The following is a 72089-nucleotide window of genomic DNA, read 5'->3' on the forward strand; positions in this document are numbered from 1 at the left end:
CTGTCATCTGTCTCTATCATCATATACTCCAGTGACTGTCAATCCGCTGTCTCTATCATCATGTTCTCCAGTTATTGTCTGTCCTCTGTCTCTATCATCATGTCCTCCAGTGATTGTCTGTCCTCTGTTTCTATCATCATGTCCTCCAGTGATTGTCAATCCGCTGTCTCTATCATAATGTTCTCCAGTGATTGTCTGTCTGCTGTCTCTATCATCATGTCCTCAATTGATTGTCTGTCCACAGTCTCTGTCATCATGTCCTCTAGTGACTGTCTGCTGTCTCTATTATCATGTCCTCCAGTGATTGTCTGTCCGCTGTCTCTATCATCATGTCCTCCAGTGAGTGTCTGTCCTCTGTCTCTATCATCATGTCCTCCAGTGATTGTCTGTCCTCTGTCTCTTTCATCATCTCCTGCAGTGATTGCCTGTCCTCTGTCTCTATCATCATGTCCTGCAGTAATTGTCTGTCCACTGTCTTTATTATCATGTCCTCCAATAATTGTCTGTCTGCTGTCTCTATCATCATGTACTCCAGTGATTGTCTGTCATCTGTCTCTTTTATCATGTCCTCCAGTGATTGTCTGTCCGCTGTCTCTATCATCATGTCCTCCAGTGATTGTATGTCCTCTGTTTCTATCATCATGTTCTCCAGTGATTGTTTGTCCTTTGTCTCTATCATCATGTCCTCCAGTGATTGTCTGTCCACGGTCTCTATCATCATGTCCTCCATTGATTGTCTGTCCACTTTCTCTATCATCATGTCCTCCAGTGATTGTCTGTCCACTGTCTCTATCATCATGTCCTCCACTGATTGTCTGTCCACTTTCTCTATCATCAATTCCTCCAGTGATTGTCTGTCCACTGTCTCTATCATCATGTCCTCCAATGATTGTCTGTCCGCTGTCTCTATCATCATATCCTCAAGTGATTGTCTGTCCACTGTCTCTATCACCTTGTCCTCTAGTGATTGTCTGCTGTCTCTATTATCATGTCCTCCAGTGATTGTCTGTCATCTGTCTCTATCATCATGTCCTCCAGTGATTGTCTGTCCACTTTCTCTATCATCATGTCCTCCAGTGATGGTCTGTTAGCTGGATCTATCATCATGCCCTCCAGTGATTGTCTGTCCTCTGTCTCTATCATCATGTCCTCCAGTAATTGTCTGTCATCTGTCTCTATAATCATCTCCTCCAGTGATTGTTTGTCCACTGTCCCTGTCATCATGTCCTCCAGTGATTGTCTTGAGTTGTCTCTATCATCATGTCCTCCACTGATTGTCTGTCCACTTTCTCTATCATCAATTCCTCCAGTGATTGTCTGTCCGCTGTCTCTATCATCATGTCCTCCAATTATTGTCTGTCTGCTGTCTCTATCATCTTATCCTCCAGTGATTGTCTGTCCACTGTCTCTATCATCATGTCCTCTAGTGATTGTCTGCTGTCTCTATTATCATGTCCTCCTCCAGTGATTGCCTATCCTCTGTCTCTATCATCATGTACTCCAGTGATTGTCAATCCGCTGTCTCCATCATCATTTCCTCCAATAATTGTCTGTCAGTTGGCTCTATCATCATGTTCTCCATTGATTTTCTGTACTCTATCTCTATGATCATGTCCTCTAGTTATCGTCTGTCTGCTGCCTCTATCATCATGTCCTCCAGTGATTCTCTGTCCGCTGTCTCTATCTTCATATCTTCCAGTGATTATCTTTTCTCTGCCTCTATCATCATGACCTCCAGTGATTGTCTGTCAATTTTCACTATCATTTTGTCTTTCAATAATTGTCTGTCTGCTGTCTATATCATCATGTTTTCCAGTAATTGTCTGTCCTCTGTCTCTATCATCATATTCTCCAGTGATTTTCTGTCAGTTATTTCTATCATCATGTCCTCCAGTGATTGTCAATCCGCTGTTTCTATCATCATGTTCTCCAGTGATTGTCTGTCCTCTGTCTCTATCATCATGTTATCCAGTGATTGTCTCTCCTGTCTCTATCATCATGACCTCTAGTGATTGTCTGTCTGCTGTCTCTGTCACCATGCCCTCCAGTAATTGTTTGTCCTCTGTCTCTATCATCATGTCCTCCAGTGATTGTCTGTCCTCTGCCTCTATCATCATGTCCTCCAGTGATTGTCTATCCTCTCTTTCTATCATCATGCCTTCCAGTAATTGTTTGTCCTCTGTCTCTATCATCATCTCCTCCAGTGATTGTTTGTCCACTGTCCCTGTCATTATGTCCTCCAGTGATTGTCTGTCCTTTGTCTCTATCATCATTTCCTCCAGTGATTGTCTGTCCGCAGTCTCTATTATGATGTCCTCCAATTATTGTCTGTCCGCTGTCTCTATCATCTTATCCTCCAGTGATTGTCTGTACACTTTCTCTATCATCATGTCCTCCAGTGATGGTCTGTTAGCTGGATCTATCATCATGCCCTCCAGTGATTGTCTGTCCTCTGTCTCTATCATCATGTCCTCCAGTGATTGTCTGTCCTCTGTCTCTATAATCATCTCCTCCAGTGATTGTTTGTCCACTGTCCCTGTCATCATGTCCTCCAGTGATTGTCTTGAGTTGGCTCTATCATCATGTCCTCCAGTGATTGTCTGTCCGCTGTCCCTATAATCATGTCCTCCAGTGATTGTCTGTCCTTTGTCTCTATCATCATTTCCTCCAGTGATTGTCGTTCCACTGTCTCTATCATGATGTCCTCCAATTATTGTCTGTCCGCTGTCTCTATCATCTTATCCTCCAGTGATTGTCTGTACACTGTCTCTATCAGCATGTCCTCTAGTGATTGTCTGCTGTCTCTATTATCATGTCCCCCTCCAGTGATTGCCTATCCTCTGTCTCTATCATCATGTACTCCAGTGATTGTCAATCCGCTGTCTCCATCATCATGTCCTCCAATAATTGTCTGTCAGTTGGCTCTATCATCATGTTCTCCATTGATTATCTGTACTCTATCTCTATGATCAAGTCCTCTAGTTATCGTCTGTCTGCTGCCTCTATCATCATGTCCTCCAGTGATTGTCAATCCGCTGTTTCTATCATCATGTTCTCCAGTGGTTGTCTGTCCTATGTCTCTATCATCATGTTATCCAGTGATTGTCTCTCCTGTCTCTATCATCATGACCTCTAGTGATTGTCTGTCTGCTGTCTCTGTCACCATGTTCTCCAGTAATTGTTTGTCCTCTTTCTCTATCATCATGTCCTCCAGTGATTGTCTGTCCTCTGCCTCTATCATCATGTCCTCCAGTGATTGTCTATCCTCTCTTTCTATCATCATGCCTTCCAGTAATTGTTTGTCCTCTGTCTCTATCATCATCTCCTCCAGTGATTGTTTGTCCACTGTCCCTGTCATTATGTCCTCCAGTGATTGTCTGTCCTTTGTCTCTATCATCATTTCCTCCAGTGATTGTCTGTCCGCAGTCTCTATTATGATGTCCTCCAATTATTGTCTGTCCGCTGTCTCTATCATCTTATCCTCCAGTGATTGTCTGTACACTTTCTCTATCATCATGTCCTCCAGTGATGGTCTGTTAGCTGGATCTATCATCATGCCCTCCAGTGATTGTCTGTCCTCTGTCTCTATCATCATGTCCTCCAGTGATTGTCTGTCCTCTGTCTCTATAATCATCTCCTCCAGTGATTGTTTGTCCACTGTCCCTGTCATCATGTCCTCCAGTGATTGTCTTGAGTTGGCTCTATCATCATGTCCTCCAGTGATTGTCTGTCCGCTGTCCCTATAATCATGTCCTCCAGTGATTGTCTGTCCTTTGTCTCTATCATCATTTCCTCCAGTGATTGTCGTTCCACTGTCTCTATCATGATGTCCTCCAATTATTGTCTGTCCGCTGTCTCTATCATCTTATCCTCCAGTGATTGTCTGTACACTGTCTCTATCAGCATGTCCTCTAGTGATTGTCTGCTGTCTCTATTATCATGTCCCCCTCCAGTGATTGCCTATCCTCTGTCTCTATCATCATGTACTCCAGTGATTGTCAATCCGCTGTCTCCATCATCATGTCCTCCAATAATTGTCTGTCAGTTGGCTCTATCATCATGTTCTCCATTGATTATCTGTACTCTATCTCTATGATCAAGTCCTCTAGTTATCGTCTGTCTGCTGCCTCTATCATCATGTCCTCCAGTGATTGTCAATCCGCTGTTTCTATCATCATGTTCTCCAGTGGTTGTCTGTCCTATGTCTCTATCATCATGTTATCCAGTGATTGTCTCTCCTGTCTCTATCATCATGACCTCTAGTGATTGTCTGTCTGCTGTCTCTGTCACCATGTTCTCCAGTAATTGTTTGTCCTCTTTCTCTATCATCATGTCCTCCAGTGATTGTCTGTCCTCTGCCTCTATCATCATGTCCTCCAGTGATTCTCCGTCTGCTGTCGCTATCTTCATATCTTCCAGTGATTATCTTTTCTCTGTCTCTATCATCATGTCCTCCAGTGATTGTCTATCCTCTGTCTCTATCATCATGTCCTCCAGTGATTGTCTGTCAGCTGGATCTGTCATCATGCCCTCCAGTGATTGTCTGTCCTCTTTCTCTATCATCATGTCCTCCAGTGATTGTCTGTCCTCTCTCTCTATCATCATCTCCTCCAGTGATTGTTTGTCCACTGTCCCTGTAATCATGTCCTCTAGTGATTGTCTTAAGTTGGCTCTATCATCCTGTCCTCCAGTGATTGCCTAATCTCTGCCTCTATCATCATGTTCTCCAGTATTGGTCCTTCAGTTGTCTCTATCATCATGCCCTCCAGTGCTTGTCTGTCCGCTGTCTCTATCATCATGTCCTCCAGTGATTGTCTGTCCTTTGTCTCTATCATCATTTCCTCCAGTGATTGTCTGTCCGCTGTCTCTATCATGATGTCCTCCAATTATTGTCTGTCCGCTGTCTCTATCATCTTATCCTCCAGTGATTGTCTGTCCACTGTCTCTATCATCATGTCCTCTAGTGATTGTCTGCTGTCTCTATTATCATGTCATCCAGTGATTGCCTGTCCTCTGTCTCTATCATCATGTCCTCCAGTGATTGTCAATCCGCTGTCTCTATCATCATGTCCTTCAGTGATTGTCTGTCCTCTGTCTCTATCATCATGTACTCCAGTGATTGTCTGTCCACTGTCCCTGTCATCAGGTCCTCCAGTGATTGTCTTGAGTTGGCTCTATCATCATGTCCTCCAGTGATTGCCTATTCTTTGCCTCTATCATCATGTTCTCCAGTGATAGTCTTTCAGTTGTCTCTATCGTCATGTCCTCCAGTAATTGTCTATCTACTGTCTCTATCTTCATGTCCTCCAGTGATTGTCTGTCCACTGTCTCTGTCATCATATCCTCCAGTTATTGTCTGTCCGCTGTCTCTATCATCATGTCCTCCAGTAATTGTTTGTCCGCTGCCTCTATCATCATGTTTTCCAGTGATTGTCGGTCCTCTTTCTGTATCATCATGGCCTCTAGTTATTGTCTGTCAGCTGCCTCTTTCATCATGTCCTCCAGTGATTCTCCTTCCGCTGTCTCTCTCTTCATATCTTCCAGTGATTATCTTTTCTCTGCCTCTGTCATCATGACCTCCAGTGATTGTCTGTCAATTTTCACTATCATTATGTATTTTAGTAATTGTCTGTCTGCTGTCAATATCATCATGTCATCTAGTGATTGTCTGTCCGCTGTCTCTATCATCATGTCCTATAGCGATTTCTTGTCAGTTGTTTCTATCATCATGTCCTCCAGTGACTGTTTCTCCTGTCTCTATCACCATGTCCTCCAGTGAATGTCTGTCCTCTCTTTCTATCGTCATGTCCTCCGTTGATTGTCTGTCCTCTGTCTCTATCATTATGTCCTTCAGTGATTGTCTGTCAGCTGTATCTATCATCATGTCCTCCAGTGATTGTCTGTCCTCTGTCTCTATCATCATCTCCTCCAGTGATTGTCTGTCCGCTGTTTCTATCATCATGTCCTCCAGTGATTGTCTGTCCACTGTCTCTATCATCATGTCCTCTAGTGATCGTCTGCTGTCTCTATTATCATGTCCTCCAGTAAATGTCTGTCAGCTACCTCTAACAGCATTTCTTCTGTCAGTTGTTTCTATCATCATGTTCTCAAATAATTGTCTCTCCTGTCCCTATCATCATGTCCTCCAGTGATTGTCTGTCCTCTGTCTCTATCATCATGTCCTCCAGTGATTGTCAATTCGCTGTCTCTATCATCATGTTCTCCAGTGATTGTCTATCCTTTGTCTCTATCATCATGTTCTACAGTGATTGTCTGTCCTCTGTCTCTATCATCATATACTCCAGTGATTGTCTGTCCGCTGTCTCTATCATCATGTACTCCAGTGATTGTCAATCCGCTGTCTCTATCATCATGACCTCCAGTGATTGTCTGTCCTCTGTCTCTATCATCATGTCCTCCAGTGATTGTCAATTCGCTGTCTCTATCATCATGTTCTCCAGTGATTGTCTATCCTTTGTCTCTATCATTATGTTCTACAGTGATTGTCTGTCCTCTGTCTCTATCATCATATACTCCAGTGATTGTCTGTCCGCTGTCTCTATCATCATGTACTCCAGTGATTGTCAATCCGCTGTCTCTATCATCATGTCCTCCAGTGATTGTCTGTCCGCTGTTTCTATCATCAAGTACTCCAGTGATTGTCTGTCCTGTCTCTTTTATCATGTCCTCCAGTGATTATCTGTCCACTGTCTCTATCATCATGTCCTCCAGTGATTGTCTGTCAATTTTCACTATCATTATGTCATTCAATAATTGTCTGTCTGCTGTCTCTATCATCATGTCCTCCAGTGATTATTTGTCCTCTGTCTCTATCATCATGTTCTCCAGTGACTGTCCTCTGTCTCTATCATCATGTCCTCCAGTGATTGTCTTTCCTGTCTCTTTTATCATGTCCACCAGTGATTGTCTATCTACTGTCTCTATTATCATGTTCTCCAGTGATTGTCTGTCCTCTGTCTGTCTCTATCGTCATGTCCTCCAGTGATTGTCTGTCAGCTGTATCTATCATCATGCCCTCCAGTGATTGTCTGTCCTCTGTCTCTATCATCATCTCCTCCATTGATTGTCTGTCTTCTGTCCCTGTCATCATGTCTTCCAGTGATTGTCTTGAGTTGGCTCTTTCATCATGTCCTCCAGTAATTGCCTATTCTCTGCCTCTATCATCATGTTCTCCAGTGATCTTCTTTCAGTTGTCTCTATCATCATGTCCTCCAGCGATTGTCTGTCCGTTGTACCTATCATCATGTCCTCCAGTGATTGTCTGTCCGCTGCCTCTATCATCATGTTTTCCAGTGATTGTCTGTCCGCTGTCTCTATCTTCATATCTTCCTGTGATTATCTTTTCTCTGCCTCTATCACCATGACCTCCAGTGATTGTCTGTCAATTCTCACTATCATTATGTCTTTCAATAATTTTCTGTCTGCTGTCTCTATCATCATGTCCTCCAGTGATTGTCTCTCCTGTCTCTATCATCATGTCCTCCAGTGATTGTCAATCCGCTGTCTCTATCATCATGTTCTCCAGTGATTGTCTGTCCTCTGTCTCTATCATCAAGTCCTCCAGTGATTGTTTGTTCCCTGTCTCTATCGTCATGTCCTCCAGTGATTGTCAGTCTGCTGTTTCTATCTTCATGTCCTCCAGTGATTGTCTATCTACTGTCTCTATTATCATGTTCTCCAGTGATTGTCTGTCCACTGTCTCTATCATCATGTCCTCTAGTGATTGTCTGCTGTCTCTATTATCATGTCCTCCAGTGATTGTCTGTCCACTGTCTCTATCATCATGTCCTCTAGTGATTGTCTGCTGTCTCTATTATCATGTCCTCCAGTGATTGTCTGTCCGCTGTCTCTATTATCATGTCCTCCAGTGATTGTCTGTCCTCTGTCTCTATCATCATGTCCTCCAGTAATTGTCTGTCCTCTGTCTCTATCATCATGTCCTCCAGTGATTGCCTGTCTGCTGTCTCTATCATCATGTCCTCCAATGATTGTCTGTCCTCTGTCTCTATCATCATGTCCTCCAGTGATTGTCTGTCCTCTGTCTCTATCATCATCTCCTCCAGTGATTGTCTGTCCTCTGTCTCTATCATCATGTCCTCTAGTGATTGTCTGTCCGCTGTCTCTATCATCATGTCCTCCAGTAATTGTCTGTCCTCTGTCTCTATCATCATGTCCTCCAGTGATTGCCTGTCTGCTGTCTCTATCATCATGTCCTCCAATGATTGTCTGTCCTCTGTCTCTATCATCATGTCCTCCAGTGATTGTCTGTCCTCTGTCTCTATCATCATGTCCGCCAGTGATTGTCTGTCCGCTGTCTCTTTCATCATGTCCTGCGATTGTCTGTCCGTTGTCTCTATCATCATGTCTTCCAGTGATTGTCTGTCCTCTGTCTCTATCATCATGTCCTCCAGTGATTGTCTGTCCTCTGTCTCTATCATCATGTCCTCCAGTGATTGTCTGTCCTCTGTCACTATCATCTTGTCCTCCAGTGATTATTTGTCCTCTGTCTCTATCATCATGTCCTCCAGTGATTGTCTGTCTGCTGTCTCTTTCATCATGTCCTCCTGCGATTGTCTGTCCGTTGTCTCTATTATCATGTCTTCCAGTGATTGTCTGTCCTCTGTCTCTATCATCATGTCCTCCAGTGATTGTCTGTCCTCTGTCTCTATCATCATTTTCTCCAGTGATTGTCTATCCACTGTCTCCATCATCATATCCTCCAGTGATTGTCTTTTCTCTGTCTCTATCATCATATCCTCCAGTGATTGTCTGTCCTCTGTCTCTTTCATCATGTCCTGCAGTGATTGTCTGTCCTCTGTCTTTATCATCATCTTCTCCAGTGATTGTTTGTCCTCTGTCTCTATCATCATGTCCTCCAGTGATTGTCTTTCCGCTTGATCTTTCATCATGTCCTCCAGTGATTGTCTGTCCGCTGTCTCTATCATTATGTCCTCCAGTGAGTGTCTGTCCACTGTCTCTATCATTATGCACTTTATTGATTGTCTGTCCTCTGTCTCTATCATCATGTATTTCAGTGATTGTCTGTCCGCTGTCTCTATCATGTCCTCCAGTGATTGTCTGTCCGCTCTCTATCATCATATCCTCCAGTGATTGTCTGTCAGTTGTCTCTATTATCATGTCCTCCATTAATTGTCTGACCACAGTCTCTATCATCATGACCTCCAATGATTGTCTGTCCGTTGTCTCTTTTATCATGTCATCCAATGATTGTCTGTCCTCTGTCTCTATCATCATGTCCGCTAGTGATTGTCTGTCCGCTGTCTCTATCATCATGTCCTCCAGTAATTGTCTGTCCTCTGTCTCTATCATCATGTCCTCTAGTGATTGTCTGTCCGCTGTCTCTATCATCATGTCCTCCAGTAATTGTCTGTCCTCTGTCTCTATCATCATGTCCTCCAGTGATTGTCTGTCTGCTGTCTCTATCATCTTGTCCTCCAGTGATTGTCTGTCCTCTGTCACTATCATCAAGTCCTCCAGTGATTGTCTGTCCGCTGTCTCTATCATCATGTCCTCCAGTGATTGCCTGTCCTCTGTCTCTTTCATCATGTCCTGCAGTGATTGTCTGTCCGCTGTCTCTATCATCATGCCCTCCAGTGATTGTCTGTCCTCTGTCTCTATCATCATCTCCTCCAGTGATTGTCTGTCTTCTGTCCCTGTCATCATGTCTTCCAGTGATTGTCTTGAGTTGGCTCTTTCATCATGTCCTCCAGTAATTGCCTATTCTCTGCCTCTATCATCATGTTCTCCAGTGATCTTCTTTCAGTTGTCTCTTTCATCATGTCCTCCAGCGATTGTCTGTCCGTTGTCCCTATCATCATGTCCTCCAGTGATTGTCTGTCCACTGTTTCTGTCATCATATCCTCCAGTGATTGTCTGTCCACTGCCTCTATCATCATGTTTTCCAGTGATTGTCTGTCCTCTATCTGTATCATCATGTCCTCCAGTAAATGTCTGTCAGCTGGCTCTATCATCATGTTCTCCAGTGATTGTCTGTCCGCTGTCTCTATCTTCATATCTTCCTGTGATTATCTTTTCTCTGCCTCTATCACCATGACCTCCAGTGATTGTCTGTCAATTCTCACTATCATTATGTCTTTCAATAATTTTCTGTCTGCTGTCTCTATCATCATGTCCTCCAGTGATTGTCTCTCCTGTCTCTATCATCATGTCCACCAGTGATTGTCAATCCGCTGTCTCTATCATCATGTTCTCCAGTGATTGTCTGTCCTCTGTCTCTATTATAATATTCTCCAGTGATTGTCTGTCCTCTGTCTCTATCATCAAGTCCTCCAGTGATTGTTTGTTCCCTGTCTCTATCGTCATGTCCTCCAGTGATTGTCAGTCTGCTGTTTCTATCTTCATGTCCTCCAGTGATTGTCTATCTACTCTCTCTATTATCATGTTCTCCAGTGATTGTCTGTCCACTGTCTCTATCATCATGTCCTCTAGTGATTGTCTGCTGTCTCTATTATCATGTCCTCCAGTGATTGTCTGTCCACTGTCTCTATCATCATGTCCTCTAGTGATTGTCTGCTGTCTCTATTATCATGTCCTCCAGTGATTGTCTGTCCGCTGTCTCTATTATCATGTCCTCCAGTGATTGTCTGTCCACTGTCTCTATTATCATGTCCTCTAGTAAATATCTGTCCGCTGTCTCCATCATAATGTCCTCCAGTGATTGTCTGTCCTCTGTCTCTATCATCATGTCCTCCAGTAATTGTCTGTCCTCTGTCTCTATCATCATGTCCTCCAGTGATTGCCTGTCTGCTGTCTCTATCATCATGTCCTCCAATGATTGTCTGTCCTCTGTCTCTATCATCATGTCCTCCAGTGATTGTCTGTCCTCTGTCTCTATCATCATGTCCTCCAGTGATTGTCTGTCCTCTGTCTCTATCATCATGTCCTCTAGTGATTGTCTGTCCGCTGTCTCTATCATCATGTCCTCCAGTAATTGTCTGTCCTCTGTCTCTATCATCATGTCCTCCAGTGATTGCCTGTCTGCTGTCTCTATCATCATGTCCTCCAATGATTGTCTGTCCTCTGTCTCTATCATCATGTCCTCCAGTGATTGTCTGTCCTCTGTCTCTATCATCATGTCCGCCAGTGATTGTCTGTCCGCTGTCTCTTTCATCATGTCCTGCGATTGTCTGTCCGTTGTCGCTATCATCATGTCTTCCACTGATTGTCTGTCCTCTGTCTCTATCATCATGTCCTCCAGTGATTGTCTGTCCTCTGTCTCTATCATCATGTCCTCCAGTGATTGTCTGTCCTCTGTCTCTATCATCATGTCCTCCAGTGATTGTCTGTCCTCTGTCTCTATCATCATGTCCTCCAGTGATTATCTGTCCGCTGTCTCTTTCATCATGTCCTCCTGCGATTGTCTGTCCGTTGTCTCTATTATCATGTCTTCCAGTGATTGTCTGTTCTCTGTCTCTATCATCATGTTCTCCAGTGATTGTCTGTCCTCTGTCTCTATCATCATTTTCTCCAGTGATTGTCTATCCACTGTCTCCATCATCATATCCTCTAGTGATTGTCTTTTCTCTGTCTCTATCATCATATCCTCCAGTGATTGTCTGTCCTCTGTCTCTATTATCATGTCTTCCAGTGATTGTCTGTCCTCTGTCTCTATCATCATGTCATCCAGTGATTGTCTGTCCTCTCTCTATCATCATATCCTCCAGTGATTGTCTGTCAGTTGTCTCTATTATCATGTCCTCCATTAATTGTCTGACCACAGTCTCTATCATCATGACCTCCAATGATTGTCTGTCCGTTGTCTCTTTTATCATGTCATCCAATGATTGTCTGTCCTCTGTCTCTATCATCATGTCCTCTAATGATTGTCTGTCCGCTGTCTCTATCATCATGTCCTCCAGTGATTTTCTGTCCTCTGTCTCTATCATCATGTCCTCTAGTGATTGTCTGTCCGCTGTCTCTATCATCATGTCCTCCAGTAATTGTCTGTCCTCTGTCTCTATCATCATGTCCTCCAGTGATTGTCTGTCTGCTGTCTCTATCATCATGTCCTCCAGTGATTGTCTGTCCTCTGTCACTATCATCAAGTCCTCCAGTGATTGTCTGTCCGCTGTCTCTATCATCATGTCCTCCAGTGATTGCCTGTCCTCTGTCTCTTTCATCATGTCCTGCAGTGATTGTCTGTCCTCTGTCACTATCATCTTGTCCTCCAGTGATTATTTGTCCTCTGTCTCTATCATCATGTCCTCCAGTTATTGTCTGTCCGCTGTCTCTTTCATCATGTCCTCCTGCGATTGTCTGTCCGTTGTCTCTATTATCATGTCTTCCAGTGATTGTCTGTCCTCTGTCTCTATCATCATGTCCTCCAGTGATTGTCTGTCCTCTGTCTCTATCATCATTTTCTCCAGTGATTGTCTATCCACTGTCTCCATCATCATATCCTCCAGTGATTGTCTTTTCTCTGTCTCTATCATCATATCCTCCAGTGATTGTCTGTCCTCTGTCTCTTTCATCATGTCCTGCAGTGATTGTCTGTCCTCTGTCTTTATCATCATCTTCTCCAGTGATTGTTTGTCCTCTGTCTCTATCATCATGTCCTCCAGTGATTGTCTTTCCGCTTGATCTTTCATCATGTCCTCCAGTGATTGTCTGTCCGCTGTCTCTATCATCATGTCCTCCAGTGAGTGTCTGTCCACTGTCTCTATCATTATGCACTTCATTGATTGTCTGTCCTCTGTCTCTATCATCATGTCTTTCAGTGATTGTCTGTCCGCTGTCTCTATCATGTCCTCCAGTGATTGTCTGTCTGCTGGCTCTATCATCATGTCCTCCATTGATTGTCTGTCCTCTGTCACTATCATCTTTTCCTCCAGTGATTGTCTGTCCTCTGTCTCTATCATCATGTCCTCTAGTGATTGTCTGTCCGCTGTCTCTATCATCATGTCCTCCAGTGATTGTCTGTCCTCTGTCTCTATCATCATGTCCTCCAGTGATTGTCTGTCTGCTGGCTCTATCATCATGTCCTCCATTAATTGTCTGTCCTCTGTCACTATCATCTTTTCCTCCAGTGATTGTCTGTCCTCTGTCTCTATCATCATGTCCTCTAGTGATTGTCTATCCGCTGTCTCTATCATCATGTCCTCCAGTAATTGTCTGTCCTCTGTCTCTATCATCATGTCCTCCAGTGATTGTCTGTCCTCTGTCTCTATCATCATGTCCTCCAGTGATTGTCTTTCCGCTTGATCTTTCATCATGTCCTCCAGTGATTGTCTGTCCGCTGTCTCTATCATCATGTCCTCCAGTGAGTGTCTGTCCACTGTCTCTATCATTATGCACTTCATTGATTGTCTGTCCTCTGTCTCTATCATCATGTCTTTCAGTGATTGTCTGTCCGCTGTCTCTATCATGTCCTCCAGTGATTGTCTGTCTGCTGGCTCTATCATCATGTCCTCCATTGATTGTCTGTCCTCTGTCACTATCATCTTTTCCTCCAGTGATTGTCTGTCCTCTGTCTCTATCATCATGTCCTCTAGTGATTGTCTGTCCGCTGTCTCTATCATCATGTCCTGCAGTGATTGTCTGTCCTCTGTCTCTATCATCATGTCCTCCAGTGATTGTCTGTCTGCTGGCTCTATCATCATGTCCTCCATTAATTGTCTGTCCTCTGTCACTATCATCTTTTCCTCCAGTGATTGTCTGTCCTCTGTCTCTATCATCATGTCCTCTAGTGATTGTCTATCCGCTGTCTCTATCATCATGTCCTCCAGTAATTGTCTGTCCGCTGTCTCTATCATCATGTCCTCGAGTGATTGTCTGTCTGCTCTCTCTATCATCATGTCCTCCATTGATTGTCTGTCCTCTGTCACTATCATCTTGTCCTCCAGTGATTGTCTGTCCTCTGTCTTTATCATCATCTCCTCCAGTGATTGTCTGTCCCCTGTCTCTATCATCATGTCCTCCAGTGATTGTCTGTCCTCTGTCTCTATCATCATGTCCTCCAGTGATTATCTATCCGCTGTCTCTATCATCATCTCCTCCAGTGATTGTCTGTCCTCTGTCTCTATCATCATGTCCTCCAGTGATTATCTATCCGCTGTCTCTATCATCATCTCCTCCAGTGATTGTCTGTCTGCTGTCTCTATCATCATCTCCTCCAGTGATTGTCTGATCATGTCCTTTTTCTACCTGAAACAGATTTTTTCTAAAATTGAGCTCCTTCTGTTTCCACGATCTACTAACTTACCTGATGGCTCTATCCCACCCCTACACCAATGCCTCTACCCTGTGACAGTCACTACACTGCTACACCAATTCCTCTATCCTGTGCCAGTCACTTCACTGCTACACCAATGCCTCTACCATGTGCCAGTCACTACACTGCTACACCAGTGCCTCTACCCTGTGCCAGTCACTACACTGCTACACCAATGCCTCTACCCTGTGCCCGTCACTACACTGCTACACCAATGCCTCTACCCTGTGCCAGTCACTACACTGCTACACTACTGCCTTTACCCTGTGACCGTCACTACACTGCTACACCAATGCCTCTACCCTGTGCCAGTCACTGCACTGCTACACCAATGCCTCTACCCTGTGCCAGTCACTACACTGCTACACCAATGCCTCTACCCTGTGCCAGTCACTACACTGCTACACTACTGCCTTTACCCTGTGACCGTCACTACACTGCTACACCAATGCCTCTACCCTGTGCCAGTCACTGCACTGCTACACCAATGCCTCTACCCTGTGCCAGTCACTACACTGCTACACCAATGCCTCTACCCTGTGCCCGTCACTACACTGCTACACCAATTCCATTATGAGAAACTTGGAGAAGGAGAAGTTATTACGCCACAAATGAGTAGAAAAAATAGCAGATTTTATTAGGACATACAACACAATATGAAATCTAAAATTCAAAGACGGATCCGAATAAAAAAGGAACACAGTGTGGTGGCTACAAAAACATTAGCAGTTTTTAGGGGTATTGAACCCACCATGGCACAAAAATAAACCTAGGCACTAAGTTGAAGTCCAGCATAGGTCATGCCTGACATAATCTAAGCGAAATAGCAGCTACGTAGTTATAGAGTGATGCTAACATGTAAGTCTATGAAAGTATTTAAACACAGAGAAGATCGCTAGATAGGTTATGCATGTATACAAACACATTCAGTAGTGTCAGTGCCAGCGAAAGAAAGTAGAGTAGCAGCGATTCATATAGATCATAATAAGTATGTACCTTGCATACAAATATGTAAAGGTGGGCTTACCCATAGAAATAGGTGTAGTGAAGGCACCACACTGTAGCCTGAAAACGTGACGCCCCGACGCGCGTTTCGCCAATGGCTTCCTCAGGGGGTAATGTATATTGAGCTGCATTGCCATGTTTTATTTATAGTTCCATTATCAGTGAATATGGAGTTCCGGTGTTTGTCTTCCCGTTCTGGTCCACGGCGCATGCGCGGGAACCCGACTTGAGCCGCGAGATCCCTGCCCTCTATCGTCACGCACCCAGTGCGCCTGCGTGCCCCCAAGGACGCGTGTCCATGGGAACAGAGCAGGCGCAGTGAGAACGTATAGACGACAGAGAGCCAGGGCGAGGCTCCCAGGTACAACCGCCGTATGCGCAACCCCAGAACATATTGAGTAGTTCGGATGAGCATGAAGACATGTCGGCATTTCAAAGGATGAAAAATATGACTGGTGGTGTTTATGATAACTACTAAAAAATAATAATAAAGTGTATGTAGTGTCATATGAATCTGATGTTTGTGATATCTGCCTGGGGATAAGCAGAGGGAAAAAGAGGGTAGAGTGTGTTAAGTAGATACATTTATTAAAAAAACACATAAGGGAAAAGAAATGTGAAAGGGTCGCAAGGCAACCATATAAGTGAAAGAATGTGATTAATAATTTAAATCTGACAATTCAGTAGGATTTGTAACTTAAATTCTTAAAGATAAGAAGAGGGATTATATATGTGACAAAAGAAAAGTAGAAAAAAATTATAAATTAGATTTGTGATCGAGAGTATGTGTGGTGTGGTGGATAAGTGAAAAAGAAAGAGGGGATTTTACATAATTTATACAACATATGGATATCACATCCAGTGAGGGGATCATGGAACCCATGAAAGGAAGACGCATTGAATACAATATATGTATTGCGAATAGTGAACCACACAAAAAAAGGGGGAGGGGACAGGGGGGACACATAATAAAAATGGAAGAAAATATATAAGTTGCAAATAAAACATATATATATTAAGACAATATCAAATAATTAGACAACACAGAATCACATATGATAATATAATAATATAGTTTAACATAGTATCAAGAAAAAAGGGGGGGGGGGAGAGAATCCAGAAACATATTATCAGACCGTATGGTAACACCGTAAGCCAATAGAATAAATATAGTTATAAAACATCAATCATCGACAAATTCTTCTTGTCCATAGTAGTAGGTCAATACATCGGAAAAGTAGTTTCGTTGATGGATCAAAGAGACAACAAAAACGGGATGATTCCATCTAAATATAAGCAATGCAGACAGAACAGGCATTAATAAAAATTAAAAACACTTAAAATTAAAGGGAAATAGTATAAGAGAGGTTTTCTGGCCGAGATATGTCCGAGAGGTGACAGTTATGTTACAGAAAGGCTGAGAAACTTAAATTTTCATTGAGCCCATGTGGAGTCATGGTGCCCAATGTAATAATCCACCTACACTCTTTTTGTGCGAGTATCTTTTTGATTTATTTCGACCCATAATAACCAGTGGCAAATTATGAGGGAAATTCTAGAGAAACACTGGTCTATTTTACAGCTGGAGGCAACACTTGCCCCAGCCCTACCCCCATATCCGCAAATGACCGCAAGAAGAAGTAGGAATCTGAAGGATATCCTCATACAAAGCCACTAGGTCCCTAAACGCGAGAATCCGTTTTCGTCCAGAGGTCCGACTCAAGGTTGCTTCCCTTGTGGTGATTGTATAGCTTGCCCTAACATCTTGCGAACTACAACCTTTGACTCTGTAAAGACGGACAGACGCTTCAAAATCTTGCAGTACATCTCGTGTAGTACCACGCATGTGATATATTACGCCACATGTGATTGCCCTATGGTTTATGTGGGCCTAACCTCCAGACAACTAAGACTACGGGTGAGGGAACATGTACGGGACATATCCGCAGCAAGAGACGTATTTGACTTGACAACTTTAAAAACCATCCCAAGACACTTTAAATTAAAACACGGATGTGATCCCAGAACTTTTCGTGTAAGAGGGATTGACCGAATCCACTGCGGTGTCAGAGGTGGGGATGTCAAAAAGATACTTGCACAAAAAGAGTGTAGGTGGATTATTACATTGGGCACCATGACTCCACATGGGCTCAATGAAAATTTAAGTTTCTCAGCCTTTCTGTAACATAACTGTCACCTCTCGGACATATCTCGGCCAGAAAACCTCTCTTATACTATTTCCCTTTAATTTTAAGTGTTTTTAATTTTTATTAATGCCTGTTCTGTCTGCATTGCTTATATTTAGATGGAATCATCCCGTTTTTGTTGTCTCTTTGATCCATCAACGAAACTACTTTTCCGATGTATTGACCTACTACTATGGACAAGAAGAATTTGTCGATGATTGATGTTTTATAACTATATTTATTCTATTGGCTTACGGTGTTACCATACGGTCTGATAATATGTTTCTGGATTCTCTCCCCCCCCCCCTTTTTTCTTGATACTATGTTAAACTATATTATTATATTATCATATGTGATTCTGTGTTGTCTAATTATTTGATATTGTCTTAATATATATATGTTTTATTTGCAACTTATATATTTTCTTCCATTTTTATTATGTGTCCCCCCTGTCCCCTCCCCCTTTTTTTGTGTGGTTCACTATTCGCAATACATATATTGTATTCAATGCGTCTTCCTTTCATGGGTTCCATGATCCCCTCACTGGATGTGATATCCATATGTTGTATAAATTATGTAAAATCCCCTCTTTCTTTTTCACTTATCCACCACACCACACATACTCTCGATCACAAATCTAATTTATAATTTTTTTCTACTTTTCTTTTGTCACATATATAATCCCTCTTCTTATCTTTAAGAATTTAAGTTACAAATCCTACTGAATTGTCAGATTTAAATTATTAATCACATTCTTTCACTTATATGGTTGCCTTGCGACCCTTTCACATTTCTTTTCCCTTATGTGTTTTTTTAATAAATGTATCTACTTAACACACTCTACCCTCTTTTTCCCTCTGCTTATCCCCAGGCAGATATCACAAACATCAGATTCATATGACACTACATACACTTTATTATTATTTTTTAGTAGTTATCATAAACACCACCAGTCATATTTTTCATCCTTTGAAATGCCGACATGTCTTCATGCTCATCCGAACTACTCAATATGTTCTGGGGTTGCGCATACGGCGGTTGTACCTGGGAGCCTCGCCCTGGCTCTCTGTCGTCTATACGTTCTCACTGCGCCTGCTCTGTTCCCATGGACACGCGTCCTTGGGGGCACGCAGGCGCACTGGGTGCGTGACGATAGAGGGCAGGGATCTCGCGGCTCAAGTCGGGTTCCCGCGCATGCGCCGTGGACCAGAACGGGAAGACAAACACCGGAACTCCATATTCACTGATAATGGAACTATAAATAAAACATGGCTGTTAGGGATCTGCCAGGTACTTCATCTAGCTATACTCCTGGGATTAATCAATCCACACCTGAGGCCAGACCTGTTCGACTGACACCATCTCCCACCAACCAGGGTGGCAGGCTCAGGAGTGGGAGAGCCTATCGCGGCCTGGTCTCTCGGAGTTAGCTCCGCCCCCTGCCCTTTATTACCTGCCCTGTGCTCTCCCTCAGTGCTTGTAATTCTTTTGGATTCCTGGCCCCACTGCTGCTTGCTCCAGCCTGCTTCTGCCGTGCTTCTGCCTTGCTGCAGTTCTGCCTGACCTGCTTTGCTTGCCCTGGCTTGCTTCTGTCTCCGTGCCCGCTCGGGTGTACTCCTTCGTCCTGGTCCTGACTGTTCGTTCGCCGCCCCGTTTCCTCGTGGCGTTCCGTGGCTACTGCCCCTTCCCTTGCGTGTTCCCTGTTTGTCTTCCTGTGCACTTAGCCAGCGTAGGGACCGCCGCCCAGTTGTACCTCGTCGCCTAGGGCGGGTCGTTGCAAGTAGGCAGGGACAGGGCGGTGGGTAGATTAGGGCTCACTTTCCCTTCACCTCCTTCCTGCCATTACATAATTACAAGCCCTTACCTAGTCTACCATTTCTCCTACGCTGACGCTATCATGGACCCCCTTGAGACCCTGACCCAGCAGATGCAGGGCCTCTCCCTACAGGTCCAGGCCCTGGCCCAAAGGGTCAATCAGGGTGACGCTGCTTTAGTAGTACCCCTCACCTCACCTCTAGAACCCGACCTCAAGTTACCTGACCGGTTTTCAGGGGACCGTAAGACGTTTCTCTCCTTCCGGGAGAGTTGCAGACTGTATTTCCGCCTAAAGCCCCACTCCTCAGGTTCCGAGAACCAGCGGGTGGGTGTCATCATATCCCGACTACAGGAAGGGCCCCAAGAGTGGGCCTTCTCCTTGGCTCCTGACGCCCCTGAACTTTCCTCTGTTGATCGTTTTTTCTCTGCCCTCGGACTCATTTACGACGAGACTGACAGGACTGCTTTAGCCGAGAGTCAGCTGGTGACCTTACGTCAGGGTAGGAGACCGGTTGAGGAATACTGTTCTGATTTTAGGAAGTGGTGCGTAGCTTCTCAGTGGAACGATCCGGCCCTAAGGTGCCAGTTTAGGTTAGGATTATCTGACGCCCTGAAGGATCTGCTGGTTAGCTACCCCTCGCCTGACTCCCTTGACCAGGTTATGGCCCTAGCAGTACGACTTGACCGACGTCTCAGGGAACGTCAGCTAGAACGCTTCAGTGTGCTCCCCTCTGACTTTTCTGCGATTCCCCCCGAGGTCCCGTCTCCTCGCCCCTCCACGGAGGACTCGGAGGTACCTATGCAACTCGGGGCCTCCATGTCCCCTCGACAACGTAGGGAGTTTCGCAGAATGAATGGTCTCTGCTTCTACTGTGGGGACGACAAGCATCTACTGAACACCTGTCCCAGGCGCAAGAATAAGAAGCCGGAAAACTTCCGCGCCTAAGTGATCATCGGGGAGGTCACTTGGGCGCACAGGTATTTCCCGTTAATGTGAAACGCAATAAAATTTTGCTTCCCTTTCAGGTCTCGTTTGCTGGCCGGTCTGCCACGGGCAGTGCTTTCGTGGATTCTGGCTCATCTGCTAATATCATGTCTGTGGAATTTGCTATGTCTCTAAAGATGCCTTGTATTGATTTACCTTATCCTATCCCTGTAGTAGGAATCGACTCAACCCCCCTTGCTAATGGTTATTTTACTCAGCATACTCCTGTTTTTGAACTCCTGGTTGGCTCCATGCATTTGGAGCAGTGCTCTGTACTGGTGATGCAGGGATTATCGTCTGATCTGGTTTTAGGCCTTCCCTGGTTGCAGTTGCATAATCCCACATTTGATTGGAATACTGGGGATCTCACCAAATGGGGTAGTGAATGTCTTATGTCATGTCTTTCTGTTAACTCTATTTCTCCCCGGGAGGAGGTAAACACGCTTCCTGAGTTTGTTCAGGACTTCGCCGATGTGTTTTCCAAGGAGGCCTCCGAGGTGTTGCCCCCCCATAGAGATTACGATTGCGCTATCGATTTGGTGCCTGGTGCCAAGCTTCCTAAGGGTAGGATATTTAATCTTTCATGTCCTGAACGTGAAGCGATGAGGGTGTATATCCAAGAATGCCTGGCCAAGGGTTTCATTCGCCCCTCGACTTCTCCTGTAGGTGCTGGCTTCTTCTTCGTGGGGAAGAAGGATGGTGGTCTTAGGCCGTGCATTGATTATCATAACCTGAATAAGGTCACCGTAAGGAACCAGTACCCACTTCCTTTGATTCCGGATCTTTTTAATCAGGTTCAGGGAGCCCAATGGTTTTCTAAGTTCGATCTACGGGGGGCATATAACCTTATCCGCATCAAAGAGGGGGATGAGTGGAAAACTGCGTTCAACACACCCGAGGGTCATTTCGAATACCTGGTCATGCCCTTTGGGTTGTGTAATGCCCCTGCTGTCTTCCAGAATTTTATTAATGAAATCCTGAGAGAGTACCTGGGTAATTTTCTTGTTGTGTACCTTGATGACATACTGGTGTTTTCCAAGGACTGGTCCTCCCACGTGAAGCATGTCAGGAAGGTGCTCCAGGTCCTTCGGGAGAATAATCTGTTTGCTAAGACTGAAAAATGTGTCTTTGGGGTACAGGAGATACCATTTTTAGGGCAAATCCTCACTCCTCATGAATTCCGCATGGACCCTGCCAAGGTTCAAGCTGTGGCGGAATGGGTCCAACCTGCCTCCCTTAAGGCGTTACAGTGTTTTTTAGGGTTCGCCAACTATTACAGGAGATTTATTGCCAACTTCTCGGTCGTCGCTAAGCCTCTTACGGACCTTACCCGCAAGGGTGCCGATGTCCTCCATTGGCCCCCTGAGGCCGTCCAGGCCTTTGAGACTCTCAAGAAGTGCTTTATCTCGGCCCCCGTGCTGATTCAGCCCAACCAAGAGGAGCCATTTATTGTGGAGGTTGACGCTTCCGAGGTGGGAGTGGGGGCCGTCTTGTCCCAGGGTACCAGCTCCCTCACCCATCTCCGCCCCTGTGCTTACTTCTCTAGGAAGTTTTCGCCCACGGAGAGTAACTATGATATTGGCAACCGCGAACTTCTAGCCATTAAATGGGCTTTTGAGGAGTGGCGGCACTTCCTGGAGGGGGCCAGACACCAGGTAACGGTCCTTACGGATCACAAGAATCTGGTTTTCCTAGAATCGGCCCGGAGGCTTAATCCTAGACAAGCTCAGTGGGCACTATTCTTTACCAGATTTAATTTCTTGGTTACCTATAGGGCTGGGTCCAAGAATATTAAGGCTGACGCTCTGTCACGTAGTTTCATGGCCAATCCTCCTTCCGAGAAGGATCCCGCTTGTATTTTACCCCCTGGTATAATCGTCTCTGCCACGGATTCTGATTTAGCTTCTGATATCGCGGCTGATCAGGGTGCAGCTCCCGGGAACGTCCCTGGGGACAAACTGTTTGTTCCCCTGCAATACCGGCTGAGGGTACTCAGGGAAAACCATGACTCCGCTCTATCTGGTCATCCTGGCATCTTGGGCACCAAACACCTCATTACCAGAAACTATTGGTGGCCTGGGTTGCCTAAAGATGTTAGGGCTTACGTCGCCGCTTGTGAGGTTTGCGCTAGGTCCAAAACCCCTAGGTCCCGACCTGCGGGCCTACTACGTTCCTTGCCCATTCCCCAGAGACCTTGGACCCATATCTCCATGGATTTTATCACCGATTTGCCTCCATCTCAGGGCAAGTCGGTGGTGTGGGTGGTAGTCGACCGCTTCAGCAAGATGTGCCACTTTGTGCCCCTTAAGAAGCTACCTAACGCCAAGACGTTAGCTTCTTTGTTTGTGAAACACATCCTGCGTCTCCATGGGGCCCCAGTCAATATCGTTTCTGACAGAGGGGTACAATTTGTTTCCTTATTTTGGAGAGCTTTTTGTAAAAAGTTGGAGATTGATCTGTCCTTCTCCTCCGCCTTCCATCCCGAAACTAATGGCCAAACGGAAAGGACCAACCAATCCCTGGAACAATATTTAAGGTGTTTCATCTCTGACTGTCAATTCGATTGGGTCTCATTCCTTCCCCTTGCTGAATTTTCCCTGAATAACCGGGTCAGTAACTCGTCAGGGGTCTCCCCGTTTTTCTGTAATTTCGGGTTTAACCCAAGGTTCTCCTCCGTCTCCCCTGGTTGTTCCAATAATCCTGAGGTAGAGGAGGTTCATCGGGAACTGTGCACTGTCTGGGCCCAGGTTCAGAAGAACCTAGAGGCGTCCCAGAGCACACAAAAGATTCAGGCGGATAGTAGACGTTCTGCTAACCCCCGGTTTGTCGTCGGGGATTTGGTCTGGTTGTCGTCCAGGAACTTGCGCCTTAAGGTCCCGTCCAGGAAGTTTGCTCCCCGATTTATTGGACCTTATAAGATCATTGAAGTCCTCAACCCTGTATCCTTCCGTCTGGAGCTCCCCCCATCCTTTCGCATACATGACGTCTTCCATGCCTCCCTCCTTAAACGCTGCTCCCCGTCCTGGTCCCCCTCGAGGATACCTCCTGTTCCCGTTCTCACCCCTGAGGGGGTGGAATTCGAGGTGGCCAAGATTATGGACAGTAGGATGGTCCAGGGCTCCCTCCAGTACCTGGTCCATTGGAGAGGATACGGGCCGGAGGAGAGGACTTGGGTACCTGCCCGTGATGTTCACGCTGGGGTATTGATCAGGAGGTTCCACCTCCTCTTCCCCACTAAACCGGGTCCCCTTAGTAAGGGTCCGGTGGCCCCTCATAAAAGGGGGAGTACTGTTAGGGATCTGCCAGGTACTTCATCTAGCTATACTCCTGGGATTAATCAATCCACACCTGAGGCCAGACCTGTTCGACTGACACCATCTCCCACCAACCAGGGTGGCAGGCTCAGGAGTGGGAGAGCCTATCGCGGCCTGGTCTCTCGGAGTTAGCTCCGCCCCCTGCCCTTTATTACCTGCCCTGTGCTCTCCCTCAGTGCTTGTAATTCTTTTGGATTCCTGGCCCCACTGCTGCTTGCTCCAGCCTGCTTCTGCCGTGCTTCTGCCTTGCTGCAGTTCTGCCTGACCTGCTTTGCTTGCCCTGGCTTGCTTCTGTCTCCGTGCCCGCTCGGTTGTACTCCTTCGTCCTGGTCCTGACTGTTCGTTCGCCGCCCCGTTTCCTCGTGGCGTTCCGTGGCTACTGCCCCTTCCCTTGCGTGTTCCCTGTTTGTCTTCCTGTGCACTTAGCCAGCGTAGGGACCGCCGCCCAGTTGTACCTCGTCGCCTAGGGCGGGTCGTTGCAAGTAGGCAGGGACAGGGCGGTGGGTAGATTAGGGCTCACTTTCCCTTCACCTCCTTCCTGCCATTACAATGGCAATGCAGCTCAATATACATTACCCCCTGAGGAAGCCATTGGCGAAACGCGCGTCGGGGCGTCACGTTTTCAGGCTACAGTGTGGGGCCTTCACTACACCTATTTCTATGGGTAAGCCCACCTTTACATATTTGTATGCAAGGTACATACTTATTGTGATCTATATGAATCGCTGCTACTCTACTTTCTTTCGCTGGCACTGACACTACTGAATGTGTTTGTATACATGCATAACCTATCTAGCGATCTTCTCTGTGTTTAAATACTTTCATAGACTTACATGTTAGCATCACTCTATAACTACGTAGCTGCTATTTCGCTTAGATTATGTCAGGCATGACCTATGCTGGACTTCAACTTAGTGCCTAGGTTTATTTTTGTGCCATGGTGGGTTCAATACCCCTAAAAACTGCTAATGTTTTTGTAGCCACCACACTGTATTCCTTTTTTATTCGGATCCGTCTTTGAATTTTAGATTTCATATTGTGTTGTATGTCCTAATAAAATCTGCTATTTTTTCTACTCATTTGTGGCGTAATAACTTCTCCTTCTCCAAGTTTCTCATGATATAATGAAGTTTTGCTATGTTACCTATATATTATGTGGCGTGTTGAACACTGATTTATGACGCCTAACTTTCTACTTGACCTGGTAAGTCCTTATATTTCAACCAATTCCATTAGCCTGTGCCCGTCACTAAACTGCTACACCAATGCCTCTACCCAGTGCCAGTCACTACACTGCTACACTAATGCCTCTACCCTGTGCCAGTCACTACACTGCTACACTAATGCCTCTACCCTGTGCCGGTCGCTGCACTGGTACACCAATGCCTCTACCCTGTGCCAGTCACTACACTGCTTTACCAATGCCTCTGCCCTGTGCCAGTCACTAAACTGCTACACCAATGCCTCTACCCTGTGCCAGTCACTACACTGCTACACCAATGTCTCTACACTGTGCCAGTCACTACACCTCTACACCAATGCCTCTACCCTGTGCCAGTCACTACACTGGTTGCCCATTTACTTTAGAATACAATTTGAACATTTTACTTTCACCCACGACGCTCTCCTCAGTTCTGCACCTCCTTACATCTCCTCCTTCATCTCTGTCTACCACCAGCGCTCTGTGTTCTGCCAATGATCTTAGATTAACATCCTCCATGATCTGTATTTACCACTATCGTCTCCAGGATTTCTCTCGTGCTGCACCAGTCCTCTAGAATGCAATATTCCGGACAATCAGATTAATTCAAAACATCCAGAGTTTTAAAAGTGTACTGAAAATCCATTTTATTAGACCGGCCTATAATATTCCCTAATCTGACTTTATTCCTTGGCCCCACTATTACATTATTCATCCCTGCACCCTAATACACTTCATGTCCGTCATACACAGATACCGGCTGGTGACGACTCCTGCAGCTTCATGTTACTGCCCCATGTGTATATAAGATGGAGGAGTGATGCACTGAACAACTCCTATTTCCTCATAGATTGTAAGCTCTTGTGATCAGCATCCTCACTCCTCTTTTCTATTTCTTTATAGATTGTAATCTCGTGTGATCAGCGTCCTCAATCCTCTACTCCTCTATTTCCTCATAGATTGTAAGCTCTTGTGATCAGCGTCCTCACTCCTCTCCTCATAGATTGTAAACTCTTGTGATCAGTGTCCTCACTCCTCTTCTCCTCATAGATTGTAAGCTCTTGTGATCAGCGTCCTCAGTCCTCCTCTCCTCATAGATTGTAAGCTCTTGTTATCAGCCTCCTCACTCCTCCTCTCCTCATAGATTGTAAGCTCTTGTTATCAGCCTCCTCACTCCTCCTCTCCTCATAGATTGTAATCTCTTGTTATCAGCGTCCTCACTCCTCTTCCCCTCTATTTCCTCATAGAGTGTAAGCTCTTGTGATCAGGGTTCTCACTGCTCTTGTTTGATATGTAAATGAGTTTTGTCACTGTGTAATGTCTGATATTGTCTGTACATGTTCCCTCTGAACTGTAAGGTGCTGCGGAATATGTTGGCGCTATATAAATAAAGATTATTATTATTAGGACAAGATTCTGATGAACAGATCACAAATGCTGAGCAGCGCGGCTTCATGGCAGCAGATAATAGCAGGAGAAAGCTCCACATTATACATTATGTCCACTGACCCTTCACACGTCTCACGACCAACGCTGAAAAGGCCTTTCATCGAGTTAAGTGGCAATCTAATGTCTATGTGGCCCCAGACCGTCCTCTGACATCATCCAACAATCTAATGTCTATGTGGCCACAGACCGTCCTCTGACATCATCCAACAATCTAATGTCTATGTGGCCCCAGACCTTCCATTGACATCATCAACAATCTAATGTCTATGTGGCCCCAGACCTTCCATTGACATCATCAACAATCTAATGTCTATGTGGCTCCAGACCTTCCTGTGACATAATCCAACAATGTAATGTCTTTGCGGCCCCAGACCTTCCATTGACATCATCCAACAATCTAATGTCTATGTGGCCCCAGACCATCCTCTGACATTATCCAATGATCTAAACAGCCCATTTAAAGAAACAGGCAACTAAAATGGTTACGTAAACAATATATCGCCTGCAAATGGAGTTTACAATTCACCCTCCTTAAATGTTTGCGTGTTTATGTCAATGGGGAGGTAAGTGGCACTAGACTTAGAGTGAAGGAGACACCAGACAGAGCAGATTTACTATAAAAGTACAGTAGGATGGAGATCCCTGGACAATGATAAGGGGTTAATTCACTGGAAACTCCACAGGGTGTGGGCACAGTCACAGCGGCGCGGGAGGGGACACTGGAGCGTAATAAGGTATAAATACACAGCACTGAGGCTGCTCCATTCATAGAAGCTGCAAGACACTTCACATGTAAGTACCGTCCCATATGTGAGGACAGGAATTAGTCACTGACTATTGGGGGGGGGCTGGGCTCCATTACACTTCAAGAACTTCACTTGCAGTCCATCTCTCCAGTCCATTTATAGATAAATACAACCTATTATTCCCTGTTATCAACCATTCCATAGTAAGGTAATAGATGTAGAATAGATAAATACAACCTATTGCTACCTGTTATCAACTGTCTAAGGCCGATTGTAGGACAGGTGAAAAAATCTATTGTCCCTGTTATTATCCATTTCAGGCTGGGGAGAGGCTGATTGTGGGACAGGTCATCACAATCTATACACATTATAAGGCTACATTCACATGAGCATGGCAGATTTATGCGCGTATATCTGTCCGTGTGTGCTGCGTGGTGCATCAGTGTGCTTTGCGAGTGGCATGCGTGTTTCATGCACTCGCAATCACTTTTTTTTTTATGTAATTCATGCGTAAAACACGGACAACACACAAATGTGCATCCATGTGCTGTCTGTGGTTTTCATGCACCCATTGACTTCAGTGGACGACAAGGTGCGTGAAATTCACCAATATAGGACATGCAGTGAGTTTCACGCAACAGACTCTCTCTGCGTGAAAACTCACGCATGTTTGAATAGCCCCATTGACATTAATGGGGCCATGTGCTGTGCATTGTTTTGACGGGCCATAGGGGTTTGGAGAGGACAGGGGTGTCTGGGTGGGATAGAGGTGTCTGGAGAAGATATGGATCTGAAGGTATCTGGAGGAGACAAAGGTGTCTAGAGGGGACAGAGGAGTCTGGAGAGGATAGAGGGGTCTGGAAGGGATAGAGAAAAACTAAAGTCTGGAGGGGACAGTGGAGTCTATAGGGAGGACAGAGGGGTCTATAGAGAGAACAGAGGTCTAAAGGGATGATAGAGGGGTCTGTAGGGGACAAAGAAGTATAAAGAGAGGACAGAGGGGTCTAAGGGGATAGAGGAGTCTAGAGGGGCCATGAGGATCTATAGGGGACAGAGGGTTCTGGGGGAGATAGAGAGGTCTGGAGGGGACAGAGGGGTCTGGAGGAGAAAAATAAGTCTGGAGGGGACAGAGCATTATGGAGAGGTCTGGAGGAACGACAGAATTGTCTGGAGGGCACAGTGATGTCTGGAAGGAATAGTTGGGTCTGGAGGAGATAGAGGTCTGGAAAAAAAACAGAGGTTTTGCGAGGAGACAGAGGCGTCGGGACAGAGGCATTGTGGAGGGGACAGAGGAGTCGGAAGGGGTGATAGGTGTCTGGCGGATACAGAGGAGTTTTGACACGATAGAGGGGTCTGGAGGAGACAGAGGAGTTTGGAATGGACAAAATTGTCTGGAGGAGAATGAGGGGTTCGGAGAGAGGATAAAGGTGTTATGCAATGGCTAGGAGAGCAATTCCCCAAAGGCTGCTGGAGACCGCTGGGAGAGAGCGTGCATATAAATCCGCAACCTCAAATCCGCCACAACTTTGATCAACAGAGTCTAAGGCTATTCGCTAGAGCCCACCGTATGGTGGGATGGTTTTTGCTGCATAGAACCCAGGTATTTTTAGCAGAGTTCAATGTTGGATAAGAGGTGCAATGCAGGCAAACCTAAACCGGAAACCAGACAGCCAGAGGTTAAACAGAAAGTCTAAATCAATAAGCAAGTCGATACCAGGTAAAGCAGAGGTCAAAGCCAGCCGGGAACATGTAATCCAAATCAGCAAACAAGGGGTTAACGAAAGACAAGCCAAGGTCTGTATTCCAAGAAGTCCAAAAGTCAGAAGTATGGGGTTTAGTCAGAAGCTTGATCAAGACACCAGGAAGGTAAGGAAAATCACAAGCAAAGACTGAGTGAGAAGGACAGGTATAAATACTAAACCAAATCTGATAGGCAGAAAGATAGAGAAAACCAATAGGCTCAAAGAAAAACCAGAACCACCCAGAAGCCAGAACAGTAGTCATGGAAATCATTAAAGGAATAAGAATTTCCTAACAGTAACCCGGTTTCTACGAGGGGCCACTGGATCCTAAAACCTCAGCCTAGGTTTTAAAGGAAACTTTAAATGAAAGATCCCAACCAACCGAATATCATGCACTGAAAGGGCAGGAACCCAAGTTCGTTCTTCTGGCCCATACCCCTTCCAGTGCACCAAGTACTGGAGAGTACCCCTGACCCTTCTAAAATCCGCAATCCTCTGAACCTCAAACTCCATATCACCTTCTACCTGAACTGGAGGAGGAGGTTTCTTGAGTGGATTCGATGGGGTAAAAAAAAATTTAAGGAGAGATTTGTGAAAAACATCATGAATTTTAAAAGACGGAGGAAGAGCCAGACGAAAAGATACAGGGTTAATGACATCAACAATTTCATATGGACCAATAAACCTAGGGGCAAACTTACGAGATGCCATTTTTTGTTAGCATTTTTCTTTTGAATAACTTGGGAGTTCTTTAGGTTCAATTGAACCTGAACCCAAACTGTGTACAGTTTATTTGATTCAACTCAGGGTTATCACTAGATAAGGTAGAAAATTAACCAAAACCAGGGTGAAAACCATAATTACAGAAAAACGGCGAGGTATCAAGAGAAATATTGTTTGCGAATATTTATCACAAATTCGGCAAAAGGAAGCTATGAGACCCATTCAGCCTGGTTATCAGCAATATAACACCTAAGATACTGTTCTAGGGTTTGATTAAAACGCTCACTTTGTCCATTAGTCTCTGGGTGAAATTCAGAAGAGAACGATAACTGTACACCAAGTTTCTTATAGAAAGCTGTACAGAAGTTAGCCACAAATTGTACACCTCTATCAGAGACAATATTTTCCGGAATACCATGCAGACAAACCACCTGATCAATAAATAATTTAGACAACGTTTTGGAATCAGGGAGTTGAGGCAATGGGACGAAAGGACACATTTAACATAACGGTCCACCACAAACCAAATGACAGTTTTCTCTTCAGAGCGAGAAAAATCGTTCATAAAATCCATAGACAGGTAAGACCAAGGTTTCTGTGGAACAGGCAGTGGAAGTAGCTTATCCATTGGATGAGTTTGAGGACTCTTAGCAGGAACGCAGACATCACAAGCAGAGACATAGGAACTCACATCACGAGACAAAGATGGCCACCAATAGAGCCGCAAAACTAAATTTTTAGTACCTGTTATCCCCGGAGGGCATAGAAGAGTTTGGAGGGGACAAAGTAGAGTCTAAAATGGAAAGAGAAGTCTGGAGAGGACAGAGATGCCACGAGAAGAATGTAGATTCTAGAGGGAACAGAGGAGTCTGGAGGGGACAAGGGGATCTGGAGGGACCATGGGGGTTTGAAGTAACCATGGGGTCTGGGGGGGCCATAGGGGTCTGGAGGGGACAGAGGTGTCTGGAGGAGATAGGGATCTGAAGAGAGGACAGAGGTATCTGGAGGAGACAAAGGTGTCTAGAGGGGACAGAGGATTCTGGAGAGGATAAAGGGGTCTATAGAGCGCACAGAGGGGTCGGTAGGGCACAGAGGGGTCTGGAGGGGAGACAGAGAGGTCTGAAGGGAGGACAGACAAGTTTGGAGAGGACAGTGAAATCTGGAGGGGACAGAGAGTCTGGAGGAGAAAAAGGGGTCTGGAAGGGACAGAAAGCAGTCTGGAGGGGTCTGGAGGAACGACAGAGGTGTCTGGAGGGCATAGAGGTGTCTGGTGGGAATAGTGGGGTCTGGAGTAGATAGGGGTCTAGAGAAAGGACAGATGTTTCGGGAGGAGACAGAGGCATCGGGACGGGACCGAGGTGGTGGGAGGGGACAGAGAAGTCGGGAGGGGACATAGGTGACTGGCAAAGACAGAGGAGTCTTGACAGGATTGATAAATATGGAGGAGACAGAAAGGTCTGGAGGAGACATAAGGGTTTGAAGGGTTGAAGGGGAGAGAGTGGTTTGAGGGAGACAGAGACATTTGGAGGGAACATAGGTGTCTGGAGGGGACAGAGGGGTCTGGAGAGGGGACAGAGGGGTCTGGAGAGGGGACAGAGGGGTCTGGAGGGGACAGAAGTGTCTGGACGGGACAAATGGGTCTAAGGGGAGAAAGGAGTCTGGAGGGGTCATGGGGGTCTGGAGGGGTCTGTGGGAGACAAAGGGGTAAGGAGAGAAGACAGACTTGTCTAGAAGAGATAGGGGTCTGTAGAGAGGACCGAGGTGTTTGGAGGAGACAAAGGTGTCTAGAGGGGACAGAGGATTCTGGAGGGTACAAAGTAGAGTCTAAAGGGGAAAGATTAATCTGAAGTAGACAAAGGTGTCTGGAGGAGAAAGGTGTCTGTAGGGGACAGAGGTGTCTGGTAGAAAAAGAGGTCTGGAGGGGACAGAGGGGTCTGGAGGGGACAGAGGGGTCTGAAGGGGAAAGAGGGATCTGGAGGGATGACAGAGTTGTCTGGAGGGGACAGAGGTGTCTTGGGGAGATGGGGGTATGGAAGAAGGACAGAGGTTTCTGAAAGGAAAGAGGAGTCAAGCGGACAAATGGGTTAAAGAGGACAGAGTAGTCTTGAGGGGCCATGGGGGTCTGGAGGTAACAAAGGGGTCTGAAGGAAACAGATGGGTCTGGAGGGAGGACAGAGGCATCTGGAGGAAACATAGGTTTTTGGTGGGGGCATAGGTGTCTGGAGAGAGAACAGAGGTGTATTGAGGAGACAGAGGTCTGGAGGGGATAGAGGGGTGTAGAGGGGATAAAGTAAAGTCTTAAGAGGACATAGCTTTCTGGCGGGGACATAGGTGTTTGGAGAGGACAGAGGAGTGGGGAAAGAACAGAGGAGTCGAGAGGAGACAGAGGTGTCTGGATTGGACAGAGGGTTCTAGAGGAATGACAGAGGGGTTTGAATGGGACAGAGGGATCTAAGGGCACAGAGAAGTCTGGAGGGGCCATTGGGGTTTGGAGAGGATAGAGAAGTCTGGTGGAGGGTAGAGGTGTCTGGAGAGGACAGAGGTATCTGAAGGACATAGGGGTCTGGAGGGAGGACAGAGGTGTTTGGAGGGGATAAAGTAAAGTCTACAGGGACATAAGTGTCTAAAGGGGACATTGGTATCTGGAGGGTACATAGGGGTCTGAAGGGAGGTCAGAGGGCTCTGAAGGGAGGTCAGAGGTGTCGGGCGGGGACAAAGTAAAGTCTAAAGTGGACAGAAATGTCTGGAGAGAATATAGGTGTCTGGAGGAGAAAGAAGGGTCTGAAGGGAGGAGAGAGGTGTCGGGAGTGGACATAGGTGTCTGGCGGGGACAGAGGAGTCTGGAAGGGACAGAGGAATCTGAAGGAGACAGAGGAGTCTAATCGGGACTGAGGGTTCTGCAGAAAGGGCAGAGGGGTTTGGAGGGGACAGAGGGGTCTAAGGGCACAGAGGATCTGAAGTCTTGAGGGGATAAAGGGGTCCGGTGGAGACAAAGGTATCTGGAGGGGATGAAGTTAAGTCTAAAGGGGACATAAATGTCTGGAGAGGACATAGGTATCTAAAGTTTACATAGGTCTCTGGAGGAGTCTAGAGGGGACAAAGGTGTCTGGAGGAGAAAGAGGGGTCTGTAAGGAGACAGAGGGGTCTGTAAGGGGACAAAGGGTTCTGGAGGGAATACAGCAGAGTCTAAAGTGGACAGAGGAATCTAGAGGGGACAGAGGAATCTAAAGGGGACAGAGGAATCTAGAGGGAACAGAGGAAACTAGAGGGGACAGAGATGGTCGAAGTGGACAGAGGGGTCTGAAAGGGACAGAGACATCTAAAAGAGGCTTCTTTCCTTCTCCCCATTGAAATAAGCAAGCCCACTTGGCCGATGTGAGTGTGCATGTGTATTAGGGAGTCAGGAGGATTATGTTCACAGCTATCTATAGTGCATGAGCACCTTAACATTATAAATCCTTCACTTTACTTATCTTGTACTGATCCTGATTACATTATACTCTAGCCACATCCAGAGCTGCATTCACAATGCCATTGCTTTCTTGTTAGCACTCAGGCTACAGGACGGCAGAACTGCTGCATTGTGCTAATTCATTGTCTGTACAGCGCATGTGTGCATTGTGGGAGATGTAGTGTTTACACTGTACAGTATTCTGATGTAGATATTCTGCACTACATAGGAGAACAGCTGAGCTGTGCCTGTCATCTCAGCAATAACAGATTCCAAGCAGCAGCAACCAGCAGAGTAAATGCAGCTCTGGTTGTGACTGGAGTATAAGATATGATAGAACTCAAGATCAGTAAAGTAAATATTTACAAGTTTCTGACTATTATATAGAGATTTATTATCATCATTATTATTATTTTTTTTTACCTTCAGTAACTTTCTTGGGATTAGTAAAATCTCCTTCTTGTCTGTGTTTCTTTCTGTCCTCCAGAATGTTTCTTCTGTCGTCTGTGTTTCTGATCGGATCTCTGGCTCTGGCGCTGGGATGTCGTCTCGAGCCTGGAGGTGAGAACTTCTACACATAGGATTGTAAAGCTGTAATATATCTGTACCCCACACAAGAACGTAGGGTTATAGTCAGGGGTGGGATTAAAATTTTTAACAGCAGGTTCCCTGTTTTTCGGACAAAGATATATGCGCCGCGTAGGGGGGGGGTCACGGTGGTTTGCAGTGTATCGCGCCATTGAAAATGAGTCTAATAATAAAATAAAACAATTACGAAATTCCAAATACCTCCTACATTAAAGTGGACTCTAAATAAAGAAATTCCCTGTCCAGAATGCTTTAGTGTGAATTGCCACACTATGTAAATAATTACATAAGCGTACAGACCTACCCACACATTATATCAAACTCACCCATTACGTATAGGCCAATATGCGCACATTCAATATCCTAAGCGTGCTCAGCCCATTTAGTTAGACTGTGCACATGAGAAGGGTGGAGGACAGTGCGGCGTGCGCAGTAAGCTATGATAACTCTCCCGGCTAATGCACAGATACGGTGCCAGGAGCAAGCTCAGTACATATATACAGCACCAGAACAAGCTCAGTACATACATACTGCACCAGAACAAAACTCAGTACATATATACAGCACCAGAACCAAACTCAGTACAAATATATACAGCACCAGAACAAAGCTCAGTACATACATACAGCACCAGAACAAAACTCAGTACATATATACAGCACCAGAACCAAACTCAGTACAAATATATAGCACCAGAACAAAGCTCAGTACATAAATACAACACCAGAACCAAGCTCAGTACATAAATACAGCACCAGAACAAAGCTCAGTACATATATACAGCACCAGAACAAAGCTCAGTACATATATACAGCACCAGAACAAAGCTCAGTACAAATATGCAGCACCAGAACAAAGCTCAGTACATAAATACACCAGAACCAAGCTCAGTACATATATACAACACCATAACCAAGCTCAGTACATAAATACAGCACCAGAAAAAAGCTCAGTAGATAAATACAGCCTCAGAACTGTCACAGAGCGGGTTAGTGGACCCACTAGGCCGTACCGCCGTAGCGGGAAGGCAGCTGGCCAAACCACAGGAAACCCCAGAAATACAATGTCCCGCACAAGGGTACCTGGATAGTCCAGACGGTGACCTAAGCTCTGGCACAGATTGAGATGGTTGCAGCAGACAGCGCCAAACGTCGCGGATGACACAGGAGCCGCAAGTTGTGCCAGACTTGGTGGATTCCTCCGGACGTGGCAGATGACATAGGAGGCAGATGACACAGGACGTGGTGGATTCCTCCGGAAAAGGCAGATGACACAGGACTTGGCAGATTCCTCTGGACGTGGCAGATTCCTCTGGACGTGGCAGATGACACAGGACGTGGCAGATGACACAGGACGTGGCAGATGACACAGGACGTGGCAGATTCCTCTGGACGTGGCAGATTCCTCTGGACGTGGCAGATGACACAGGACGTGGCAGATTCCTCTGGACGTGGCAGATGACACAGGACGCGGCATGACTTGATACTAAGGCAAAGCATGGGAAACAGGAACGGGGAACAAGGCACGGGTAACAACAGGAACGGGAAACACTAAGGGACCATTTGCAAGAAAGACTGGGAAAACTAACAACACTCAGGCAAGGATTAGAAGGCCAGGGGCCTTCTTATAGACTAGGAAATCGTGGCAGTTGATGATGATGACTTCCTCCTATTTGCGCGCGCTGGCCCTTTAAGGCCGGGCACGAGCGTGCACGCGCACCCTACGGGACACAGCCGAACGGAGCGGAAGTAAGCGCTGGCGTCTCCTAGGAAGGAGATGGGGACCAGCGCTCACAGAACCATGGCTGCGGGCATCGGGTGGTGAGTAAGCCCGACGGCCCGCGGCCATGGACGCTACAGTATCCCCCCTCTTACGCCCCCTCTTCTTGGGGCAAGAGTGAGAGAGGAACTTTTTAATAAGAGCAGGAGCGCTGAGGTTCTCTTCTGGCTCCCAGGACCTCTCCTGAGGACCAAACCCTCTCCAGTCCACCAAATAGAGAGTAAACCCGACGGCCCGCGGCCATGGACGCTACAAGAACAAAGATTAGTACATATATACAGCACCAGAACAAAGCTCAGTACAAATATACAACATCAAAACCAAGCTTAGTACCTAAATACAACACCAGAACAAAGTTCAGTACATATATACAGCACCAGAACACCGCTAGGAACTTATATACAGCACCAGAACCAAACTCAGTACATAAACACAACACCAGAACAAAGCTAAGTACCTAAATATGGCACCAGAACCAAGCTCAATACATATATACAGCAAAAAAACCAAGCTCAGTAAATATATACAACATCAAAACCAAGCTTAGTACCTAATTACAACAACAGAACAAAGTTCAGTACATATATACAGCACCACAACCAAGTAAGGAACTTATATACAGCACCAGAACAAAGCACAGTACATCTATACAGCCCAAGAACCAAGCGCAGTACATATTTACAGCACAAGAACAAAGCTCAGTACATAAATACAACACCAGGACAAAGCTCAGTATATATACTAGTCTTTCTCAATGAATTAGAATATCATCAAAAGATAATTGATTTCAGTAATTCAATTCAAAAAGTCTCTCTCACATATTATATACATTCATTACACACAGAGAGATCTATTTCCAGCATTGTTTTTCTTGTAATGTTGATGATTATGGTAACAGTTAATGAAAACCCAAAACTTATGTCACTCAGATAATTAGAATATTATATAAGCCCAATTTTTAAAAAAAAAAACGTATTTTTAATACCGAAATGTTGTCCTACTAAAAAGTATGTCCAGTATCTGCCCTCAAGACTTGGTCGGTGCTCCTTTTGCATGAATTACTGCATCAATGCAGCGTGGCGTGGAGGCGGTCAGCCTGTGGCACTGTTGAGGTGTTATCAATGGGGCGTGGCATGGGGGCGATCAGCCGGTGGCACTGCTGAGGTGTTATCAATGGGGTGTGGCATGGAGGCGATCAGCCTGTGGCACTGCTGAGGTGTTATCAATGCGGCGTGGCATGGAGGCGATCAGCCTGTGGCACTGCTGAGGTGTTATCAATGCGGCGTGGCATGGAGGCTGTCATGGGGTTTCGTTAATCAACAGAGACAGTGACGACAGAGTAGCTCCAACACGATTTATTTCATCCAATGCTGACAGAACAAGTAGCCTTCACTGCATGCACAACACACAGTCTACAAAATAAGCTAATCACAGAAACATCCTCAGAGCGCTGGCCTCCGCTTCAGCTATCCTGAAGGTCTAAATCCAGAACCCCCATCCTCCCCAGGACAAGCCCTTATATACCCCTCAGGGGGGGAGAAACATCTTGGCAGTTTCTAGTGACCATCATTATAATGACTTTAGTTCATGTCTCTACTGTCTGTAAGCGAGTAGTGGTCCTTTGTAATATTATGTGTATTGCCACAGCCGGGATGAGAACACAATGGGGGGAGTTAATTTGATCTGCTTGGTTTGCTGCTCTCTAGCTGAGTGATGGTGGTGCCTCGTGATGACCCCTGTGGGGACTAGACAATGAGGACACTTTTTGTCTTGTGGCTGCACCTCTGACTCATCTGATTGTCCATATGCTGGAGACACGACCTGTGGTACCTGATTACAGAATCATTCCTCTCTGCTGAGGACTCATAATAAACCACACATAATGCACCATCACAACCTCTCCCCTCATATAAGTGAGCTGGCCATGTGGCCTACACAGGCCGCTGGCCACCTAACTAATAAGCCACTTATTACAGTTTAATAGGAACAGTCCAGAGGCTGTAAAGAAAGTCCAATGCACATTTATATCTGGGGCAAAGAGCAATGTCTGGAAACATCATCACAAGGTTCAAGAAATTTCTACAAATGTTCCACATCATCTGTTTGTTTTGGAAGATCTAATCTGGTGGCTTCCAGGATAGTCCAGCCCATGAGATGGAGTCTCTGGGGTCAGGAGGTTTCCTGGGACCTTTTATCCAGTTTACAGGTTTCTTCAGACTCCGCATTGTCCATCCAGATACTTTTCTCCCCACTGCACCCCACCACAATATATTGGGTAATGCTGGCCTACTATCTGACCCATCACCCAGGCAAAGATCATACCACAAAATACAGTCACTGTTCAAAATTGTAGTGAGTCCAGAGAATTTGGTGGCAGAAGATGGGGAGATAGAAGTCCAATCGGTTTGAGAAAACAAGGGCCATAATTAAAAAGGGTCTAAAGTCTCACCATCATGAAGGTCACCACTGCTGTTGGGACCAGTGTCTTGTTGTCCTTCACAGACCTGCTCCTCCAATGCTCCTTCTTCCACCTTAGAACTCGCTGGCACTTCAGTGTTCTCCTCATCCGTGTTGGAAGACTGTATGCCTGGAGAGTCCATACTGACTGCAACATTCACAGCATCATTGGACAAAGACAAATCAGACCTCAAGGTAACCTGGGTTCATCAACCTTTTGGAGATCCTGAGGTGAAGGGAATGCAGGAAACACATCGCCAGGAGAAGCACAAACATCATTGCTCACTAGTGTGTCTGTTTCGTCTGACAACCTCGGTTGGGCTTTCAGAACTGGCACTGGTGATCTCAGTGCTAAAGGTTTCAAGAGGTCCAGTGCTAGTTATATCTCCTGTGTCTTCATCATCCACACCAGTGCTAATTATTGCTCCTGTATCTTTATCATCCACAGGATTTGTTTCTGTAGATATAGAGACATCCTCTGTATGAATTCCTTCCGGTCCCAAATTAAGTTCAGAATCTTTTCCCTCTTCCTGGTGCTCCCACATCTTATGGGATATGCTGCCCCCACACTCCACATCACTCACCTCGGGACACTCTGGAGCTTTCTCTTGAGATCCATAGCGATCAGAGCCTGGAGCAGTAGCACAATCCTTAACACAGTGTTCTGGCCGTACAAACAATGTTTGCGGCACCTCTCACTCCGCTGTTGCCATACACCAATTCCAGTCCCAGTCCCAGAACTTGTCATCCTTGGAGGCCAAACATCCCAGAGCATCCATGGTTTCCTGGTGCACCTCCCTAGCTCGCACAAGAACATTTTCCTTCCTTGCCATAGTCAGAGCCTTATCCCAAGCCCAGCGTTCAATGTCTTCTGTAGCCTTTGGCCCGAGACAGTCCATTGCCTCCTGGTAAACCACAATTGCTCTCCTCACGATAGACATCCTGGTGTGCTGACCTCTGTCCATCTCTCCTGCACTCTGTTGATCCCACTTCTAACACCAGTTTTCATGGGGTTTGTTAAGTTAATACAAGATCAACAGAGCCAGTGATGACAGGGCAACTCCAATAGGGTTTATTTCATCCAATGCTGATAGAACAAGTAGCCTTCACTGCAGGCATAACACACAGTCCACAAAATAAGCTCATCACAGAAACATCCTCAGAGCACTGGCCTCCGCTTCAGCTCTCCTGAAGGTCTAAATCCAGAACCCCCATCCTCCCCAGGACAAGCCCTTATATACCCCTCAGAGGGGAGGAACATCTTGGCAGTTTCTAGTCACCATCATTATAATAACTTTAGTTCATATCTCTACTGTCTGTAAGTGAGTTGTGGTCCTTTGTAATATTATGTGTATTGCCACAGCCGGGGGGAGTTAATTGGATCTGCTTGGTTTGCTGGTCTCTAGCTGAGTGATGGTGATGCCATCTGAGGACCCTCTGTGGGGACTGTACAATGAGGAGACTTTATGTCTTGTGGCTGCACCTCTGACTCATCTGATGGTCCATAGGCTGGAGACACGACCTGTGGTACCTGATTACAGAATCATTTCTCTCTGCTGAGGACTCACATTAAACCACACATAATGCACCATCACAGATGTGATCAGCCTGTGGCACTGCTGAGGTGTTATCAATGTGGCTGGGCATGGAGGCGATCAGGCTGTGGCACTGCTGAGGTGTTATCAATGCGGCATGGCATGGAGGCGATCAGCCTGTGGCACTGCTATGGTGTTATCAATGTGGCTGGGCATGGAGGCGATCAGCCTGTGGCACTGCTGAGGTGTTATCAATGTGGCGTGGCATGGGGGTGATCAGCCTGTGGCACTGCTAAGGTGTTATGGAAACCCAGATTGTATGATAGCAGTTTTCAGCTCGCCTGCATTGTTGGGTCTGGGGTCTCTCATCTTGCTATTGACAATACCCTATAGATTCTCTATGGGGTTTAGGTCTGGTGAGTTTGCTGTCCAATCAGGCACAGTGATACTGAGTTTATTACTCCAGGTTTTGGTACTTTTGGCAGTGTGGGCAGGTGCCAAGTCCTGCTGGAAAATGAAATTCGCATCTCCATAAAGCGTGTCAGCAGAGGGAAGCATGAGGTGCTGGAACATGTCCTGCTCGATGCTGCGCTGACTCTGGACTTGATATAACACAGTGGACCAACACCAGCAGAAGACACAGCACCCAAACCATCACTGACTGTGGAAACGTCACACTGGAGCGCAAGACACTTGAATTGACGCCTCTCCACTCTTCCTCCAGACTCTGGGAACGAGATTTCCAAATGAAATGCAAAATTTCATTTATGAAGTTTCCACAGTCAGTGATGAAGCAACCTGGGCTTCCATAACAGCTCAGCTGGAGCGCCGAATAACAGCGGTCAACCTCCATACGAATGTGTCATCCATACAGGATCATACATTGACTAATTGCCTGAGGAAGGTCATGGTATTGACTGAAACGTCGCACTGTCATTGGCTATAAATATAATAAATTATTCATCTGCAAAAGAATTTCCACTTTGGTGTGCATAGTGCTTTTTCTCCATTGGGGCTGTATATATGTACTGAGCTTTGTTCTGGTGCTGTATTTATGTACTGAGCTTGGTTCTGGTGTTGTATATATGTACTGAGCTTGTTCTGGTGCTGTATTTATGTACTGAGCTTGGTTCTTGGTCTGTATATATGTACTGAGCTTTGTTCTGGTGCTTTATATATGTACTGAGCTTTGTTCTGGTGCTGTATATATGTACTGAGCTTGTTCTGGTGTTGTATATATGAAAATTCACTGAAGTGATAAATGAGTAAAATGTATAATTTTTATTTCATAGCTATCTAAAAACAGGGATACAATCACCACTGTGAAAAGCCCAACCGTGTATTTAAAAACGTATTAAACACAATACTCCCAGTCCTAGTTCGTTTGCGAACCCTTTGTGACTGGGTATGTAAACAGAGATATCAAAATATGGAATCAGCGTATAACATTGGTAAAGCAGTGGTTTGGACCCTCGTTCACACAAGAGTCTGCGTTAACCGCACCAGATTCTCCCAATGTACAGATGCACAACAATGCCACTGCCCCCTACGCAAAATTCCCTCACTTCACCCGACCCTACGCGTTTCTATACTTATCATCAGGGGTCTGTCAGTCTGGCCAGGATGCCAGCGATATATCTTCAGCAGCAGGTATTCTACTGCACAACACGGAAGCATGCACGCATAGATGTCAGCGGCATGCTTCACTCTGGGACCCTGAGTCACTATGAACTGAATACTCCGCCCCCTGGCTCCGGCAGCATACATCAAACAGCCAATCACACTGGCCCAGCACATCCATGATGCTCAACCATGTGACTCCCGGCTGTCAGCTGACATACCCGGAAGTAACAATGTAAACAACACAGAGCATGCTGACTCAATGGGAGGCTGTAGAAGTATCTGTTTGCTAAACAAAGCCTCATGCTACTCAAGGATGGAGTATAACACTATTAGGTTGGATATATGTTGCGGATCAGCTCAGGACCGCAATTGGACTACCACGATAGGAGCACCTACCCTGAAAATACATAATATATGGATGGAAGAACGACGTAATTGTAAACCTCACATAAAATGGATTACGTTTTTCAAACATTACAACAGGAAAACATGTCTGGAAATGGGTCTAGAGGAATCTGATTTAGAAGGACTAGAAGCACTGGAAGGGTTACTTGAAGAATCAAGTAGAACCCCAGGACTGGGTCCTTTTACTAATCTAAGAACTAGAAGTAGGAAATTACCGCCATTGGGAGATTTTACCAACGTAGATCTGTTCGTAGATTTGGTGGGTGAAGAGATCAAAGCTTTGAGTCAGGATATGAGGGGCATTGATAACAATCTGTCTTGGTCTGAACGTGTAGCTCTTACCACTTTGGAAAAAAGACGTAATATCATTCTAAAAGCATCCGATAAGGGTGGGAACATTGTGGTCATGAGTCGAGAAGACTATAAGAAGATGTGTGAGGACATATTGCTCAATCCTGACTGTTACACCATTCTAAAAGAGAACCCCACAGCAGTGTTCAAGAAGGAGCTTTTAGGCATCCTGCGGGATGCAAAGAGCAGGTCTTTGATCAGTGCTAGCGAATTCAACTTTCTATTTCCTCAATTTCCTATTATGGCATGCTTTTATAGCCTGCCAAAAATCCACAAGGGCTATCCTCCCCTACGTGGTAGACCCATTGTATCAGGTATTAATAATCTAACCCAGAATGTGAGTACATATATAGACCAGGTGCTGCGTCCGTTTGTGCTAGGTCTCACATCATATGTACGTGATACCATGGATGTTTTAAAACAAATTGAGGGTATCACTTTGGAACAAAATACATTTCTGGCGAGTTTTGTGACCTGCAAAACGGCTGGAGTTGTCTATTTAATCACATGTCCGTGCCCACTGAATTACGTGGGCAAGACGATACGGCAGTTTCAGCGCCGGATTAGGGAACATGTTGGAGATGTTACAAATGAAAGAGATACTTCCATATCAAAACATGTGCATGCAAAACATCAAGGCAGGGCAGAATGTTTAAAATTTCAGGCAATTGAATTGGTACGTCCTCCTAAACGGGGAGGGGATTGGGATAACCTCATTCTGCGTAAAGAGGCCCAATGGATCTACAGACTGGCTTGCGTACATCCTGAAGGTTTAAACGAGCAAACAAATTATACCTGTTTTATTTAATATACAATCCATATCAAGTCATAGGGCTTTTTTGGTCCTCTGGGTGGGGATATGGTAATGCATTCCTAGTCCCAGTGTAGTCACTTGTAATATATCAATCAATAAGTAGCAGGTATGGCAATTGAGTCCAGGAGTGTGTCATATGTTTTATGTGAGGTTTACAATTACGTCGTTCTTCCATCCATATATTATGTATTTTCAGGGTAGGTGCTCCTATCGTGGTAGTCCAATTGCGGTCCTGAGCTGATCCGCAACATATATCCAACCTAATAGTGTTATACTCCATACTTGAATAGCATGAGGCTTTGTGTAGCAAACAGATACTTCTACAGCCTCCCATTGAGTCAGCATGCTCTGTGTTGTTTACATTGTTACTTCCGGGTATGTCAGCTGACAGCCGGGAGTCACATGGTTGAGCATCATGGATGTGCTGGGCCAGTGTGATTGGCTGTTTGATGTATCCTGCCGGAGCCAGGGGGCGGAGTATTCAGTTAATAGTGACTCAGAGTCCCAGAGTGAAGCATGCCGCTGACATCTATGTGTGCATGCTTCCGTGTTGTGCAGTAGAATACCTGCTGCTGAAGATATATCGCTGGCATCCTGGCCAGACTGACAGACCCCTGATGATAAGTATAGAAACGCGTAGGGTCGGGTGAAGTGAGGGAATTTTGCGTAGGGGGCAGTGGCATTGTTGTGCATCTGTACATTGGGAGAATCTGGTGCGGTTAACGCAGACTCCTGTGTGAACGAGGGTCCAAACCACTGCTTTACCAATGTTATACGCTGATTCCATATTTTGATATCTCTGTTTACATACCCAGTCACAAAGGGTTCGCAAACGAACTAGGACTGGGAGTATTGTGTTTAATACGTTTTTAAATACACGGTTGGGCTTTTCACAGTGGTGATTGTACCACTGTTTTTAGCTAGCTATTAAATAAAAATCATACATTTTACTCATTTATCACTTCAGTGAATTTTCAAATGTTCATATTTGTGGGAGCGCAATATATATCGTTAAAATACAGTGAATTATGGTGTTGTATATATGTACTGAGCTCGGTTCTGTTGCTGCATATATGTACTGAGCTTGGTTCTGGGTCTGTATATTTGTACTGAGGTTGGTTCTGGGGCTGTATATATGTACTGAGTATCATGGTTCTCACCGGTTTATTTTGGATCCTCCGTGTCTACCGGGAGATGGTGCTTGTAACCCAGGGCAACGCTTGGCACATCAGGTTTAGAGGCATATGAAGTCAGATGAATAGGCCAGAAGTCAGGACAGGCAGCAGACGTAGTTACGGGTATAGATAGCAATAGGTCAAGGCAGGCGGCAGGCAAGGATAGTACAAGTTCAGGCAGAGGTCACAACGGGAAATCAGACAAAGGCAGAAGGCAAGGTAACAGGGAAAACTGGGTACAGGGAATCTCACAGGAATAACTTGGTTGAACAAGCAAGGATCTGAGGGAGGCGGATCCTTAAATAGGAAGTCTTAGGATTTTTGCACACGCCAACCCTTTAAGAAGAGAAGAGTCAGCGCGTGCGCCCTCTAGTGGCTGCAGCCGCACATCATGGATGATGGCCGTGGAGGGAGGCGAGAGATGCCGTTACCCGACGACGCCCAGAGCCTCCGGATCGGGTGAGTGGATCTCAGGACGAGCATGAGGGAATGGAGCGTGCAGGAACCGGAGGAGAGGCCATGGAAGCAGTGGGGAATGGCGCGGCAGCCGTTACAGTACCCCTCTTTACGCCCCCTCTTTTTTGGCTTGCTTGGGAACCTTCGTTCAAAGTCCTTGATGAGAGCTGGGGCGTTGACACTATCCACGGGCTCCCATGATCTCTACTCAGGACCATAATCCTTCCAGTCCACCAGGTATCACAATCTCCCCCGTGTTTTTTTGACATCAAGGATCTCTTTAATCTCAAACTCAGCATCAGCCGCAGGAGCAGGATGGACAGGAACTTTTTGGGAAAATCGGTTGAATATTGTTGTGGTTTCAGTAGAGAAATGTGGAAGGAAATAGAGATTTTCAGAGACTGGGGAAGGCGAAGTCTGAAAGTTACTGGATTAATCTGTTCTGTTATCTCATAAGGATCCAGAAACTGAAGAGATAGCTTGTAACAAGGAGTCTTCAGTCGTATGTACCGGGTAGACAGCCAGACTTTATCGCCAGGAAAAAGCTGCGGCGGTATCCTGCATTTTTTATCCGCGTTTCTCTTGAACCTGGCTACGGCTTTGTGGATGGAGTCCTTGGCCTCCTGCCATATACGTACAAAGTCACGGTGGACAATGTTTGCAGCTGGAACCTCATAAGGTACAGAAACTGGTAGAGGTATTCCTGGGTGCTGGCCATACACCAAGAAGAAGGGAGAAGAGCGGGTAGATTCCCCCGTATGGTTGTTGAAGGCAAATTTGGCCCATGGAAGTAGACTTGCCCAGTAGTCTTGTCATGGAGACACAAAATTTCTGAGGAAACTTTCAAGTATTTGGTTTATCCGCTCTACTTGACCATTGGATTGAGGATGGTAAGCAGAAGAGATGTCAAGTTTGACCTCCAGCAGTTTGCACAAGGCTCTTCAGAACTTGGATGTGAACTGAACGCCTCTATCAGAGACAATATGTTTAGGAAGACCATGAAGGCGAAAGATGTGCTTGATAAACAGCATTGCCAGTCGGGAAGATGACGGAAGGCCTGAAACAGGGAAAAATGCGCCATTTTAGAAAAGCGATCTATGACTACCCAGATCACGGTACACCCAGCAGAACTTGGCAGATCAGTAATGAAGTCCATGGCAATGTGCGACCAGGGAGAGTCAGGCACGGGTAGAGGATGCAAAAGACCAGCAGGTCTTAAATGGGAGACATTATTCTGAGAGCAGGTGGAGCAGGCTGAAACAAAGTCTTTAGTGTCTTGGAACATGGAAGGCCACCAGTACTGACGACTAATCAAATTGAGAGTATTTTTCATGCCAGGGTGCTCAGAAACCATGGAGGCATGACCCCAGCTAAGAACACAATCCCTTTGTTTAAGGGGTACGTAGGTCTTTCCTCGGGGAATGTGTACCACTACTGCCGGGGCAATGATCATAATGCGTTCTGGATCTATAATGAACTGGGGACTGGGCTCTTGATCTGTGGGGTCAAAAGAGCGAGATAAGGTGTCAGCCTTGGTATTCTTTCCAGTGGGTCTGTAGTGAAGATGGAAATCATATCTGGAGAAGAATAATGCCCACCATGCTTGGCGATGATTTAGGTGTTGAGCAGATTGCCAGTAAATGAGGTTTTTATGATCTGTGTAGATGATGATAGGATGCCGTGCACCCTCTAGCAAATGTCTCCACTCCTACAGGGCCAATTTAATAGCCAAAAGTTCTTTATCTCCAATTCCATAATTTTTCTCCGCAGGTGTGAATGATTTGGAGAAAAAAACACAGGCCACCAGTCTCCCTCTACAAGTCTTTTGTGAAAGCATAGCTCAGACTCCCACAGATGAAGCATCGATCTCCAGAACAAAGGGTTTGGTGGAATCCGGTCTATGTAGGACTGAAGCAGAAGAGAAGGCAATTTTAAGGGCTTGGAATGCGGCTTTGGCCTCTGTGGTCCAGTCTTTGGCATTAACCCCCTTTTTGTTCAGTGCAGAAATAGGAGCCGTCATAGAGGAGAAATGAGGAATAAACTGGCGGTAATAATTTGCGAATCCCTGCAGGCGTTGGACAGCTTTGAGTCCTTGCGGACGAGGCCAGTTGAGAATTGAGGATAACTTGGCTGGATCCATTTGAAGTCCCTGGTCGGAAATGACATACCCCAGAAAAGGCAGGCTGGTTTTCTCGAAAAGGCATTAGCAAACAGAGAGTTCTCTCGCAGACGCTGTAACACTTGGCGCACATGCACAGGATGGGATTGAATATTGGGGGAGAAGATTAAAATGTCATCCAGGTATACCACCACACAGCTGTACAACAGATCCCGAAAAATGTCATTAACAAAGCCTGAAAAACCGCAGGAGCATTACAAAGTCCAAAGGGCATGACGAGGTATTCAAAATGCCCATCACGAGTGTTGAACGTGGTTTTCCATTCGTCTCCTTCGCGGATACGGATGAGGTTATAAGCTCCACGAAGGTCTAGTTTGGTGAAAATTCTTGCCCCCTGTAACCGGTCAAAGAGTTCAGAGATCAATGGTAATGGGTACTTGCTTTTTAACGTGATATTATTCAACCCACGGTAATCAATGCAAGGACGCAGGGAGCCATATTTTTTCCCCACAAAGAAAAACACTGCACCAGCAGGAGAGGAGGACTTACGGATAAATCCTCTCTCCAGATTCTCTTGGACATACCTAGACATGGCCTCCATCTCGGGCAAAGACAAAGGGTAGACTCAGCCTCTGGGAGGCGTGGCGTTGGGGACCAGGTCTATGGCACAGTCGTATGGCCTGTGAGGTGGCAGGGATTCAGCTTGTTGTTTGCAGAAAACATAAGAGAAGCTTTTAAATGGAGTAGGAAGTCCTGCTGAGTTAGGTTCTGTAGGCTGAGGCATGGATGGGCGAATAGTTTGTAGACAATGTTGGTGACAGAAGTCACTCCAGCGGGTAATTTCACCTCCAGTCCAGTCAATAACAGGAGAGTGCTTCTGCAACCACGGTAGACCCAGTATCAAAGGGTTCAGAGAGTTCTTTAAAACATAGAAGGAGATAGGTTCCCTGTGCAGTGCCCCTGTTAACATGAAAATGGGCTCGGTGACAAGATAGATAGTCTCCTGTAGAATCCTCCCATCCACAGACGCAATGGACAAAGGTTGGGTTAGTTCTTGAACTGGGATTTTGTAGCGATCCGGAATCTAGAAAGGCTTGAGCGCAGAAAGTGGTTCCCGTAAAGGACAGTTTTGCTGGTATGGTCATCTTTTGAGAGGGTGGTACTCCACCTAGGGTAGCCTCTCCTACTTGCCCTAGGCATTGGAGTTTTCCGGCCTCACTGGACAGTCCTTGAGGAAGTGCGTTTTACCACCACAATATAAAGATAAATTCAACTTACGTCTATTCTGGCGCTCCTCACTAGTGAGTCTTATTCTCGCCACCTGCATAGGTTCATCCGACCGAGAGGAAGATGAGGCAAGAAGAGGCCGTTGGAAAGTTGGTGCCAACCGTGATGTCTGATTGCCCCGAGCAGATTCTTGCTGTCTCTCGCGGAAACGTATATCAATCCGATTTGCAAGAGTGATCAAGTCATCCAAGGATGGTGGAATGTCTCGGCCAGCAAGTTCATCCTTGATTCGGCCCGCCAGACCCTCCCAGAAGGTAGATACCAAAGCCTCATTATTCCACTGGAGTTCTGTAGCAAGGGTGTGAAATTGAATGGTGTATTGACCTACAGTGGAGGTTCCTTGCTGGAGCTTGAGAAGAGAGGAAGCTGCTGAAGACGCTCGACCCGTTTCTTCAAACACCTTTTTAAATGTGGAGAGAAAGTTCTGAATATCATACATTATGGTAGTTTCTCTCCCAAAAGGGTGATGCCTAAGCCAGAGCTTCGCCAGACAGCAGGGACAGGATATAGGCCACCTTAGCCCGGACTGAGGAAAAATGATGCGCCATGACCTCAAAATGGATGGTGCATCGAGTAACAAATCCCCTGCAGGTTTTGGGGTTACCCTCATAGCGGGCAGGCGTAGGTAAATGTAGTCCTGGACTGTAGACAGGAGCTTGCGGTGTTGGTGGCAGTATCGGAGGCGCCGGAGGTGCTAGTTCGTTCAAATGAGTGGACACATTTTGCAGAAGCTGGAAAACCTGGTCTTGGCGCGCTCGTTGTCTTGAAAGTTCCTGAGCCATATCAGCCGCATCAGGCAGGGCTATGTCAAGGGGATCCATGGCTTGTTCAAACTACCACGGATCTCACCGGTTTGTTTGTGGATCCCCTGTGTCGTCCGGGAGATGGTGCTTGTAACCCAGGGCAACACTTGGCACAGCATGTTTAGAGGCAGTCAGATGAATAGGCCAGAAGTCAGGACAGGCAGCAGACGTCGTTACGGGTATGGATAGCAATAGGTCAAGGCAGGCGGCAGGCAAGGATAGTACAAGTTCAGGCAGAGGTCACAATGGGAAATCAGACAAAGGCAGAAGGCAAGGTAATAGGGAAAACTGGGTACAGGAAAGCTCACGGGGATAACTTGGTTGAACAAGCAAGGATCTGAAGGAGGCGGATCCTTAAATAGGAAGTCTTAGGATTTTTGGACACGCCAACCCTTTAAGAGGGGAAGAGTCAGCGCATGCGCCCTCTAGTGGCTGCAGCCGCACATTGTGGATGATGACTGTTGAAGGGGGTTGAGAGATGCAGTTACCTGATGGCGCCCAGAGCCTGCAGAGCGTCTGGATCGGGTGAGTGGAGCTCGGGACGAGCATGAGGGAATGGAGGGTGCAGTAACCGGAGCAGAGGCCATGGAAGCAGCTAGGAATGATGCGGCAGCCGTTACACTGAGCTTGGTTCTGGGGCTGTATATATGTACTGAGGTTGGTTCTGGTGTGGTATATATGTACTGAGCTTGGTTCTGGTGTGGTATATATGTACTGAGCTTGGTTCTGTTGCTGCATATATGTACTGAGCATGGTTCTGGTGTGGCAAATATGTACTGAGCTTGGTTCTGGTGTTGTTTATATGTACTGAGCTTTGTTCTGGTGCTGTATATATGTACTGAGCTTTGTTCTGGTGCTGTATTTATGTACTGAGCTTGGTTCTTGGTCTGTATATATATGTACTGTGCTTTGTTCTGGTGTGGTATATATGTACTGAGCTCGGCTCTCTTGCTGTATATATGTACTGAGCTCGGCTCTGTTGCTGTATATATGTACTGAGCTTTGTTCTGGCGCTGTATATATGTAATGAGCTTGGTTTTGGGGCTGTATATTTGTACTGAGCTTGGTTCTGGGGCTGTATATATTTACATTCTCTTAAGGTAAGAGTAGATGTTAAAATCTACTTTTACCTTAAGAGAAGGTAAATATATACAATAAAAACTAAACCCATAAAACCATGGAGAAATCTCAGTTTTTTCCAATTCACCCATTATATGGTACTTTAAATGGTGCCAATAAAAACTATAACTCCTCCCGCAAAAAAAATAAAAAATACACACACCACTTCATTGACGTAAAAATAAAAAAGTTATAAAGCTCCTGACCACTTCAGTGTCTCAGTATTCTGCTTTCTCTCTTCTGTACGGCTCATTCTGCTTTACAGCTAATTCAAAACCGTTCCAGATCTGTGGCCGCCTAACAGCGTCTTCAAAGTTCTGTCTTCAGAGTTCGGTGGGGGGCCCAGACTTGAAAAAATGCCTGGGGCCCATGGTACCCTTAATCCGCCCCTGACTCTATAATGCCTCCTGGCCATGACCCATTTCTGCAGAAATGTGTCAATTTGCTCAATCAGATGTCTTCAGAAGCTCACTTTTTCAACATTTCTGCACCTATAAACGAAGAGCAAATTCTTATGGTGCCACACTCTATGCCACTAAATATAACAGTATCATACACTGTGTCCACGAATATAATAGTGCTACACACTATGCCCCTGAATATAATAATACTATACACTGTACCCCTGATTATAATAGTACCATACACTGTACCCCTCATTATAATAGTACCATACACTGTACCCATGAATAAAGTTGTGTCAAACACTGTAAAGAAATGCACCACACACAGTGCCCCCTGTAGATAGTGCCTCTCATGGAGCCCCCTGTAGATAGTGCCCCTCATAGAGCCCTCTCTAGCTAGTGCTCCCAGTAGAGCCCTCTATAGATAGTTCTCCCCATAGAGCCCTCTGTAGATAGTGCTCCCCATAGAGCCTTCTGTAGGTAGTAGCGTTCCCTGTAGATAGTGCCCCATGAACTGTTCCCTGCAGATAGGGCCCACTGTAGCGTTCCCTGTAGATATTGCCCCCTGTGGCATTCACTTTAGCGTTCCCTGTATAGTGCCCCCTGTAGATAGGGCCCCACTGTAGCGGTCTCTGTAGATAGAGCCCCCTGTGGCGGTCCCTGTAGATAGATCCCCCTCGTGCGATTCAAACACCGCACCACAGGTCAATTTATGAATGTTTTTCTGCTTCATGGTTTCACTGACGTTACTGTAATACGCTGCGGAATTTCCGCAATTAAATTTATTGCGGAAAATCCACAGTGTTTACGGTACATGTGGACATAACCTAAGGGTATGTTCACACGTACAAAAACAAGTGGCTGAAAATTACGGAGAGAAAACATCCTCTAATTTCAAGGCCTATTTTGAAGCTGAAAATGAAGCTTTTGTTTAGACGTTTTTCACTGGAAAGATCCGCTCCAGTAGTGACACGCTGCTGCTTTTAACGAGGCGTTTTTTGAATTCAGCAGTGTAAAAATACACCTCATGTGAACAGCACCGTGTATTCAATGGGAAGCCGTATGAAGGCGTTTTGCTAGTGTTTTTCCAGGCGTATTGCAAGGTGTTTACGCTCAGAAATACGTCGAGGTGTGAACATACCCGTTCAGTTAAAGTCAAGATCATTTCAGAATAGTCCAGCAGGATAACTTAGGCCACACCATATAGTCTGGGACGCTGCACCCAGGGCCGGCTCCAGGTTTATGTGGGCCCTTGGGCGACACATACTTAGTTAGGCCCCTTTGCGAGGGAACTCACGGCGACAGTAAAATGCCAAAAATCTTCACTTTGTGCCCCAATATAGAAGTTAGGCCCCCAGTTTGTACCCCCGTAAATTTAGTGCCCTCTGTAGATAGTGCCAAACAGCACCCCTCCCAGGTAGTGCCACACAGCTCCTGACGTCACTGTCACTACTAGCACTCTGCCTGGGAGTGGCGAAGCTAAAGGCTCATGGGCCCTGGTGCAAGAATTTAGCTTAGGCCCCCCTGCCCCTCCCCAACACCACCAGACCCTTGCGCACGCCAATGCCCAGCTGCCTTGCCCGACAGACCCCATGAATGCCCCCACAGTATAATGCCCCCATAACTGCCCCTCACACAGTATAATGCCCCATAGCTGCCCCATACCGTATGATGCCCCCATAGCTGCGCCACACAGTAAAATGCCCCTCAGATGCACCATACAGTATAATGCCCCCTTAGCTAAAGCATTCAGTATAATGCCCCCAATAGCTGCCCTATACAGTATAATACCCCCATAGCTGCACCATACAGTATAATGCCCCCCATAGCTGTCCCATACAGTATAATGCCCCCATACAGTATGATGCCCTCCATAGCTGCCATATACAGTATAATGTCCCCCACAGTTGTCCCATACAGTAAAATGCCCCCCATACAGTATAATGCCCCCTCTGCAGCTACAGAAGGGCCCCCCTCCCATACCTAGTATAATGCCCCTATATATAGCTAATAGAAAAATAATAACATAATTACTTACCTACCTCCGTTCCCACGACGTGTGGAGGATCCTTCTCCTCCTCCTCTGCACTGTGCTGTGAGTGACGTCACTACATCGCGCCTGCCTGTGCCGAGCTGCTCACGGCACAATGAATGCTGCAGCGAGACCGTGGACGCAGGCTTAGTTGGAGGCGGGACCAGCACGGTCAGGCTGGGACACTGCTCTGGTCCTGGCATCGCTATCCATATTCACGGTCCATATATGGACAGCGATGTCAAGGGCTTTCCCAGAGACGGAGTCCCGGAGCAGAGCCGCTAGCGCTCTGCCTGGGACTCCTCCCCTTCTTACATCACTGTCCATATATAGACAGTGATACCTTAATGACGGCAGCGTCAGCACCCGGTGGCCGGGTGGGCCCCGGCACTTGCCCGGGTTTGACTGGTGCTGATGCCGGCCCTGGCTGCACCTTTTCCCTTCCTTTGCATTATGTTCTCCGTACACCAGGTTCCCTTTTCTGCATGAAGGAGCCGCTTCCGGCTGTTTTGCTGGAGACCTCACTCTGGTGCTAAGTCTTGCTCAGGTTCCCGGTGTCTCTAAATTCACAGTGGTTTAGAAATTAGTAAAACCTGTTTGACGCAACCTCACAAAATTGCAGTAAAAAATTGACTGCTGGGGAATGGTGCTCTCAAAAAAAGAGGCCAAAATACACAATAGACAGTGGAATTTTAAATTCGTCACAGAAAAATACATCTCAGATGTGGGGTGGTCGGCTGGACGACAACGAGCCGTGTCATTTGTTCCTGGATCTGGCAGTGGAAAAATGTTTTTTTATATTAAATTCAAAAAACAAAACAAATCCCCCGGTTTACTTTAATTTTAGTCCATGTCAATTATTGGGAATAATAAGGGAAACAGACGGCAGGAGAACAGATGCCAGGACTCCCATCTCAGCTTTATATCATTTAAATCTCTTCTGTTTTTATTTCCTCAGCCACAAATATAGCAAGAAATGGAGAAGCCTCCCAGGAATCTGTGTTAAAAGCTGAGCCAGTGGGATATGCAAAACATGCCATAGATGGGGTGAAAAACTCAAATTACTACAAAGGCTCCTGCACTCACACCAATGGGGTAAAAGATCCCTGGTGGAAGGTGGACCTGAAACAGATCTACAAGATATCAAATGTTGTCCTAACAAACAGGCAGGACTGTTGTGCGGAGCGTCTGATGGGAGCTGAAGTCCGAATCGGGAATTCCCCCGACAACAAAAACCCAGTGTAAGTTCTTCATAGCAAGAGTCAATAACTCACTTTCCACTCTTGGAGTCCACGAGAACATACCACAAAAATGTCCTGACTTGTGTTTCTCCACAATGTCCTGTCTCGTGTTTCTCGACAATGCCCCGTCTTGTGTTTCTCCACAATGTCCTGTCTCGTGTTTCTCCACAATGTCCTGTCTTGTGTTTCTCCACAATGTCCTGTCTTGTGTTTCTCCACAATGTTCTCTCTTGTGTTTCTCCACAATGTCCTGTCTTGTGTTTCTCCACAATGTTCTCTCTTGTGTTTCTCCACAATGTCCCGTCTTGTGTTTCTCCACAATGTCCCGTCTCGTGTTTCTCCACAATGTCCTGTCTTGTGTTTCTCCACAATGTTCTCTCTTGTGTTTCTCCACAATGTCCTGTCTTGTGTTTCTCAACAATGTCCTGTCTTGTGTTTCTCCACAATGTCCTGTCTCGTGTTTCTCCACAATGTTCTGTCTCGTGTTTCTCCACAATGTCCTGTCTCGTGTTTCTCCACAATGTCCTGTCTCGTGTTTCTCCACAATGTCCTGTCTCGTGTTTCTCCACAATGTCCTGTCTTGTGTTTCTCCACAATGTTCTGTCTTGTGTTTCTTCACAATGTCCCGTCTTGTGTTTCTACACAATGTCCTGTCTTGTGTTTCTCCACAATGTCCTGTCTTGTGTTTCTCCACAATGTCCTGTCTTGTGTTTCTCCACAATGTCCTGTCTTGTGTTTCTCAACAATGTCCTGTCTTGTGTTTCTCCACAATGTCCTGTCTTGTGTTTCTCCACAATGTTCTGTCTTGTGTTTCTCCACAATGTTCTGTCTTGTGTTTCTCCACAATGTCCTGTCTTGTGTTTCTCCACAATGTTCTGTCTTGTGTTTCTTCACAATGTCCCGTCTTGTGTTTCTACACAATGTCCTGTCTTGTGTTTCTCCACAATGTCCTGTCTTGTGTTTCTCCACAATGTTCTGTCTTGTGTTTCTCCACAATGTCCTGTCTTGTGTTTCTCTACAATGTCCTGTCTTGTCTTTCTCCACAATGTCCTGTCTTGTCTTTCTCCACAATGTCCTGTCTTGTGTTTCTCCACAATGTTCTGTCTTGTGTTTCTCCACAATGTCCCGTCTTGTGTTTCTCCACAATGTCCTGTCTTGTGTTTCTCCACAATGTTCTCTCTTGTGTTTCTCCACAATGTCCCGTCTTGTGTTTCTCCACAATGTCCCGTCTTGTGTTTCTCCACAATGTCCCGTCTTGTGTTTCTCCACAATGTCCCGTCTTGTGTTTCTCCACAATGTCCCGTCTTGTGTTTCTCCACAATGTCCTGTCTTGTGTTTCTCTACAATGTCCTGTCTTGTCTTTCTCCACAATGTCCTGTCTTGTCTTTCTCCACAATGTCCTGTCTTGTGTTTCTCCACAATGTTCTGTCTCGTGTTTCTCCACAATGTTCTGTCTCGTGTTTCTCCACAATGTCCTGTCTTGTGTTTCTCCACAATGTCCTGTCTTGTGTTTCTCCACAATGTTCTGTCTCGTGTTTCTCCACAATGTCCTGTCTCATGTTTCTCCACAATGTTCTGTCTGGTGTTTCTCCACAATGTCCTGTCTCGTGTTTCTCCACAATGTCCTGTCTCATGTTTCTCCACAATGTCCCGTCTTGTGTTTCTCCACAATGTCCTGTCTTGTGTTTCTCCACAATGTCCCGTATCGTGTTTCTCCACAATGTTCTGTCTTGTGTTTCTCCACAATGTCCTGTCTTGTGTTTCTCCACAATGTCCTGTCTTGTGTTTCTCCACAATGTTCTGTCTCGTGTTTCTCCACAATGTCCTGTCTTGTGTTTCTCCACAATGTCCTGTCTTGTGTTTCTCCACAATGTCCCGTCTTGTGTTTCTCCACAATGTCCTGTCTTGTGTTTCTCCACAATGTCCTGTCTTGTGTTTCTCTACAATGTTCTGTCTTGTGTTTCTCCACAATGTCCTGTCTTGTGTTTCTCCACAATGTCCTGTCTTGTGTTTCTCCACAATGTCCCGTCTTGTGTTTCTCCACAATGTCCTGTCTTGTGTTTCTCTACAATGTCCTGTCTTGTGTTTCTCCACAATGTCCTGTCTTGTGTTTCTCCACAATGTCCTGTCTTGTGTTTCTCCACAGTGTCCTGTCTTGTGTTTCTCCACAATGTCCTGTCTCGTGTTTCTCCACAATGTCCTGTCTTGTGTTTCTCCACAATGTCCTGTCTTGTGTTTCTCCACAATGTCCTGTCTTGTGTTTCTCTACAATGTCCTGTCTTGTGTTTCTCCACAATGTTCTGTCTTGTGTTTCTCCACAATGTTCTGTCTTGTGTTTCTCCACAATGTTCTGTCTTGTGTTTCTCCACAATGTCCTGTCTTGTGTTTCTCCACAATGTCCTGTCTTGTGTTTCTCCACAATGTCCCGTCTTGTGTTTCTCCACAATGTCCTGTCTCGTGTTTCTCCACAATGTCCTGTCTTGTGTTTCTCCACAATGTCCTGTCTCGTGTTTCTCCACAATGTCCTGTCTTGTGTTTCTCCACAATGTCCTGTCTTGTGTTTCTCCACAATGTCCTGTCTTGTGTTTCTCTACAATGTCCTGTCTTGTGTTTCTCCACAATGTTCTGTCTTGTGTTTCTCCACAATGTTCTGTCTTGTGTTTCTCCACAATGTTCTGTCTTGTGTTTCTCCACAATGTCCTGTCTTGTGTTTCTCCACAATGTCCTGTCTCGTGTTTCTCCACAATGTCCTGTCTTGTGTTTCTCCACAATGTCCCGTCTTGTGTTTCTCCACAATGTCCTGTCTCGTGTTTCTCCACAATGTCCCGTCTTGTGTTTCTCCACATTGTTCTGTCTTGTGTTTCTCCACAATGTTCTGTCTCGTGTTTCTCTACAATGTCCTGTCTTGTGTTTCTCCACAATGTCCTGTCTTGTGTTTCTCTACAATGTCCTGTCTTGTGTTTCTCCACAATGTCCTGTCTTGTGTTTCTCCACAATGTTCTGTCTTGTGTTTCTCCACAATGTCCCGTCTTGTGTTTCATCCACAATGTCCTGTCTTGTGTTTCTCCACAATGTCCTGTCTCGTGTTTCTCCACAATGTCCTGTCTCGTGTTTCTCCACAATGTCCTGTCTTGTGTTTCTCCACAATGTCCTGTCTCGTGTTTCTCCACAATGTCCTGTCTTGTGTTTCTCCACAATGTTCTGTCTTGTGTTTCTCTACAATGTCCTGTCTTGTGTTTCTCCACAATGTCCTGTCTTGTGTTTCTCCACAATGTTCTGTCCTGTGTTTCTCCACAATGTCCTGTCTTGTGTTTCTCCGCAATGTCCTGTCTCGTGTTTCTCTACAATGTCCTGTCTCGTGTTTCTCCACAATGTTCCGTCTTGTGTTTCTCCACAATGTCCTGTCTTGTGTTTCTCCACAATGTCCTGTCTTGTGTTTCTCCACAATGTCCTGTCTTGTGTTTCTCCACAATGTCCCGTCTTGTGTTTCTCCACAATTTTCTGGTTTGTGTCTGGGTTTTTTGGCTTCTCAATGTCACACATTATCATGATTCTTGCAATTGCCTCCATCCTTTTCTGTTCCAGACTTCATAAATCTTAAACAGAAATAGCTTCCACCTCTATCCCCCTTAACACTTCCCTATATTCCTGATACCTGATAAAAATATAATCTGGCCATGAAATGAGATTATGGTCAGCAATTAATAGGTCCTGTTCACCTGTAGTGTATCGTATGATTGCCCTATACCCGGGGGATGGGTATTGTGTATGGCTGTATGCAGCGCTTCTGTCCAGAAGTATAGATAACCAATCGGTCATGTGTTACCGTCAGTTTATATCTCAGGTCTATTAATTTATTTGGTTCCCTGACTGGCACTTTGAGGATTTATTGAGTCATTTTATATTCACACACATTACTTTAGGCTTCAGAGAGTAACATAAACGTTTCCCTATATAAAGTAGATTTTACAGACCGTCATTTCGGCTCACATGACGCACAAGACGAGGAGGATACAAGATGTTCAGTTTTTAAGTCATCCACATCTGTTCGGCTGTAATTGGTCACATTGAAGTTTGAGTATTGTTGAACGGATCTTTACGTTAATGTTATTACCTCAGCCCAGAAATGACGGATTTTATATTCAATCTCGACCCATGTGTAATGAATGTTGGGAAATAAGCAGTTGATGATCACAGAGTCTTGTTGCTTTTCTCCTCCAGGTGCGCCAAGGTCACCAGTGTTGCGGCTGCCACAATGACATTTTGCTGTAATGGGATGGAAGGTCAGTACGTCAGCGTGGTGATCCCAGGACGCACAGAGTATCTGACGCTGTGCGAGGTGGAGGTTTATGGAGACCCGGTCAATGTGATTCACAGTGGGAATAAAGTCTGCTGGTAGCTGCCAAGTTCTAGGAGATCTTCAAAAATATCAGATCTTTTCTTCAGCTTCTCCGGCTTGTTTGGGGATTGGAAGGAACATGTTCTACACTGATAATTCTGTATTAAATAAAACCCAATTCTAATAAAACTAAAAAATTAATGAATCTTTTAAAATTCAACTTTACGTATAATATATATTTTTCTGAAAAAGTTGGGTGACAACCATTTTAGTCGCCTTTACAAATGTCACACGGTTTTCTCCACTCCTGATTGGTAATTCTGCTTTTCCTAAACTGAGGAATTCCATTTATTTCTGTTGTGATTAAACAGGTGATTTTTCTGTAGGTTACACAGGGGTAGGACACACAGGGGTAGGACACACTGGGGTAGGACACACTGGGGTAGGACACACTGGGGTAGGACACACTGGGGTAGGACACACAGGGATAGGACACACTGGGGTAGGACACGCTGGGGTAGGACATACTGGGGTAGGACACACTGGGGTAGGACACACTGGGGTAGGACACACTGGGGTAGGACACAATGGGGTAGGACACACTCGGGTAGAACATACTGGGGTAGGACACACTGTGGTATGACATAATGGGGTAGGACACACTGGGGTAAGACATACTGGGGTAGGACACACTGGGGTAGGACACACTGGGGTAGGACACACTGGGGTAGGACACACTGGGGTAGGACATACTGGGGTAGGACATACTGGGGTAGGACACACTGGGGTAGGACACACTGGGGGTAGGACACACTGGGGGTAGGACACACTGGGGGTAGGACACACTGGGGTAGGACACACTGGGGTAGGACACACTGGGGTAGGACACACTGGGGGTAGGACACACTGGGGTAGGACACACTGGGGGTAGGACACACTGGGGTAGGACACACTGGGGGTAGGACACACTGGGGGTAGGACACACTGGGGTAGGACACACTGGGGTAGGACACACTGGGGTAGGACACACTGGGGTAGGACACACTGGGGTAGGACACACTGGGGTAGTGGTGCAGCCTCCAGCCAACCTGCGAGGACATACCCTCAGTGTGAATAAATCTTTACACACAATCATCACTCTCCCAGCAGGGGGCGCTCTTCTAAAACATAGAGACAGATTTAAAGGGACAGTATTATGAAACACAGACGACATACTGATAGAAAGTTCTCTTTGTCACAGAGTAAAATATTATAGTATAAGAGGAGCCCTCTCTTCACAGCCGCACAGTGGAGGTTCATTTACATTATTAATTGTACAATCCGTCTTCTCAAACAACTGAATTGCACTGACAAATCCCTACAGCAGAGTCAGAAATGCAGAAAATATAGAGGAAAACATAGAATCACTACTACTCCCCTCAGAGAATAACTACTACTCCCCTCAGAGAATAACTACTACTCCCCTCAGAGAATAACTACTACTCCCCTCAGAGAATAACTACTACTCCCCTCAGAGAATAACTACTACTCCCTTCAGAGAATCACCACTACTCCCCTCAGAGAATCACTACTACTCCCCTCAGAGAATTACTACTACTCCCCTCAGAGAATAACTACTACTCCCCTCAGAGAATAACTACTACTCCCCTCAGAGAATAACTACTACTCCCCTCAGAGAATAACTACTACTCCCCTCAGAGAATAACTACTCCCTTCAGAGAATCACTACTACTCCCCTCAGAGAATCACCACTACTCCCCTCAGAGAATCACTACTACTCCCTTTAGAGAATCACCACTACTCCCCTCAGAGAATCACTACTACTCCCCTCAGAGAATAACTACTACTCCCCTCAGAGAATAACTACTACTCCCCTCAGAGAATAACTACTACTCCCCTCAGAGAATAACTACTACTCCCTTCAGAGAATCACCACTACTCCCCTCAGAGAATCACTACTACTCCCCTCAGAGAATTACTACTACTCCCCTCAGAGAATAACTACTACTCCCCTCAGAGAATAACTACTACTCCCCTCAGAGAATAACTACTACTCCCCTCAGAGAATAACTACTCCCTTCAGAGAATCACCACTACTCCCCTCAGAGAATCACTACTACTCCCTTTAGAGAATCACCACTACTCCCCTCAGAGAATCACTACTACTCTCTTCAGAGAATCACCACTACTCCTCTCAGATAATCACCACTACTCCCCTCAGAGAATCACTACTACTCCACTCAGAAAATCACTACTATTCCCCCCAGAGAATCACCACTGCTCCCCTCAGAGAATCATCACCACTCCCCTCAGAGAATCACTACTACTCCCCTCAGATAATCACTACTACTCCACTCAGAAAATCACTACTACTCCCCTCAGAGAATCACCACTACTCCCCTCAAAGAATCACTACTACTCCCCTCAAAGAATCACTGCTACTCCCCTCAGAGAATCACTACTACTCCCTTTAGAGAATCACCACTACTCCCCTGAGAGAATCATCACTACTCCCCTCAGAGAATCACCACTACTCCCCTCAGAGAATAACTACTACTCCCCTCAGAGAATAACTACTACTCCCCTCAGAGAATAACTACTACTCCCCTCAGAGAATAACTACTACTCCCCTCAGAGAATAACTACTACTCCCCTCACAGAATAACTACTACTCACCTCAGAGAATCACCACTACTCCCCTCAGAGAATCACCACTACTCCCCTCAGAGAATCCCTACCACTCCTCTCAGAGAATCACTACTACTCCCCTCAGAGAATCACTACTACTCCCCTCAGAGAATCACCACTACTCCCCTAAGAGAATCACCACTACTCCCTTCAGAGAATCACTAATACTCCCCTCAGAGAATCACTAATACTCGCCTCAGAGAATCACTAATACTCCCCTCAGAGAATCACTAATACTCCCCTCAGAGAATCACTACTACTCCCCTCAGAGAATCACTACTACTCACCTCAGAGAAGCACTAGTACTCCCCTCAGAGAATCACTACTACTCCGTTCAGAGAATCACTACTACTCCCCTCAGAGAATCACTACTATTCCCTTCAGAGAATCACCACTACTCCCCTCAGAGAATCACTACTACTGCCCTCAGAGAATCACTAATATTCCCCTCAGAGAAGCACTACTACTCCCCTCAGAGAATCACTACTACTCCCCTCAGAGAAGCACTACTACTCCCCTCAGAGAATCACTACTACTCCGTTCAGAGAATCACTACTACTCCCCTCAGAGAATCACTACTATTCCCTTCAGAGAATCACCACTACTCCCCTCAAAGAATCACTACTACTCCCCTCAGAGAATCACTACTACTCCCCTCAGAGAATCACTACTACTCCCCTCAGAGAATCACTAATATTCCCCTCAGAGAATCACCACTACTCCCCTCAGATAATCACTACTACTCCCCTCAGAGAATCACCACTACTCCCCTCAGATAATAATCACTACTACTCCCCTCAGAGAATCACCACTACTCCCCTCACAGAATCACTACTACTCCCCTCAGAGAATCACTACTAATCCCTTCCGAGAATAACTACTACTCCCCTCAGAGAATCACTACTACTCCCCTCAGAGAATAACTACTACTCCCCTCAGAGAATCACTACTACTGCCCTCAGAGAATCACTACTACTCCCCTCAGAGAATCACCACTACTCCCCTCAAAGAATCACTACTACTCCCCTCAGAGAATCACTGCTACTCCCCTCAGAGAATCACCACTACTCCCCTCAAAGAATCACTACTACTCCACTCAGAGAATAACTACTACTCCACTCAGAAAATCACTACTATTCCCCCCAGAGAATCACCACTGCTCCCCTCAGAGAATCATCACCACTCCCCTCAGAGAATCACTACTACTCCCCTCAGATAATCACTACTACTCCACTCAGAAAATCACTACTACTCCCCTCAGAGAATCACCACTACTCCCCTCAAAGAATCACTACTACTCCCCTCAAAGAATCACTGCTACTCCCCTCAGAGAATCACTACTACTCCCCTCAGAGAATCACCACTACTCCCCTCAGAGAATCACTACTACTCCACTCAGAAAATCACTACTATTCCCCCCAGAGAATCACCACTGCTCCCCTCAGAGAATCATCACCACTCCCCTCAGAGAATCATCACCACTCCCCTCAGAGAATCACTACTACTCCCCTCAGAGAATCACTACTACTCCACTCAGAGAATCAACACTACTCCCCTCAAAGAATCACTACTACTCCCCTCAGAGAATCATCACCACTCCCCTCAGAGAATCACTACTACTCCCCTCAGAAAATCACTACTACTCCCCTCAGAGAATCACCACTACTCCCCTCAAAGAATCACTACTACTCCCCTCAGAGAATCACCACTACTCCCCTCAAAGAATCACTACTACTCCCCTCAAAGAATAACTACTACTCCCCTCAGAGAATCACTACTACTCCCCTCAGAGAATAACTACTACTCCCCTCAGAGAATCACTACTACTGCCCTCAGAGAATCACTACTACTCCCCTCAGAGAATCACCACTACTCCCCTCAAAGAATCACTACTACTCCCCTCAGAGAATCACTGCTACTCCCCTCAGAGAATCACCACTACTCCCCTCAAAGAATCACTACTACTCCCCTCAAAGAATAACTACTACTCCCCTCAGAGAATCACTACTACTCCCCTCAGAGAATAACTACTACTCCCCTCAGAGAATCACTACTACTGCCCTCAGAGAATCACTACTACTCCCCTCAGAGAATCACCACTACTCCCCTCAAAGAATCACTACTACTCCCCTCAGAGAATCACCACTACTCCCCTCAAAGAATCACTACTACTCCACTCAGAGAATAACTACTACTCCACTCAGAAAATCACTACTATTCCCCCCAGAGAATCATCACCACTCCCCTCAGAGAATCACTACTACTCCCCTCAGAGAATCACTACTACTCCACTCAGAAAATCACTACTACTCCCCTCAGAGAATCACCACTACTCCCCTCAAAGAATCACTACTACTCCCCTCAAAGAATCACTGCTACTCCCCTCAGAGAATCACTACTACTCCCCTCAGAGAATCACCATTACTCCCCTCAGAGAATCACTACTACTCCACTCAGAAAATCACTACTATTCCCCCCAGAGAATCACCACTGCTCCCCTCAGAGAATCATCACCACTCCCCTCAGAGAATCACCACTACTCCCCTCAAAGAATCACTACTACTCCCCTCAGAGAATCACCACTACTCCCCTCAAAGAATCACTACTACTCCCCTCAGAGAATCACTGCTACTCCCCTCAGAGAATCACTGCTACTCCCCTCAGAGAATCACTGCTACTCCCCTCAGAGAATCACTGCTACTCCCCTCAGAGAATCACTACTACTCCCCTCAGAGAATCACTGCTACTCCCCTCAGAGAATCACTACTACTCCCCTCAGAGAATCACCACTACTCCCCTCAGAGAATCACTACTACTCCACTCAGAAAATCACTACTATTCCCCTCAGAGAATAACTACTACTCCCCTCAGAAAATCACTACTATTCCCCCCAGAGAATCACCACCTCTCCCCTCGGAGAATCATCACCGCTCCCCTTAGAGAATCATCACCACTCCCCTCAGAGAATCACTACTACTCCCCTCAGAGAATCACTACTACTCCACTCAGAAAATCACTACTACTCCCCTCAGAGAATCACCACTACTCCCCTCAAAGAATCACTACTACTCCCCTCAGAGAATCACCACTACTCCCCTCAAAGAATCACTACTACTCCCCTCAAAGAATCACTACTACTCCCCTCAGAGAATCACTGCTACTCCCCTCAGAGAATCACTGCTACTCCACTCAGAGAATCACTGCTACTCCCCTCAGAGAATCACTACTACTCCCCTCAGAGAATCACTGCTACTCCCCTCAGAGAATCACCACTACTCCCCTCAGAGAATCACTACTACTCCACTCAGAAAATCACTACTATTCCCCTCAGAGAATCATCACCGCTCCCCTCAGAGAATCATCACCACTCCCCTCAGAGAATCACTACTACTCCCCTCAGAGAATCACTACTACTCCACTCAGAAAATCACTACTACTCCCCTCAGAGAATCACCACTACTCCCCTCAAAGAATCACTACTACTCCCCTCAAAGAATCACTACTACTCCCCTCAGAGAATCACTGCTACTCCCCTCAGAGAATCACTGCTACTCCACTCAGAGAATCACTGCTACTCCCCTCAGAGAATCACTACTACTCCCCTCAGAGAATCACTGCTACTCCCCTCAGAGAATCACCACTACTCCCCTCAGAGAATCACTACTACTCCACTCAGAAAATCACTACTATTCCCCTCAGAGAATCACCACTGCTCCCCTCAGAGAATCACTACTACTCCCCTCAGAGAATTACTACTACTCCCATCAGCTCCATGTCACAGCTGGTACTACTCTCATGTCATGACTGCTCCTAACTTTACAAGTATGAGGGTCGGGTTAGCCCCTCCCCCCATTTCCTACCCTCATAGCAGCTGTACTACTTCTCCCATGTCATCCTCTAAGAAATGTAACAGCTCATATATTAGATACTAAAACACAATATTTAATCTCTCCTCCCATACATTAAGTCAGGAAGAACTCAGCCTCTTATCTAAAGCATTATCTTTTTGCCCAGCACAAAAAGCTGATAATTTTCAGATATTTTCAGATCTTAATCACTTCATCAGAAAACTTACGCTACAAAGGCATTTTGCAATGGAGAAAAATAAGAGATGTACAAAGGAAACTAATACCACAACGGCCACTACAAGTTATATCCATGTACCCGTACAGGGGAAGTCGAAAGTTTATCCCTTATATCATAGAGGAATCTATCTGGAGACATTTTATGCATTCGTCTCGGATGATTTGAAAAATACCAATAAATTAAGCCCTCAAACTATAATTTGAACAGGAAAGAACTAGCAGCCATGAAAGGGTTACAAAAAAACTTTTTACTAGTAGAAAACCCAAGTAACACCCTTTTTTTACCACCTCCCTAAGTTGCACATCGATAAAGTAAACCCTCCGGGGCGACCCATTGTATCGGGGATCAACTCATTAACTTGTCAACTATCTCATTTTATTGATTTGCACCTGCAAAAATTGGTGACCAGGCTACCCTCGTACTGGAAGGCCTCCACCAGTCTAATTAGAGATCTTACAACACAACGGTGGAACAATAATTGTATCTTCCTAACACTAGATGTTACATCCTTGTTTTCCAATGTAGATCATAAATTAGGACTAGAGGCCACTAAATATTACTTAGAACTTGAAGATACTATGCCCAAGGAACAGAATAATTTTCTAGTTGAAAGCCTGGAATTTATTCTAACTAAAAATATTTTTAAATATAAAGACAAAGTCTATCACCAAACAAAAGGGACGGCGATGGGGACCAGGGTTGCCCCCAGTTACGCTAACCTGTTCATGGGCCATTTTGAGACCCTTTATATCATGGATGGGCACAGATATATTGATAGAATCATGTATTACAAAAGATACATAGACGACTTGTTCCTTTTATGGGCAGGTACAATGGAGGAAGCGCTAATATTTATAGAGTGTTTGAATCAGAATGATTGGGGACTCAAATTTACCCCCACACTCTCCACAATGAAGATAGTGTCTTTGGACCTCGAAATAAGTCACAACAATAATATTTTCACCACTAAAACCCATTTCAAGGAAGTAGACACCAACAGTTTTCTTAATTTTCAAAGTGCACATTACAAAAAATGGACCACCAATATCCCATTCGGCCAGTATAGGAGGGTAAGAAAAAAATTACTCTTCAAAATCTAGTTACAAAGTACAATCAAAGATTTTAGATAGGAGATTTAGAGATAAGGGTTATCCAAAAACCCTAATAAACAGTGCATATAAAGAAAACGTATCTACACCACAAGGACAATGTCTAGGAATAAGAAGCCCTCCTGTAAAAATGGTGAAGGTCATGAACACCTTCAAAGGGAACTTTATCACCACCTTCAATGCTGGGAACAAATTTATTAGAAAAATTCTAAATAAACACTGGGGTATTTTGCTGAAGGATCCGATACTCAAAAAACTGATCCCCAAAAAGTCGGGCATCACTTTGAAACGAGGGAGAATATCATAGCCCCCAGCAGACCCAATACAAGAAATCCACAAAAAACGATACAGCTCCTTCCCCACATCACAGGAGTGTTCAGATGCGGGAGGAGATTATGATTGTGTTCTAACAGCATTGACCATGGGAGGAAAAATATTGTATCATTTACAACTGAAGAAGGATTTAAGATTAAGACCTTTTAGAATTGTAGCTCAGACCATGTCATCTGTGTGATTGAGTGCGGCATCCAAGACGTTGGACGCACAACACAGACACTGAGCTGCAGATTAAATGGTCATAGAAACAACATAAAAACCGGCTTCATGAAACATAGTTTGTCCCGACATTTATTGCCACACCATAAATCTAACATTGAAAAGATAAAAATGACACCTATATCCTCCTAACGAAGGATATTCATAATCGGGGGGCCCTATTGAATAAAAGGGAGTCCTATTGGATTTTTAAACTCTCACCCCCTTACCCCCAATGTATTAAACGAGTGCATCGAATGAGTATGATCCTGAAATAATATAACATCCGGTCAGATATGAGAATTTTAGTATATATTCGTGTAAATATATATATATATACATAAGTATATATATTCTGGGAATAGAACATATTCAATCCCTCTAAGTATAGTCATTATTATTATCAACATTGTATGTTTTTTTTAGAAAAAGTTTAATGTTGCATTACCCCTGTTCTTTGCATGTGACCTCATCATTATCTTTTCATTTGTATATATAATGGCCAAGTAGCAAAACTGTACCCCCCTTTTTCTTTTTTTTTTTATATATATATATAAAATCTTAAACCAATAGCGCCCCCTGGTGCAATCTTCTCTATATAACCGAGAGGTAGCTGTCCAAATTTTCAGGAACATTGGGCTCCCCGTTATACACGCTGATTTGTAATGCCGGGAGCTGTTCAGCACTTTCAGCAACTTAGAGTCCCCATAACAATGATGACGGTCACGCTGCGGATCACAGACTATGCGACCTGTCGTGTTAAGATGGTTATACTATGAGGAATAGAAAAAATCATAAACCAATTCAAAAATCATAGGAATATATGTATCAAATATAAGGATACTAAAATAATAGTAGAAGTCCATCAAAAACGGGGGACACTCGAAAAGAGCTGCCCAACTATTTCTAAGCAATTTTTTTTTTTGTATTATATGATCACTGTTTTAAGATGTTTATATGTAACTTTTTATTGGTTCATTGTGATTTAACTTTGCATCGCTGTCAATAAGGTAACACGAACTGCACTGTAACCACTTACTGCATGAACTATAACCAAGACCTTTGACCTAGAAGTGTTTCCACTCACTTTTTTACAAGCCTGAGGAAGACCCTGGTTCAGGGTCGAAACGCGTAGCTTTTATCCCCATTTCATGACATATATTGTCCCACCATGTATGTCTTTTAGAAATAAAAGAAAATGCTTTTTCTCTCCTTTGATTTTTTTTCCCTGACTGGGATTCCGGATTGAATTTATTCTACAAGTGCAGGAGCGCCTTCTACCAAAAGTGATAATTTTTTTTCTCCACAATTGGACTTCATCCACATCGACTTCCGCTCATTTTTCAGCTGCCGGTGTTCACTCTGAGGGCTAGCAGACTGGTCATACACGGAGCACCAAGGCTTCATTCGTTTGATGATCGAGTTGTGCCGACCCTCTAGCAATATAAAGGCGAGTGTACATCTCATATACAGTATATCACTGTTGACCACCCTACAACTACGACAATACCCCAGAGGAGCGCTCTGTGTCTTCTTTTTTCTTCCCATATCATTGATCAGATACTAACTCTGAATATACGATGTGGGGAGGCAAATGGCGAAGTGAAGTAAGACAGATATCATCCCGCTCTGCTGTGGCCCAGTGGAATGAATGCTGAGACGCAGTTCTAGAACTTCTGAGCCCTCTGGTTTGTATGTAGCTGGAACGGTCATGCGTACAAACTGTATAAAGAAATATAACTGTCTCAGGTGGGGTCTTGGTTACGTCCTGATGACTTAGTGTAAAATAAAAGCATTATTGGTAATTTCCACATTAACACAGCGTTAGACAATAGTCAGCGACTGGGCAGCGCAGGTATGTGAGAAGGAAAGTGAACTTTGTGAAATTTCCATCCTGACAAATAATCTCACACTCATGGATATATTACCTATAGTGGTTGCTGTATATAGTTGTTATGAGCACATGCAAAACAGATGCATAATCTTATAGTCTGACAGCACTACCATCATGTTATCTTTAAACACCTTGACATTTAGATCCTTCCCTGTCAAGGTCTGCAGCAGATTCAGAGTCCAGTGGCTGAAACCATGGTGGACACCATCAGTTTTATAAACTATACAAGTATCCACTACAAAAGTTTTATCAAAGTATAGTCAACTCAGAAGGAAACGCAAGAACAGTACTGGTGTAACAGACTCCAAAAGTCAATTTAAATATTTAAAACTATATGAGCCCTCCTAACACACCCCAAATTGAATACAGACCCCATAACAAAGAAAGACAGAGGCTAAACCCACTAAATAAAAGAAAACCTCAGATCAGACCCCCTAAATAAATACAGACCTTAGCCAAGACCTCATAAAGACAGACACCAGACCCTTTAACAAATAGACCCCCTTAAAAAGAGGCCCCCTAAATAAGCACAGACCTCAACCACCTTAAATACAAACCCTAGACCAGACCCTCTAAACAAATACAGGCCCCAAACTTTCGAAGCAAATACAGACACCAGGTCAGACCCTTTAAACTAATATAGATTCTCCAAAAAAGGGGAGACTTCCCAGACTCCCACAAAGGCAGGCAAGTCTTCCTGAAGCCCCACGTTCTGACAGAATACTCACTTCTCCCCATTTCTGCTATCCTCTTCACACCCGGGCACCACTGCAGACAACATCCTGATGTAAGAAGTGGATAGAGACTGGGGACAAGTGGGTCTGGACAAGGGGGTCTGGTGGTGACCACCCTGCAAGAGGATGGGTGCGGAAATGAAACACACAGTCCAGTGGCTTGCTAGAACTCAAAATATTTTACTTTTAAAAGGCAACGTGCTTAGTGGTTACAGCATACATAGTTCTTAAAGTCTTGACGATCCTCACATAGAGGCTCACGCTTAGTCACATGGTTGAATGGCCGACGGTTGCAGTTTCTTTTTGTTTCCATGGGACATTTCTTAGTCTGGATTCTGCTGAAGGTACATGTCCCACTAAAGCTGTGCTCCGGTCAGTTAACCGTGTGAGTGACTCTATCTACAGGGGGACTCTATCTACAGGGGATCTATCTACAGGGGGCTATATGTGGGGCACTATATACAGGGGACTGTATGTGGGGCACTATCTACAGAAGGAGCTATGGGGCACCTATCTACCTCGAGATCTATGGGAGCCACTATCTACAGGGGCATTTATGTGGGGCACTATCTCCAGGAGAGCACTATCTACAAGGGGCTCTATGGGGGGGCACTATCAACAGAGGGCTCTGAGGGGGCACTTTTTACAGGGGGATCTATGGGGCCATTATCGAAAGGGGGATCTATGTAGGGCACTATCTCCAGGGGGCTCTATGGTGGGCAGCATTGGATTCAACTTTATCTGCATCCTGAGGACGTAGATACAGTTGAGGCCGGCACATGCCAACACTGGGGGACAGGCCCTGGGCTCCACCATCTCAGTAGGCCTGGCCTCTGCCCCCCCGTGACCCTCACTATCGCTACTGCCATTTACATTTATTGTGTGTCGCTGGACCTGACCTTCCGCCAGTCTACTGCTGTGACCAACCTCTGCCTGCCCAGACCTTTTGCCACCTTTACCATGGTGACCGTTCTCCGCCTGCCCAGGCCCCTGTCTGTCTGTTTACAATTCCCATCTTCTGCCGAGTTACCACAAATATCCTGTACTTAGATCCCAGCTGTTTATCCTTATGGCCCGATCCATAACTGAGGCATGATCAAAGGGGACTCCGCTCTTTAATCACGCCAATGGAAACCCGTTGACGCGATTGGAGACTGGGAGAACCCTTTGTAGTCAGGCCTGGGGAAATAGAAAGGACCCCAGTACTGTCTGTTCTGTTAGCCTCCTGTTAGGGCACACTATGTCGAAGTGAGGGTACGTTCAAAAAGGGTGGTTACACTGTGTAAAAGCACATAACGTATCCGCCCTGGTCTCCGCAGGGAATTCCGGCCAAAAAAAGGCATTAAATTGTGGCGCAGTTCTATGGCTGGAAAGTCCGCTGTGGATAACTGCCTGTAAAAAAAAAGATTTCAAACTTACCCATAGCCATAGCGATATGTCCCTCTGCCGCCCTGCAACCCGGCCTTCTGGGGTGAAATTTCAAACCATGTGACTGCTGTAGAGGTCATCCCAGGAGGCCGGCCTAGAAGAAGAAGCACAGAATTCTGTGTTAAGAATCGCAACATCTGCTATTTGTTGCAGGTTTTACCTCCTTATTGAATTCAATGCGAAAACCTGCAACAACAAAAAAGCAGCAATTACGCAAATACAATTGACATGTTGCCGATTAAAAAACGAACTGCAGGTCAATATCTGCTAATGTATTATGCTGCGGATTTTCTGCAACAAAATCTGTTGCGGAAAATCCACATTATTTACGCAACGTGTGGTCCCGGCCTGACACAGTATAATGTATTAGTGTACAGGAGAACGCTAATATATTATAAGTAAAAAATAAAGTTACTAAAGAGTTATCTCTTCGTGGGTTTCAAAAAATATCCACCAAAAAATTACAATAATAATAATAAAGAATTATCCACAAAAAGTCATGATTAAGTATAAAAAAATATTTTATCGCCTCTACATTACATAAATATAAAAACCTACACATATTAGGTAACTACATTACCATAAGAACCTGAAGAATTAATTTAACAGGTTATTTAGCGTGAAACGTGAACGATACAAAAAAATAAACAAAAAAAACAATGCCAAAAATAGCTTTTTTATATATTCACACCGCAAAAATAAATGACATGCATTACACAGCCTGAGAAAGGCTCCAGTGAACGGAGCTGAAACGTTGCACGGGCAATAAAAGTACCCACTTTTTTCACCCTTACTATTGGAGTTGCTGCTCATTTTTTTATTTCTGTGTATCTGGGACTTGGTCTGTCCCTCAGAGCCTGCACCCACACGCTGCTGCTGGACTTTGTGTATATCTATATATAGATACATAGTTACATAGTTATATAGTTACATAGTTATATAGATACATAGTTACATAGTTACATAGTTATATAGTTACATAGTTACATAGTTCGTACGGTTGAAAAAAGCCACATGTCCATCAAGTTCAACCAAGTGATGGGAAAGGGGAAAGGAAACATTTCTACACATAGGAGCTGATATTTTTTTGTTCTAGGAAATGATCTTTGCCTTTTTTTGCACAATCTCCTGTCCCTGCTGTGACGGCTCCTGCGGTGACTATTCCATAGATTCACAGTTCTCACAGTAAAGAAGACTTGTCGCCGCTGCAGGTTGAACCTTTTTTTTTCTCCAGACGGAGGGAGTGCCCCCTTGTTTTTTGAGGGGGTTTTACATGGAACAGGATTTCACCATATTTTTTGTATGTGCCATTCATATATTTATATAAATTAATCATGTCCCCCCTTAGTCGTCTTTTTTAAAGGCTAAATAGGTTTAATTCATTTAATCTTTCCTCATAACTTAGATTCTCTGCGCCCCTTATTAGCTTCGTTGCTCTTGTTTGTATTTTTCATCCTTTCTATGAACTGGAGCCCAGAACTGAACTGCATATTCTAGATGAGGCCTCACTAATGCTTTGTAAAGTGGTAATATTATATCCCTGTCCCGCGGGTCCATGCCCCTATAATACACGACAATATCTTGCTGGCTTTAGAGCAGCTGATTGACATTGTGCTGTTATTTCGTTTATGATTTACAAGTACACCCAGATCCTTCTCAACAAGTGACTCTCCCAGTGTAGCGCCCCCTAGGACATATGATGCTGCAGATTATTACACCCAGATCCTTCTCAGCAAGTGACTCCCCCAGTGTAGCCCCCCTAGGACATATGATGCTGCAGATTATTACACCCAGATACTTTTCAGCAAGTGACTCCCCCAGTATAGCTGCCCCTAGGATATATGATGCTGCAGATTATTACTCCCAGTATAGCTCCCCCTAGGACATATGATTGATGCTGCAGATTATTACTCCCAGTGTATCTCCCTCTAGGACATATGCCGCCTGCAGATTATTACACCCAGATCCTTCTCAACAAGTGACTCCCCCAGTGTAGCTCCCCCTAGGACATATGATGCTGCAGATTATTACTCCCAGTATAGCTCCCCCTAGGACATATGATTGATGCTGCAGATTATTACTCCCAGCATAGCTCCCCCTAGGACATATAATGCATGCAGATTATTACTCCCAGCATAGCTCCCCCTAGGACATATGATTCTGCAGGTTTTTGGTACCCAGATGCAGAACTTTACATTTA

The 72089-nt window shown here is 45.3% G+C and overlaps 1 protein-coding gene across 1 annotated transcript; it reads left to right on the forward strand.

Annotated features, from left to right (window-relative positions):
• Positions 1-29965: 29965 nt before the first annotated feature.
• Positions 29966-57584, forward strand: LOC142696305 (fucolectin-like). The gene is made up of 4 exons (XM_075847636.1): positions 29966-30018; positions 33377-33450; positions 52795-53077; positions 57299-57584. The coding sequence occupies exons 1-4, from the start codon at positions 29966-29968 to the stop codon at positions 57474-57476; spliced, it is 588 nt and encodes a 195-aa protein (XP_075703751.1). The 3' UTR covers positions 57477-57584.
• Positions 57585-72089: the final 14505 nt, after the last annotated feature.

Source organism: Rhinoderma darwinii, assembly GCF_050947455.1.
Source record: "Rhinoderma darwinii isolate aRhiDar2 chromosome 5 unlocalized genomic scaffold, aRhiDar2.hap1 SUPER_5_unloc_52, whole genome shotgun sequence".
In the NCBI taxonomy this organism is placed as follows: Eukaryota; Metazoa; Chordata; class Amphibia; order Anura; family Rhinodermatidae; genus Rhinoderma; species Rhinoderma darwinii.

Bases quoted from the DNA above. Each gene is read 5' to 3' on its own strand.
- LOC142696305 (XM_075847636.1), top strand. From the start codon at position 29,966: ATGACAGTTTTCTCTTCAGAGCGAGAAAAATCGTTCATAAAATCCATA. The intron at 30,019-33,376 runs GTAAGACCAAGG...TCTGTCCTCCAG, and splicing joins TTCATAAAATCCATAGACAG to AATGTTTCTTCTGTCGTCTG. The intron at 33,451-52,794 runs GTGAGAACTTCT...TTATTTCCTCAG, and splicing joins ATGTCGTCTCGAGCCTGGAG to CCACAAATATAGCAAGAAAT.